This window comes from Telopea speciosissima, chromosome 11 (genome assembly GCF_018873765.1).
Source record: "Telopea speciosissima isolate NSW1024214 ecotype Mountain lineage chromosome 11, Tspe_v1, whole genome shotgun sequence".
NCBI lineage: Eukaryota > Viridiplantae > Streptophyta > Magnoliopsida > Proteales > Proteaceae > Telopea > Telopea speciosissima.
In genome coordinates this window covers 10143858-10215946 of record NC_057926.1, presented here as the reverse complement: position 1 = coordinate 10215946, position 72089 = coordinate 10143858, and the positions used below count along the sequence as shown (strand labels likewise).

The window sequence follows — 72089 nt, the reverse complement described above, 5'->3', positions numbered from 1 at the left end:
TCTGTTGCCATAATACTTCCTCCTGATGGGCTAATCTTCTCAAAATCGCAATGTGATATTTTTCTTATAAAAACCAATTGTCATCTCTCAAAAACGGTTAAATGTAATGAAGAGTGGAGAGGAATTCTTTTTCTGATTCAATCCTTTGAAAGATATTCCCAACATGATGCTTGTTCCAATATTTAAGAGAGCTCTGAAGATTCTTGAGTTTGTTGCATACTTTGAAGGAGGAAGAGCCTCGATATAAAGAAGAGGCCCAAGACATAGAAACAACCTCAAGGAAACCAGGATCTTGTAACCAAAAAGCTTCAAACCTGAAAGGTCTAGCTTTCCAGTTGGAGTTCAGATCTTTAAGAAGGATAATGGCCCTGTGATCAGAAGAGGCAACCGAAACTATTATGACTGAAGCATTAGGATGAAGATTAAACCAATCAGAGTTTGGAGAAATCTATCAAGTTTAGCTTCGATTCTTCTTGCTCCAAATTGCCTGTTATTCCAAGTGAAATGGTGACCAATTTGATTGATTTCAAAGATGCAGGCTTGATTACTAAAGCCCCTAAAAGGTATAAGTTGAGAATGCCGAATCTGCCTTCCCCCCAGCTTGTCATCGTCAAAAAGATAACCATTCCAGTCCCCAGCAATAATCCACAGATGATTGATAAAAGGAACCAAGTTGAGTACGGAGTTAAATTGAACTTTCCTAATATTCTCATTGCAACTCAAATAAACAAAAGAAACAATCCATGTTTGATTCAAATTAGGGAAGAAGGCTTCAACATGGATGCACCAATCACTACTCCATTAGACATTGCACTAAACATTGACAGACCACATAAGCAAAATACCGCCAACCCCATGAACGGTTGATTGAAAGAGACAGAGACCTACAAACATTGAGTTGATTTGGGCTGGAGTTCTTCGTCTCAGATAAGAAGCAAAAGACAAGTCTATGCTTTGTGATAAGCTGTCAGATTTCCCGCTTTGTCGGGGGGCGACCAATCCCTCGACACTTGAGAGCTAAGAGCTTCATTTCCCCTTGGGTGACTGTTCCCGGCCAGTCACCAGCTCCTCAGAATCTAAGGGAGTCAACAAGCTAAAAATGGAGAACTAAAGAATGGATCTTGCTTGAAGTAAAGCTTGTTCAGAAACAACGACAGATGGGACTTGCATGTCAAGGAGATCGAGCTTCGAAGAGTACTCGACCGCCATCCGTTCTGCAAAAGCTATAGAGGCAAGGCTTTTAGTGAAGTCAAGGGAAGAAAGAGAGGAGATGTTTGGTTGACAAGCCATGGGGAATAAGGAAGTTTCACACGACTTTGCCACAGGAGTGACCACAGGAACAAGGATTGCTATGGGGGAAATGGAAGGTTTAACAAGTATTCCTCCATCACCGAACAAGAAAAAACTAGAAACAAAGAGAGAAAGCCAAGACACTAAGGGTTTTATGGATCAACAAGCGTAGGGTTCATGAAGGTAAAGAAGGGGGAAAGGATGTGAATACTGGTGCCATGCAAGAATCGAGGTTTGAAAGAGTCTTAGATGATCCAATAAATTTTAATAGGAGAGGATGAAGGATCGAAGATAATAAATACTAAACCAAAAGATTCAATCGAAGTAGATAATAGGCAACCGAAGATACTCGTATATCCATGGCCGAATTCAGTTCTCAGATGCTGAATAAGAAAAAATTTCACCCAATCACTAGTGTAGAAGAGGAATTATAACAAACCAGTGTGCCCGGATCTCCATCGTTGATAGCTCTGGAACGACGGAGTTAATGGAGAAGAACCAAGAAACAATGGTGCATCTCTCTCAGACCCAGTGCTAAAGAGAAGCTGAAACAAAAACTAGGAGAAGCAAGGGATAGAGATGAAGGTCAAGTGGCGGGAAACGAACAAGATAGCTTAGAATCAGAAGATTCAGGCCAAGGAGAAATGCTATTTCTGAAAGCCTTGGAAACTCCATAGGGAACCTAGGTTCTTCTGCCCTTTACCGTCTTCCCTTAAAACCTTGTGTTATACCCGCACCCTAGATATTGATAATATTATCTTATTCTATGCCACTCAGATGGATCGGTGGTCTGTGTCAGTGAGCTATTCTCCTTGGTCATCAAGCTAACCGATAAGATCATTGACCAGTTTACGGGGTTGACTGTCAAGGATAGATTCCTCAACCGAGAGTGGGGAAAATTCATCGACGATGACTTCACGGACTTTCCTCCTAGCACGAGTCCCAAGAGTGAGGAGTATCAGAAGGCGCATCCAGTATCATGTCACCGAGACACTTCGTGCCCTAGTGAAGTCAGTGTTGAAATGTGGAAGCTCTTCGGACGGAGGACACACCATGACGGTCGAGGGGTAAATTACTAACCTTAAGTTATACTTGTGCATCCTCCCCTCTATGACCTTGAAGTGTGGGCCAAGGCCCCGGAGACTTGTCTTTTTCTGTTTAGCCTTTTTAGCAAGAACGGACCCACTGCTGGTGAGTCCATCCGAGAATCCGTTCATGCTGTTTGATGCTTGTGTGTGTTTTCCTATGTGGGACCCACGTACCCGTGTCCCAGACACAATGGCTATGTCCTCGAACATGGTGGACCCCACCCTTAGACTCTCTTACATTGTTGGACCTTGTTTGTGGGCCCACAAAGCCCAAATCTGATTTTAATTAGAAACTTGTCTTTTGAACCTAAACCAAAGAGACCCTAAGTGGGCCCCTTCCTATAAATAGCACTCCTTAGCCATTTATTGGCTCATTCATTTCTCCCACCAACCAAATTGTAATTACCGTGGTCCTCGATGTCTTTTACGAGGTCTCCACAACCTTTGGTGGGATGTAGGCATATTAATGTTGGGTAATATTGTTAATGTTCAAGAGTGATACCAGGGGATTGGGATCATGCATAACGCACTAAAGTAATGTGAAGTCGCCACCTAGGGTTAGGGCCTAGGACCCATTAAGTGTAGCCCTATCCATTGTGAACGGAATCGGACTACGTGACTCCATATGGTCTGACCAGAGATTCGGGTAAGGGATCAAGTTACGAGTGTGGGAAGGTGTTAGGCACCCACCTTGCCCGGTCAAAACCGATCTTTCCTTGTTAGATGCTACATAATGATGAATATTCTCTCTCTTTTATTACGGGGATGGGAGGCATTGTGAACTACATTAAGATGTTATGAACTGAATTATAACATAATAAATTACATTATATATATGAAATATATACTAAAAAGATGGAATACAAAAGGACTACATTGAAACGATAAGAATGCAGTAATTATACCTGTATGGTTGTATTCCCTTGGCTCAGGGGAGATGGACTAATGGACTGACGCCGATTCCTTCTGGGCGGAGCAACGGCTCTTTCAAGTGATTTGATGGGGAACAAATAGACAGAATAACGTCTGTAATAAAGGGATTTTGATTGTTAGCCATACACTGACAGGATAACAATGCCTAGGAGCGGAAACACCACTCACTTACTTTGTAGGAGAAAGGGATGAAAAAGGGTGAAAGAGATGTAAGAATCATGCATGGAGGGTCCCCAACCTGAAAAACCATGAGAAATGAGGGAGAGGGACCCTCCTATTTATAAGGAGGGGGGACCCTCTCCCTTGGGCCGGATAAGCCCTCCACGGCGCCGTGGGTGACGTCAGCAGCCTGATGTCACATCCCCTCATGGCACCATGGAAAAAATACATAGGTGCCATGGTGGGCCCCCATGGTGCCGTGGAAAAAATCCACAGCGCCGTGGGAGCGCAGTACCACTTTTTCCTTATTTTTGGGCCTGAAATGGGTTATTTTGGGTTCAAAATGGTTTTGGGGTTATGGGTCAGGTATTTTGGGTCCAAAGAAAGTGCATCGTCCATCGTCCATGTCCCATTGTCATCATCGCCAAATAAGGGGTGACAAAAATCAGTGTCTACACAAATCGTGGAGGCCTTGGAGAGCAAGGAGGAAAGAAGGAGAGGAAGTGGAGGCTTGCTATTGGGGGCTACCACTTGGCCACTTTTTCCTTATTGGGAATAAATGACCCATCCTTGAATCGGTTGTGACCTAGGGCTCCACTTGGAACCCAAGGTTGATCTTAAGACCTGATACACCATAATTCGTACTTCAAATCTTGACCATGCACTTGGACTTCCCACGATTCCTAAAGGAAGGCAAGATGCAGACGTGCTTGGAGACTCCCATGCGCACGACGGTTATGAAGTTGGGCCCAACCACGGTAGTTACGTAACCACCAAGGGAAGGTCCCACATGTCTCAAGAATCCCAGAGATCCCAAGATTTACGGGATATCTCAACCAAAATGGGAGTTTCCTAAAACCGTGCACCCAGAAAAGGAAACTATTGAAATAGCAATATTCAGAGTTCAATAAAGAAAGAGTATTCCGCAGTCTCATCTCCATTATTCCCAAATTCCCTTTAGTTTCTTCACTTGCATATTAGTTGTGCCGCCATTAGATTTCTCTCCGACAGAAATCTTTGCACAACATTTGGCGCCGTCTGTGGGAACTGAAGAATGAAGACCTACGAAGATCCCATTATGACCAACAAAAGAAACCAGTTAAGAATCACTCGATCCGTCGCCGCTGCCACAGCGGCTATACCTCCTCCAGGACCCTCTACTGCTGGTCAGGGAGGAACCTTGCACCAACCGACTGCTTCCCGGCAAGAAGGTGAGAATCTTATCCTAGAAGACCAGGAGCTGCCACGCCAGGAGGAGTCTTAGTGGACCCCCCATGTTACGTAACGATGGAACAGTTTGATGCAATGTAGGCCCGCTGGGATGACAAGATGGAGCAGATGCTGGAGATGCAGCGTGGTCTCCTACAAGGATTCCCGTACCCCCTCCTCCACCGCTAAACGGAGAAATATCTCGTTCACCGGAGCATAGCGAGAATCATAACAATGCAAACAACACTCGACAAAGGAATAAAGAGGTACGGGGAAACACCAAGAATTAAGATTAACACATGACAAAGGTTGAGCAAGCCCTGAACGACAAAGTCTTGGAACTCTAAGACCAGATTCAAGAAGTCATAAGGGGAAAGAACCAAGCCCCGATTCACAACTTTCACTTCACTACGGACTTGGCGTTCACGGTTGAGGTTCGGTTCGAGCCCCTCCCAAAAGGGTTCAAGATGCCAACCATACAGTAATATGCAGGCACCACGGATCCGGAGGATCACCTAGAAACTTTCAAGTCCCTCCTAATCTTCCAAGGCGCTTCAGACGCTATAATGTGCAGGGCCTTCCCCTCCACCCTGAAGGGAGTGGTACGACAATGGATCTCTCGGCTCCCTCCACGCTCTATCTCCAATTTCACAGATCTAGGCCGAGCCTTCTTGGCTCACTTTGTGAGCAGTAGAGTTCACAAGAAAACAGTCGCCAATCTTCTGGCCATAAAGCAGCGCCCCGACGAATCCATCAGGGGTTTTCTTACAAGGTTCAATAAAGAAGCCCTGGAGCTACGAAACTTGGATCAAATGGTGAAGTTCCAATCACTGCGTAGCAGAATTCGAGATGTCGAGTTGAAAAAGTCCTTAATTATGGACGAACCAGGAGACATGTATGAATTGTTCTCAAGATGTGAAAAGTATATCAAATTGGCCAAAGTTCTCGTGGCCGAGAAAGAAGATAAAACCGAGAAGAAAGCTCAGGAAAAGAAGGAGGAGACCCCCCAAGAAGTTGGTGCAAAACGTAGTCGAGATGACAAGGATGGTAAGAAAAAGAAAGATGACAGAAAAGCTTGGGTCCCCAAAATGGCAGATCTGGAATCCGAGCCGGATTATACGGCCCTGACTCATACCCGAGCACACATATTGAATGAAATCAAAGACCAGGTGACCCTATGCTGGCCGGCCAAGATGGTCAAGCCGACGCATGAGCGCAACAAAAACAAATACTGTCATTTCCATCAAGACCACGGTCATGATACCGAGGAATGCAGACAGTTGAAGAACGAGATAGAGGCTCTCATCCAGAGAAGACGCCTAAGCCGATTCGTCAAGAAAGAAGGGAACGATCGCAGGCCAGATTATTGTGTTTGGGAGCCAGAGGGGAGACAAAGATCACTCCCCAGAGCTGATAAAGAGGAACCACACCGAGGTAAGCCCTATACAGAGAATGTACCCCTGAGGGAGATAAAAACCATATTTGATGGACCTGGTATGGGAGGAGAAACCTCAAACTCCCGAAAGTAGCATGCTCTGAATGTACTCCAAGCCGAGACAACAATCAAAAAGAGGAGAACTGATTACCACATCACCTTCTCCGATGAAGACCTGGTAGATATTCAATCTCCCTATGATGATGCCTTGGTGATCAAGATGGTTATCGCCAACTACACGGTGGGAAGGATCCTGGTGGACAATGGGAGATCAGCTAACATCCTATATCATGATGCCTTTGAAAAGATGCTCCTGAAACCCGAGATGCTGAGAAGAGTGGAGTCTCCCCTATATGGTTTCAATGGGGCCCCGGTACTGGTGAAAGGATCGATTGAGCTGCTGGTTACCGTGGGGACAGAACCCAAACTCTCTACGGTTATGATGAACTTCCTGGTGGTAAAGGTGAATTCCACGCATAATGGGATATTGGGGCTGCCAGGGCTCAACGCACTGCAGGCGGTGGTTTCAACCCCACACCTAGTTATGAAATTCCCATTTGATCATGGGGTTGGAGAATGTCGAGAAAGTCAAGTGGCAGCCCGACGCTGCTATAAAGGATACCTGAGGACCAAAGGAAAGGAGCCCCAAATGCATCTAATTCACTTGAATGACAACCGAGATATCGGTGAGCAGGAAAGAAGTGAACCAGCCGAGGAGCTGGTCCTGGTGGAGATAGTGGAAGGGGACGCAATGCGCACTGTCCAGATAGGCGCAAGCCTGAATGGCGAAAGAAAAACCGCCCTCATAAACTTTCTGAGAACCAACGCAGACGTATTCGCCTGGTCTATTACTGATATGCCAGGGATAGATAGAAAGATAGCTGAACACAGACTCAGCGTATACCCCACCGCCAAGCCAGTGTTCCAAAAGAAGAGAACCTTTACACCGGAACTACAAGAAAAAGTGATCGAGGAGGTAACCAAGCTATTGGATACCGGCTTCATTGAGGAGGCTGTCTACCTAGAATGGATTTCTAATGTTGTAATGGTACCCAAGCCAAACGGCAAGTGGTGAATGTGTATTGACTTTACAGATTTGAATAAAGCTTATCCTAAAGACTACTACCCTTTGCCTCGTATTGATTTATTGATAGATGCCATGGTAAGTCATGAAATGCTTTCTTTCATGGATGCCTACTCAGGGTATAATCAAATTAGGATGTATGAGCCTGATATATTGAAAACTTCTTTCATTGCGGGGAGAGATACATATTGTTATATTCGCATGCCTTTCAGATTAAAGAATGTCTGGGCTTCCTACCAGTGCTTAATAAATTACCTTTTCAGGCATCAAATAAGCCGCAATGTGGAAGTTTATGTAGATGATATGCTGGTAAAAAGCTTGAAAGCACAAGATCACATAGCTGATTTGAATGAGGCATTTCAGGTTTTAAGAGAAAGCAAGATGAGGTTGAACCCGGCCAAGTGCACCTTTGGAGTCACATCAGGAAAGTTCCTTGGTTTCATGGTCTCAAGAAGAGGAATAGAGGCAAATCCAGCAAAGATCAAGGCTATACTAGAGATGCGTCCACCTGGAGGAGTTAAGGAATTACAAGAACTCACGGGAAGAATAGCCGCGCTCGGGAGATTTATCTCGACTTTGGGAGACCAATGTTTGCCTTTCTTCAAGGCTCTCAAGAACCGAGCAAAGGAACACGAAACCAAAGGGGCCAAGCTTACCTTCGAATGGACCGAAGAATGCCAGAAAGCCTTCACAAAGCTAAAAAGATATATGGCACAGCCCTCTCTCCTGTCAAAGCCAGAACTAGGGGACACATTGCAATTGTATTTGGCCATCTCTGCTATTGCAGTTAGCGCGGTATTGGTCCGAGGAGACGGGCACACCCAAAAACTAATTTATTATATTAGCAAGGTACTCCTGGACGCCAAGACCAGGTATAGTAGTGTGGATAAATACGCCTATGCGTTGATTACGGTGGCACAAAAGTTAAGGCCATATTTCCAAGCTTACACCATAGAAGTAATCACCAACCAGCCTTTGAAGAAGATATTGGCCAAACCCAACCACTCTGGAAGACTGGTAGCATGGTGTGTAGAGTTGGGGGAGTTTGATATCCATTACAAGCCCCGAACTGCCATAAAGGCACAAGCCCTAGCGGATTTTGTGGTGGAATGTACACTCCCTGAAGAGGAAATCCCCACCATCGCGGAACCTGAAGGGGTGGTAGAAGAGTGGACATTGTACGTGGATGGTTTGTCCAGCACATAAGGGTGTGGGGCATGATTGATACTAACTAGCCCTGGAGGGTTCCTGGTGCAGTATGCGCTGAGATTTAAATTTCAGACAACTAATAATAGGGCCGAATATGAAGCTCTGATTGCAGGACTGAAACTGGCACAAAGTCTGATGGTAAAGCGTATCATCGTCCACAGTGATTCACAACTGATAGTTAATCAAGTCAAAGGGGAGTACAAGGCAAAAGAATTACGAATGGAGAAGGGTGCAGGACCTGGTCAAGAAATTCACCCATTTTGAGATACTTCAGGTACCCAGGACATAAAATGCATCTGCAGATGCCCTCTCTAGGCTAGCCACCTCATATTTTCAAGACCTGGGCAAAACAGTGTACCTGGATGTGCTCGGTACTCCAAGTATAGAGCAGTCCGAGGAGGTATTACCAATTGAGGTGGAACCTTGCTGGATGGAACCCTTAGTTAACTACCTTCAAGAGGGCATACTGCCCACCGACAAGGAAGAAGCAAAGAAAGTCAGAATGAGGGCAGCGAGATACATAATGATAGGGGAAACACTATATAAAAAGGCATTTGCAATGCCCTATTTGAAGTGTCTTCGACCATCCGGGGCAGAGTATGTTCTTCGGGAGATACACACAGGCATTTGTGGACAACACTTAGGGGGCGTAGCACTTGCCCATAAGGTCATTAGACAAGGATACTTTTGGCCGTACCTCCACAAAGAAGCAATGAGTTTTGTCCTCAAATGCCTGAAATGTCAGAAGTTTGCACCCATCACGCGCCAACCATCAACGGAGCTCACTTCAATCTCAAGCCCATTGCCCTTTGTCCAGTGGGGAATGGATATACTGGGGCCCTTCCCCAAGGCATCGGGAGGTAGACAATTTGTGGTAGTGGCCGTCGACTATTTCACCAAATGGGTAGAACCGGAAGCTTTGGCAACAATCACCGCGATAAAGGTTTAGAAATTCTTCCTCCATTCAGTCACCTACACGTATGGAATCCTGAGAACCCTCATTACTGACAATGGAAAGCAGTTTGAGCAAAAGTTCAAGGAATTTAGTGACCAATATGAGATTCAACTAAGGAAGACCTCAGTAGCTCACCCCCAATCCAATGGGCTGACAGAAGCAATGAACAAAATTCTATTAGATGGGATCAAGAAAAAACTGGAAACGGCCAAAGGTTTGTGGGTAGAAGAACTGCCTAACATTCTATGGGCATATCGGACAACCACGAGGTTGGCAACTGGCAAAATACCCTTCATGTTGGCATATGGAATAGAAGCAGTACTCCCGGTAGAGATAGGAGAAATCTCGCTGAGGGTACCACTCTATAATCCCAAGGTTAACGAAGAAGAACTAAGAATAAACTTAGACCTGTTGGAGGAAATTAGAGAAACAGCCCGGGTAAAGAACGCATTGCACCAACAGCGGACAGCATGCCACTACAACACAAAGCTGAAAGCTAGAAGGTACCACCAAGGAGAGCTGGTCCTACGTAAGGTAGAAGCCTCAGATCCAAGATCCATGGGAAAGTTATCACCCAACTGGGAAGGATCATACAGAATCTCCAAACAAGTAGCCCCAGGAGCCTATCATTTGGAGACCCTGGAGAGGATACTAATACCACGATCCTGGAATGCAGAGAACTTACGAAAATTTTATCAATAAAGGTTAGTTCCCAATTGTTTGAATCCCAAGTTATCATTTGTTGAAAGCTTAGGCCATAGCCAATAAAGACATCAATGATTAATCAAGCAAGTCAGTAGCAAACATAATGACTCTTTGCAATATTATTTTTGTTACATTATTTTTGTTACTAATAATGTGCCAGCAATCAACATAATGGTGAGTTACACCATAGGGGCGTTTCCCCAAAGGAAAGATGATGGTCACCCGACCATAATGGTGAGTTGCACCATAGGGGTATTTCCCTAAAGCAAAGATGATGATCACCCAACCATAATGGTAAGTTGCACCATAGGGGCGTCTCCCCAAAGTAAAGATGATGGTCACCCGACCATAATGGTGAGTTGCACCATAGGGGCATTTCCCCAATGCAAAGATGATAGTCACCCGACCATAATGGTGAGTTGCACCATAGGGGCGTTTCCCCAAAGCCAAGGCGATGGTCACCCGACCATAATGGTGAGTTTCACCATAGGGACATCTCACCCAATCAAAGGAAGCAACCATCCGATCATGAAGGAAAGCACTAAACGGGAATATAAGGCCAAGCAACACAAAGATGAAGTATGCAAAAACAAAGTATACAAAGAAAATTGCTCAGATGGTAAAATTCTTTTATTAGCATTCCAGTCTGTCAGTACAAGTATACAATGATTCAAGTACAAGCTTACAGAGCCGTCATAACTTTCAAATACAAATACACCGCAAGGTTTACAAATGTCCACATGAAGCTCTGCTTGGTTCTAGAACGAACTCTCCAAAGGGAGAAAACGTGGCAAACTAATGAGGAAACTCCGACGACAGGAGGAAACCAACTTAGTGCTCCCGAACAGAAGAAGGCTGATGAAAACTAAGCACAGAATGTCGCAAAGTGTGAGATAGGAGTAGCATTGACCATGACAGCCTCACAACGATCGATACCGAGCTCGACATCGGTGAGACAGCACCACCTGCTCCAAAGCAATACCAAGAATCAAGAGGCGACAAATTTACCAAATGGGATTCACCGCCAGTGCGCTAAAGCACCAAAATAGTCCTGTTACTACTCCTCTCATACCACAGGAAGAGAGGAGTCCGAAGAGCACTCGACATCTAACTGGCTTTTGGTCCCTCCAGCACACTAACAGATCCACACCACCATCCACCAAATGCGTTAACAGTGAGGTCGACGGCAAGCAGCCTCCTGCAGATTCTCCACCTCTCTGATGCAACCTTCCTTCCCCAAAGAGTTGGCAAAGGGAAGACACACAGAGAGGCACCATCACGGCCCATCAACCCAAAGGACACTGCGTGTCGATTGAGGATCGAAGCTGTGAAGGGAAATGTCGATTGAAGATTGAAGCCGAAAGTAATAACTCTAAGAAGGTAAACCTTCAGAAACACACAACCTTTGCGTATGAGAAAACAACGGCAACCAAACCACCATAAGAGGCACAGAGTTTCTATGGAACGGCTACGGGAATACAACACTGAAGAACCCATATCTTCCTGGGGAGCAAAAGTTTAAAGGATGCTAGCCATATTTATAGGGTAAAACGATGGTTCAAAGGTGAAAGAAAATATTAAGGGAACAACTACCCCACTTATTGGAAAGTTACTCCCAGGGCCACGTGCCCTAACCCCAATGGACAAACGCTTCTCCAAAAACGGGAAAGGGGGCGATTACCCAGGTAGCGATTCCGCTTCTGCGCCAACTTCATTAATGATGAAGTATGCGAAACATCAGTCAAACAAGGAAATAATAAATGTTAGCATGGGGAATCTTCAAAAATCTCTAAAAATATGATTCGCGCCATAATGAGTATTTATGTCAGAGAGAAGGGCAAACGTCACCAAAAGCCAAAGGAAAAGAAAGATTTGACAACTCAAGGAAAGAAAAATCATGTGGCTCCGATTCAATAAATACCGAGCATAAAGCAAAACCCACCATATATACATCAGAGGGGGCAAAAATAGTTGCCCGCGGTACAACAACAGCAGTTACAAGTGTGTGAGGTTAGGACGAGGTGGATTAGGAGGCAAAGGCCCTAGAACATTCTGTGGAGGAGGAAAGAAAGGTATAGACAATGTTAAGGGGTCAAGTACAACCTCCCGTACAGGAACACGAGGGTCAAAACCCAATCTCATCTTCCCCCAATTAAAATAGGGGGCAACCTCCCTCACTCGGTTTCATAGGCGCTGAGCGCCTTCTAAAGCCTTATCTACGCAAAAAAGTTTAAATGCAGCCGATTGAACCACGTGATTGATTATAAGGTTTGCCGTGGCACATCTTTCAGCCCAGAGATAGTCGCTCACATTATCCACAATGTCCCGAGCAAACTCCAACTGAACCCGTAGATCTTCCTCCCAGCGCTCAAGGGACCTATGATCTTCCAATTCTGTTTCCAACTGAGAATTACGCTTCCTCAGTATAACATTGGTTCTATCATATACTTCTATCCGAGATTGCAACTCCTTCTCACACTCTGAAGCTTCCCAAGCCACGACATTGGACAAGGGAGGATGATCTTAGGTAAAAAAAAATAAAAAAGGGAAAGGAGTCATGGTCGGATATGCAACTAGACAGAAATCCAAAATAGCAAATAAGACATGTGGCCATCTTCCATTAATTGAAATACGCGGGATTACAAAAAAAAAAAAAAGAAAAGAAAAGAAGAAATGACAACGTAATAGCATCTAACGAAACAAAGAAATTAAACCATAGGGGCGTCTACAGCATCTTCAGGGGTCAAGAGGGCAGATGGTGTGGTCGACGGGGCTGGGGGAGGATTCTCCTCTCCCTGCTCAACACTTTGCACAACATTTTGCTCAGGGGTAGTCTCAGAAGGAACAGAGGCCACTATCTGGCTAGTTTCGCAGGTAATAGGTCCTCCTGGGTTGACCAAAGAGCTTTGCCCACCGACCTCACTAGAAGGTACTTGAGGAGTCACAAAAGAAGAGGGACGAGGGATGTCCAATTTCCCAACCAAAGAGGCAGGCTTGTAGGCTCCCGACTCTAACCGCTCAAGCATATACTCCACTTCGAATATCCCCTCGAAGTTGAAATCCAGTTGTCTCTCCTTAACTCGAAACCAGATGGAGTAAGCCATCTTCAACTTAGTCAAAGAAGCCATCGACATATGGTGAACCTTGCAAGTTTCAGATTTAAGATATTCATTGAGGGCCTTAGTCCCAGCATCATTAACCTGAACCTTCAGGCTATCAATCTCAACTTGCAGCTCACGGGCCAATTGTTTCTTCTCGCCCAGCTTCTTTTTTACTTTCCCATAAGAGGTCACGGAAGCTTGGATTTTCTCCTCCGCCTTCGTCAGACTCTCTTGAGCTGCCTCCAGCTCTTTCTTTTCGAAATCTTTCTCTACCCTTAGGGTAGTCAACTGACTCTTAAGGAGAGAGAACCGTTCATCGTTGTACTGGATAGCCTTCCTCAACTCCATCATTTCATTCTTGGATTCCTAGTACACCGAGGCAACTTTCCTCTTTCGCTCCACCAACTTCGAAGCAAAACCCAAAGTCTGAAATAAAGAACGCAATGAGAATCATCAAGCAAAGAGAAATAAACAGGGGTAAACCGACAACAGAACCTCACCTCATAGGCCCGGGCAAGGGTGGATTTCTCCAATGTCTCATCGAACATCTTGGTAAGCCAGTCCTAGTCTGCAAGGGCAACACAATTCAGAGCCATATTTTCAGCAGCCGCGATATTCCCAATCACCCTTTGGTCATTGCTAATGGACCAGCGGGGAACGAACACATCAAGATTGGCCTTGCCCTTGCCCTTGCCCTTGTCCTTTTTGGTATTATCGGGGGGAGGAAGACCTTTCTGGATCATGGAGGACCCCTCCTCCTGGGAAACCAACCCCGGGTCAGAAGTCTTCTCCTTACCCGAGGAAGCTTCTACAATCTCTAAACCTCGTGGAGGCACAGGAGGAAGCTTGAACGATCCCTTCCTCAGGGAGTCCTTACCCAACTCAGTGGAGGACGCTTTTCTCTTCTTGCTCTTGTTCAAGGGGGCAAGAACTTTATCCCCTGCAACCTGAAGATCTTCCTCCTCTATGAAGGACGCCAGGGAATCCAAAGAAAACTCCACTGCAACCAACAAAAAGAAAGTACCAAACAAAGAGAATATTATAGTACAATCTGAGACACCCCGGGGAGGGGTAAGGGAGGAATTCCCGAAATGCTCACCCCGCTCTAGCTTGCCTATATCCTGGACATCGATAACCTCTGCCTTGATACGACTCCTATCAGCTAACATCTTCTCCAGACTCGTCTGATCCTCGAAGTCCAAGGGTGGAATTTTGTTCCTAGCTGTGGTATCAGGATAATTCCACTTGGTGAGACACCTAGGCCCCTCACAGGCTGCCCAGAAAAATCTCTGCTTCCAACCATGGTTGGATGAAGGTAGAGAATCCATTACCAAAACGCCGCATTGGCAAAAATAGTACCATCCGGGGTGATTGCTATTTTGATTCAAGGTAAAACACCTGATGAAGAGGGTGACGGAAGGACATCTCCCCAGCCAAAAGCACTTGATTAAAAAAGCTCCCACACACCGCCAGCCATTGGGAACCAGTTGGTTGGGAGCTATCTTATAATGCCTGAGAAGTCGGCCCACAAAAGGAGAAAGGGGATATTGAAGTCCCGCTTCAAAGGCGTCAAGGATGAGCCCCACCTCCCGAGATCGGGGCTGACTCAATCTATCTTCGGGAGATGGAACTCTAAGAACAACCTCTTCTGGAATCGCATAAACATGTCGGATCTCCAAAAGATTATAGTCAGTAAGAATGAAGGGAATCTCATCGACCCCTTTTCCAATAGTAGGGTCCTGTTGCGGTTGTCGAACTCGATAACCCTTCCTGCCTAGACGTTTCATGGACTCAAGGCTGGAGGTACCGGCAGACACCCCAGTGGAGCTCTGAAGAACAAATGCGGAGATTCTAGAACTTGCGCCTCCGACTAGGGGGGATCGAGGGGAGATTCCCTGATTTCCTTCCTGAATAACCCCATGGAATAATCTCCCACCCTCGTCTAACAGGGATTCTACTTCTGAGTCATCTTTAGAAGAAGGATTTTTCTTGGATTTTCCCATTTCCCCGAAGCAGATATAAACAAAAAAGAGAACGGAAGTACCAATAAAAAAGAAGAGAAAGAGAGAAAAGCACTTACTTGGGACGAAGAAGATTACGATTGGAGAAGATAGGAAGGCACAGAACGATGCTAGCGTAAAACTTGAAGAAATATCCTTAACAAAGGAACTTGAAGATGATGAGATGAGAAGACTAAGAAAGGTTAAACATTTATACCCTTGGGAACACTCGTAACTCCTGTCAGATCCAAATGCACGATTATTTTTAATGGGTCAGATGACAGGGAGAAGAAAGGACCTAGACTTCGAAGAAAGAGCGTCATCATCAAAGAACACCGGGAAAGTAAGGAAGTTTAAAAATTAAACTTTATGACGTCCCATCAATTTCCCCTTAAAAGGCGCAAAAGGCAACAGATATTTTGCCCCCACGCGCAAACAGCGGCTAGTGGCGGCGCATGAATAGATAACCAATGAAGGTTAAAAATGTCCAATAGAGAAAGAATCGTTTCCAATTAGGCCTGGTTTCGTGTTAGCCAAACCCAGACCAACCACCCGAGCTCCCAGTAATTCATCAAGGTCTGTTGACGCTACTTATCAAATTACACTCTATACCTCAACCGAGGTAAAAGGAGTAGGGAGCAAATGATATGCCATAATTCGTACTTCAAATCTTGGCCGTACACGTGGACTTCCCACAATAGCTAAAGGAAGGCAAGATGCAGGCGTGCTTGGAGACTCCCATGCGCACGATGGTTATGAAGTTGGGCCCCACCACGGCAGTTACATAACCACCAACGGAAGGTCCCACGTGTCTCAAGAATCTCAGAGATCCCAAGATTTACGGGATATCCCAACCAAAATGGGAGTTTCCTGAAATCGTGCACCCAGAAAAGGAAACTATTGAAATAGCAAGGATCGCCCTAGATCCCATCCATCACTATAAATTAAGGGCTCGACCCTCATGTAAAAAAACTCAATTTGCAATATTCAGAGCTCAATAAAGAAAGAGTATTTCGCAGTCTCATCTCCGTTATTCCCAAATTTCCTCTAGTTTCTTCACTGGCATATCAGTTGTGCCGCCATTAGATTTCTCTCCGAAAAAAATCTTTGCACAATAAGACCCTATAATGACTATTGGTTGGACCATAATCCACCACCCAAAGCTTTAAAGACCTCCTTTGAGCAACCCTAGTTGTTGTTCTAAGGTCCCATTATCATAACCCTATGCAATCAACCCTAGAGGAACCCAATCCTTGAAATCCTAAAATCAATGCCTAGGTTAGGTCATTGTGTCCTTAATGAACCTTGTGATGGGCCTCCCTAAGCCCTAAAAACCATAATACACATAGAAGTTTAGGTTGGGAAATGATAACTTAAGGAATCCATATTCTGGCTCGACAGATTCACGATCGGACCCAAGTATCGGGACTCCGTTCAAGAATCCATTCAGCTTATAAAAGGTTAAAAATGAACATTTTTCCTGAACAGATCCTTGACTAAACCCACGAGCCTGCCTCCATTTGAAAAGTGGAAGCTACTGCTTCTCTTAACTGAGAACGGATTCACTGTGAGAACCTCCATTCGAGAATCCGTTCGAACTCCTTTATGCTATACTATATGGCTACCCTTGGGGACTCTATATGGGACCCACCTACATCTTCTAACTCATGTTCACACATCTCTAGGCTGTCTAATTAGTACAGGGGAACATGCACTAAAACATCCTTTATCAAACACATCAAACATTACGTGAACTATTGGCGAGTGGGTTTTGGGTGACTATTTGGGTTTGCTTATTATTAAACATATACTATTCATGCCACTTGCATCATTATCAAGCATGCTTCATATTTGCATTATATTTCTTGATTGATGGATTATATGATTGTGTTGTGGATTGAATTTCATCTTTGTATCGGGTTACGGTGTTGAGAAGTACCAGCATTGAAACCCTAGGAATATGTGAACTTCTATTGCATGTCACAATGATCTGTATGCACCGTGTTGTGCTGGAACCCGGGTGCTAGATGGTATGGGATGTTGATGCATCCGGAATACCCCTTGACACGATAGGGCTCATGTAGTATAATTGTGGTTAGGTTCAGTCCCCTATGCTACAACCTTTACCAGCAGGGGTTTAGGTGTTGGGTAACCAGGACATCTACCACCTGTGGAGAGTGTGAGAGGCTAGGCCAGGGGCAGTCATTGGTTATCGGGGTCTACCTCTGGGTGGTATGAGGCTACAATCGATGCGGGCCCCATGTTAATAACTAAGGTTTCACTGTGGTGAGAATGGAAGGACCCACAGTGTCTCCCGAGTTATTGTAGTAGCATATACCCTTTGACTTCGAAGCGTGTAATAGGTGGAAAAATGTTAATAATTTTATGCACCATGGACTATTTGTGATTTATGTGTATATGTGCATCCCCATCCCCTCACTGGCTCAATGGAGCTAACCCCCTTTGTGCACACTCTTTTAGATGTTACTGCAGATGATGCTTATCTTGTTGGTCTCAAGGTTCAGTCCTCGGAGTACGATGACATTGGTACCGAGGATCCAGAGGCTGTGACTAAGGAGCATGGCGATGGATGTCCTTGTGACGATTGTACCTACGGGGCATATTGATGTGGGGACTTGTTCCCCTTTTGATTCTTTTGAGGCTTCATGCCCTTGTATAAACATTTTTTGTATATATTATTTTGAGTAATTATGTCATGGTTAGTCGGGTAAACATTATTAGACTTTATCATGTATCACGTAGCCGATTCAACATATTGTAACTACTATTTAAACGCTTGTGCTTATATTTCTGATAATTGTGGAATGTAATATTTCCTTTCTCCGCACTTGGATATTACTATGGTTTAATATTAGTTTATAACTATGGATTGGGATACTGCATCTGTGATCCTGGTTTATTAGGATGATGTGTGTCGTCCTAGTCACACCCTTTTATTATATTATATTCCTCATTGGGATAGGGGCGTGACACCTTGGGTAGAGTACTCCTCCTTGGAATGATAGTTTGGTTTCCCTTTTTGATCTTTCTTCTCCGTTATTGCAAAATCAAGAAAATTTACAGTCATTTTTACCCAAAAAAAAAAAAAGGAATTTCTCACTTTTGGCATTCTCTGGTTTGTACTTCTTATCCAAAACAGTCCAAATTAAATGTGCATATTCAATAGGCCCAAACATATTATATAATTCATTGGATAAGGAATTAAGGACGTTGGTCTTGCATTGATGATCAACTTTAATTTCAACCATGCATCCCTATCAGCTTTCAATTTTTGGTCATCACATTCATCGAATGGTGTAGAGGTCAAGGCAAATGAAACAGCAAGTTGATCCAAAGTAAACAGAATCATTTTTTTCCATCTTTTGAAATTAAAACCATCAAAAGGTTCTATCTTATCAAAATCATATACAATCTTCATATTCTCCATAGAAGGAATTATGGTACTAGAAGTAGCCGTACGAACACAGAAAAGCTCTCTAACAATCTTCGTATATGGCCTTACGTATTGTTGTAAAAGTAGTATAAGACTATTGAGAATGGTGTAGCTTATCTATCATAAGGATGCCTTGCACAATGTAAGGCAGAGATGTAGGCTGAGGTGTACCACTGGGCACTTTCCTTAAGACCATAGATGCCCCCTAATGGTGCAGTTGGGTAAATGCGAATTGAGCTTCAAGATATAACAACCTTATAGCTTCTGGCATTAGTGGTGCACTGCCTCACTACAAACCCCTTTGAGTCTCACAAAGTTGTGCTCAAACATAAATAAAACAGTAGGAGAAAGAAGGTAAACCAACGAAAATCAATATTCAAATGTATATTAGAGAGAGAGTTTTGGAGGAGAAATCACATAAGCATCACATGCAAATGGCTAGGCATATCCTCTATTTACAAAGGAGAAGTGTTTCTTGAAGGTACCCCATGGAAGAATGGGTACGTATGTCTCTTTGTAGAGACATAACTGGTTAAGATAGTATATGGGCTTGGCCACGACTCGGCTTGGTTGTGAAAAAGCACACCAAACTCACCCCGACATATGGGAGGAGGGATACCTCTCTTCAAGGAACTTCCTACACAATATTACCTCTCTCAAAAGTAACACCAAATGCAAAAAAGAACATGTGGGAGGGGTAACATAAAAAGAAAGATTTCAAAAAACAAAGGTATTTTGAAACAATTCGCTGTTTATTTTTTTATAAGTTCCTTCCTAATCTTTTTATTTTTATTTTTATTGTTTTTTGATAAGTTCCTTCCAAATCTTTCAATTGGGTAGGAGGCTATTTTATACATTTCATTGTTCTAAATATGTAGTGAAATGTGGGGATAATCTCAAGTCATAAGAATCACTCTAATCAATCTCTATATTTTTTTATCCCTAATGGAAGGTAAGTTAACAGCCATTTGAGGATTTGATGATGTGGCTACATCACTACTGGTAAGGAGGAGACTGAACTTTGTCCAGTTCAGTCGTCCAACAGTGATGGTTGCGACTCAAGGTGTGACTGGTCCTGGTTCTGGTGACGCAAGGAAGGATCTGGGTGATGCCCAGGACCCTGATGGACGCCCGACGATTGATCTTGGAAGGTTTATGGGATTTCCAAGCCTGCCGCCGCTGCCGTAGGAAGTCGTGACGCCCCACCAAACCTATGCTAAGGTGGCACGTCCAATGCTCCCGAAGATTGAAAGGTTGCCATCGTCGATCCGCAATGGGTTGCTCACAAGGATTAAAATCCCCTAAGCGGCGTATGTCGCACAGTTAAACAAGCTAAAGTTCTCGCTCCTGGGGCATCTAAACTTCAGATTTACTTCGATGGTTAGCGTCTGAAATGCAGTGAAGGCCTGGGGACTGAAGGAGGGAGTCACTATGAAGTCTCTTGGGAAGGGCTTTGTTATTTTCAGTTTTGATAATGCTGAAGACATGACCACCATTTGGAAACGAAGTCCATTCAGAGTTGAAGGCCAGATGCTGCATTTTCAACGTTGGTGAAAGGACTTTCAGGTAGATGAATAGGCAATCATGCATAGGCTTGTCTGGATCAGATTCCCTTGCTTACCGCAAGAATATTGGCACGAAGACATCCTCTTCTCAATGGCAAAGGCAGTTGGCAGACCTGTTGCCATTGACAGAAGAACTAAGAGCTCCTTCTATGGGCATTATGCTAGAGTCTGTGTGGATGTCGATGACACGGGGCCTAGAGTGGAGGAAGTCTATGTGGAATGGGAACAACAAGGATCACCTGAGATGTTTGTCTTCAAGCAGGTAATAATATACGAAGACCCGCCGACTTGATGTGTCACGCCCCCATCCCAGATAAGGGATAAAATACATTATAAGGAGTGACTAGGACGACGCGTGTCATCCTACTAAGCTGCCAGGATCACTGACACAATGTCCCAACACACAGTCATAACCAATATTAAAATAATATAATATCAGAGTGCGGAAAGGGAAATATTACATTCCAAAAGATCAATAGTTTTGCGGAAGCGTATAAAATCAAATAGTTACAAGATGATCAAAGCCTAGATGATAAATACTGTAATTAATCCATTTTCCATTACCATCTCATAACTATCAACAAGGGTATAACAGTAAATATTTATACATGGGCCTACGCCCTAAAATAAACAAAAGGGGAACAAGTCCCTAGAATTCTCACGGCCCGTAGGCACAATCGTCACAAGGATACCCATTGTCATGTTCCTCTAGAACAGCTTCCGGCTCCTTCGTATCTGCATCATAATCTAAAAAAAAAATGTGTACACGAGGGGGTTAGCTCCACTGAGCCAGTGAGGGGATGGGGATGCACAAACACACAATTCACATAGTCCAATGATGCATGCACATGTTAATTCTATTTTTCCACCTATCACACAACTAAGTCAGAGGTTTATGCTACAGTGACAACTCGGGAGACACTGTGGGTCACTTAACTTATCGCCACAATGAAACCTCGATTGTCACCTGGGACCTACGCCAATCGAAGCCTCCAAGACCACTCAGTGGCAGACCCCTGATAACCAATACTACCATGACTGGCCTCTCCCACCTCCACAGAATCCGGTGTACTGATTACCCAACACATAAACCCCTGTTGGTAAGGGTCGTAGCATAAGGGTGCAAGTCCTAGCCACAGATATACTACATGCAATTCCTATAGTCCCGAGAGGTAATCCGGGCGCATCAACTTTTCATCTGGTTTAGTGCCCGGTTACTAGCATGGCACGGCGCATACAGTTCAACATGACATTCAACATAATTACTTCATAAATATTTATAGTATCCGGGGTTCCGGCAACGGCACCCACCGGCACCGTAACCCATCAAAGTAAAGCATCTCCAATCAACATCATAACAATTATATATAAAAGTATGCAATATGCGCAAGCATGCTTAATAATTTATAATGATGACATAATATATAATGCAATAATAATATCAAGCCCAAACAACCAAACCCACTCACATATAAGTTATGTTCCGATGTTATGAGTTGTCGCCGCAATCAAGTAACACGTCACAAGATAAAAACTTTAAACCTAAATAAAGAGTGAGAACAGGGTTAATTAAGTAAAGGGATGGATCCCCAAAAGGTATCCCATAAATCATTTAAGTATAAGGTTTCAGAGGCAGGGTGGTTTTATGGGTGGTCTCATGCCCAATTCCTACAACCACATGTAAATCCTAGCTAACCAGGGGCTTAGGAAGGTCTCTGCCAAGGGTGGTTTTACGGGTGGTTTATCTCAGAACATGAAATCGCACATAAAACTGACTTTAACAGGGGCTTATTCAGGGGGTGGTTGCAAGGGTGATTTCTCGTAAGTCTTGAAACCATATGTAAAACCACATACCTGCAGAACCAAAAATTGAAAGGTTTCTCACCAGGGGTTCCTTTCCCAAGGGGTTTAAAGGTAAAGAGACTTCAAGAAAGCTTCCTCCTAGGTCCAGTAGGGTCCTAAGACCTCATTAGGTCCATGTATCCTAAGGATTTAAGAGGAAAAGCAAAGAGAACCTAATTTAGGGCATAATAGGGTAGAAACCCTAAGTCTTTCAATTGGAATGAGATTGAGAGCTTTAGAGCAAGCCATGGAGTAAAATAACTCCACAATAACCAAAGCTAAGAGTTCCAATCGATCTTTGGGTTTCAAGACAAATCCTAGATCGAATCTCTCCCATTTTCCAAACCCCAAAACCCAAAATAGAAGAAGAGAGGTGGGTTTTAATGGCTTACCTACCCCAAGGAAGTGGTGCTCCACGTTGAGGGCTCCAAGAAGTGATCTTCAAGCCTCCAACCAAGATTCTCCACCCTTCTTCCTCCTTTTCTCCTTCTTTCTTTCTTCTTTCCTTCTTTCTTCTTTCTTCTTTCTCCTTTCTCTCCTCTTTCTCTCCTCCACGATTTAGGTTAGATGGGAGAAGTAAAGAGAAAGAATGCTTCTCCCCCCCTTTTGTCTTATTTATAGAAAGTGACTTTGGTCCCTTAAGTCAAATGGGTCAAGAGCTAAATGGGTCATTAAGCCAAATGGGTACTTTAAGTTAAATGGGTCAGGAGGGCTTAATGGGTTGACCCATTAGTTCTATTTGGGTAAGAGAAAGAAATACCCAACCTTGGGTCAAATAGAGTTAGATGGACCCTTAGGTTAAATTGCCACTTAAGCCCAATGGGCCTCTTAAGCTAATGGGCCTGCCTACTAGTTATAATTAGGAAAGAACCTAATTAAAAGATTAGCTTACATGATATGGGTATAATTACTCTTCACATGTTTCCCCAAGGCAAGTAGGGCCCATAAGTGAATTATTCCCAACTCAACTAAAATAGCCCGGGCGGTCCAAACCTTGACCCGCACTTCGAGGGTATCGAGGGAAAGGATAGATAAATAAAATTAAGGGCTAGCACTTACTATTTCCTTGTCATGGTTTGTCCCCCATGACCCTGAATAGTTTCCTCCACAGGTAAACTCGTACTGTGGTCAATAATTTTGTAGCTGGGTCTGACCACTAGTGAGAACAGCTCACCAGCATACGTGGCAGTGATAACTACACGTCACGGGGAAGAAAAAATAATTAATTATGATCCAGGGTGCAGGTATAACACGATGCCTCGACTGTCGTCATTATGGGCATCGGGTAGATACATGCCCCAACCAGCCAGAAGTTGATCGTGATGAGGAGGGTGTCATCCCTGGAGCTATCTATGTGGAGGATCAGGGAAGGAGAAAGCGCCAGCAAGCTTGACGGGCAAAAGTTTCTCAGGCAGGGGGACTCGCCAGAGAGGTAAAGGAAGTTGAGTTTGAAAAGGAAAGGGACCAACACGCGGATCTGGCGTCAAAGAAAGTGGGAACGGTTATTGGGGGAGAGGATAATCTGGGAACCCAAACTAACTCTCCTATTTCTTCGGAATCTTGTTCAATATCAGTAGTTGCGGTGACCCCGTCATTGCTTGTGCATGGGAGCGAGGGGGGTAGTTTGGTTGGTGCGGTTCGCTCGCCCCGGGCCGGTTTGTTATACCGGGCTGAGCCACTTCAGGAATTGATTCAAGGAGTTTCTATAGCTGATCATGTATCTCCTATAATGGTTGAGTGTCGTGACAATGGAAGGATGGCAGTTGTGATACACTAGGAGACCACGCAAGAAGCTGATCTATGAAATACAGATCCATTGGTTGAAGCTACACGAAGAAGGCCTTCAAGAGAGAAGCATATTGAGCAGAGTAATATACTATTGGGCATGCGACGACGAGGAAAAGGATCACTTGAAACTGGTATTGTTGCTAGTAGCTTTGCTCATCAATGTGACGTTGCGTCTAAGCGGTAAGAAACCTTAAATGAATTTTGATCATGCACTGCCTCTTTTGGAATATCAGAGGGGTAGGAAATAACAGAGCTAAGGCTCACTTGAGAGCTTTAGTTAAAGATCAGAATCCCAATTTTTTGTGCTTGGTTGAACCCAAGATTAGTGTTGATAAATGTCCAAAGCGATTCTTCACTTCTCTGGGAATGGAATCGGATATCTTATCTAATGACCAGGAACAAAGCCCAGATAACATATGGTTCCTTTGGAAGATGGGGCTCCAACGACCACTTGTGATGCTTAAGTCTGATCAACATATATCTCTACAGGTTGGGTATGGTGGAGTGAACAACAATATTTCAGTGGTGCATGGGAGTTGTTTCAGGGCTGCTCGTCGCCAGCTATGGAGCGACCTGGTTTCGGTGTCAGGTTTGGGTAGCCAATGGCTAGTAATTGAAGATTTTAACACTTGCTTATATGTAGGAGAAAAAAGAGGCCCAGGGCACTTCAATGTAGGCTTAGTGGAAGAGTTTGCTGCAATGATTGAATCTGCTGCGCTGACCCGTATCCCCTCTCTTGGTAGCAAATTCACATGGTCCAATAATAGGAGAGTAGGGAACATTCAGGCAGTGCTTGATCGAAGCTTTTGTAATGATGATTGGCAAGATAGATATACAAGGTCGATACAACGTGTTCTAGTCCGGGGGTCCTCCGATCATGCTCCTCTAGTTGTGTATAACAAAGCAATGCCTCGCCCTCCTAACATTCCTTTTCGGATGCAACGCTTCTGGGCTGATCACGAGGATTTTTTGGAATTGGTGAGAAGATCTTAGGCTACGCCAGTGTTGGGTACTCCCATTTTTGTGGTGCAAAGCAAGGTGAAACATCTCAAAGGGCCTATAAGGGACTGGGCTAGGTGATCCTTCCCACATGTGGATATTGAAATTGACCGCACCAAATCTAACCTTGAGGTAGTGAAAGGACTTATAGAGGTCAATGGCTTTTTTGAGGAATTATTTGAAAGAGAAGTGTAGGCAAGAAGCAAGTTCGATAATGTAATTGAGCTGCAGGAGAATAGGGGTGTCAATTCCAGGCCCGACCGAGTTCGCCTGGTTAAAGCCCGACCCGAACCGGACCGATTCTTAAAGGTGTCGGGCTTAAGCCCGACATGTTTAATAATAGGGCGGTCCTGGTGTGGGGTCCTAGCCCCTCAGGCGCCCGACCGGACCGACTATTTTGAAGCCCGACCTAGCCCGCCCAACTACAGCCCGACCTAGCCCGACCCTTTAAGCAAACCACCCTCCATTAATCCATTTAGCCCACCTGATAACCCTCTCTCTTTTCCTATTTAACTCCTTAAAATGATTAGCCCATTAAGCCCAAATTAATGGGCAATTCAATTGATGGGTTTCCTTAACTCAGAAAAATGTTTATATTCTTTTCCATTAAGCTTCTCATTACATAGAATCAGAACCAGACATATACAAAAAGGGCTGGGGGTGTTCTTGCTCCAAAGAGAAAACAAATAGCAGGACGAACCCAGTACCGTCAATGATGATTGAGCTGATAAGCATAAGCACTTCATAAATTTGAGTTAAGTATAATTACAAAAAGAAACAAATCAGTAAATAAAAACTACTAAACATAAGTTCTTCCTTTTTTTTGGTAGAAACTAATAAACATAAGTTCGGGAAAAGATTATGGTTTGAAAAATTGGGTTTGGATTTGGGTCTTGAATGTGTTTTGGTGGAAACCCATTTCTTTTCTCTTTATTTTTTCAAGTAGGAATTTAGTTCTGTAAAGGCCCGATTAAGACCCGGGTAAGGCCCGATGAAGAGTTAAACAAGCCCACAACCCGGTTAAGACTCGATTAAAGCCCGATTTTAGTACCCGATTAAAGACCGACACCGACCGAACCCCGATCGAGCCCGACATGGCCTAGACCGAATACTTAAATGGTCGGACACGGTGCAGCCTGCACAATTGGTGAGGCCCGACCGAGCCCGATCGGTTGACACCCCTACAGGAGAAGCTTTGGAGAGAAAAGTCAAGAGAGAAGTGGCTGAAGTTCGGTGATCGTTATTCTAAATACTTTTGTCTCTCAACCAAATTGAGGCGTTCAAAAAATTTCATTCGAGAAATTGACAAGGAAGATGGTTTAGTTCTGAAGGACCCTGTGGAGATTGGCAACCATATAGTGGCACACTATGAAAATTTTTTCAAAAGTGGGAGCACGGCTAGAGATGCAGGCATTCTTTCAGTGATTCCCTCTCTGGTGTCTGATCTAGATAATGCTTTGCTGACCAAGACCCCTTCACATGAGGAAATCAAAGCAGAAATATTTGATTTGGATCCCTCCAGTGCTCCGGGTCTAGATGGCTACCCAGGAACATTTTATAGGGTGTGCTGGGACATCATAGGGAGGGACGTTTTTCGTGGAATTCAGAGCTTCTTCAGGGAAGGTGTGGTAATGAAAGGAGTGAACTACAATTTTCTTTGTCTGATTCCAAAGGTTGAAAATGCTAGAAAGGTGGGGCAATTTCGCCCTCTTTGCTTGGGAAATTTCTTTTTCAAAATTATCCCTAAAATTATGATGACCAGATTGTCATCAATTCTACACAATCTGATATCCATTGAGCAAGGATCTTTTCAGAAGGGTAGAGTTATCTTTGAAAATATCGGAGTGGCCTCTGAATTGACAAATCTGATGGATGTAAAGAGCAGAAGAGGAGGCCTGGGACTCAAATTGGACATTCAAAAAGCCTTTGACACATTGGAGTGGAATTTTTTGTTTGATGTTCTTAATGCCTTTGGATTCTCTCAAACTTGGATTCACTGGGTGCGCCAAATTCTTCAGACAACCCAAATCTCTATTTTGATTAATGGGGGACCAGTTGGCTTCTTTGGGATGGAAAGAGGATTGAGACAAGGCGACCCTTTATCTCTGCTTCTCTTCATTATTTCAGAAGAGATTCTATGCAGAGGGCTAAACGTTCTGCGCAATCGAGGATGGCTTAAGGCCCTAGCAGGTCCACGTCAGGTGATGACTCCCTCTCATCTTCTTTACGCTAATGACTTATTTATTTTTATGAAAGCAGATCTATCCAATGTTAGACGAGTCAAGCTTTTTCTTGAGAGCTATGGGGAGTATTCAGGCCAAGTGATAAATCTAGCTAAAAGCAAGGTTTTTTATGGTCGCATTACGGCAACTAGAAGGCAGAGACTCTCTTCGGCCCTGCAAATTCCTGTGTGTAAATTCCCTACAAAATACCTTGGAGTGATGCTGATGAAGGGTAGGGTCACGAGAGACATAATTCAGCCTTTGGTGGATCAGTTTAAACAAAGGCTAGCTTCTTGGAAGGGACGGCTTTTATCGATGGTGGGTCACATTGAACTGGTGCGGACTGTTATGAGCAGCATTCCAGTGCACAATTTCTCGGTCTACCTATGGCCGGTGGGTGTTGTAGAGGTAATGGAGAGATGGGTGCGCAATTTCATCTGGACAGGCGATGCAGACAGCTCAAGGGCGATTACAGTACGGTGGGAAAAGCTGTGTATGCCCAAGAAAGAAGGTGGACTAGGTATCAGGCATTTGCGAGACTTAAATTTGGCGTTGATTGCAAAGCTAGCGTGGTCTATTAAAATGGAGCACACGGCACTGGCAGTTTTTTTGAGAGGCCGCCTTGTCAAAGCAGATGGTCTGCTGAGAACATCGGGTTGCACATCGACGCTGCTACCTGGTCTTAAGAAGGTGTGGGAATTTGTTTAGATGGCTGAGATGGTGGAGGTTGGAAGTGGAAGCTCTATTAGCTTCTGGTACGACAAGTGGCTGGACAATCAAAGAGTGGAGGAGATAGTTCACCCGCCCCATGTTCCTAGAAATCTAAAAGTTGTAGTGGCTGATTTTTGGGAAGGTGAATCTTGGGCTTTCCCGGTTGTGCATGACCCTGAGATTCAATATTTGTTTAACAAAGTGCAAAGTAGTGGGATCACATGTCACAATGGGCCTGATTGTAGATTTTGGACTCACTCTCCTACAGGAGTTTTCACGGTCAAGAGTGCTTGGAATGCACTACAAATTAAGGGAGCTACCCCTAATTGGGCCACAATGGTCTGGAACAAAGACTTGCTCCCTCGTGTTGCTGTTTTTGGGTGGCGCCTTGTGCATGGTGTGCTTCCCACTGATGATAAAGTGCGTCGCAAATCAATACCACTGACCTCTAGGTGCGACTTATGCTATGCGGAGTGTGAAACGATGCAGCATCTGTTTCTTGATTTCAATTTCTCACGTAGTGTATGGATGGAATTGCTTTATGATTTTGATCAAGCTTGGTGCGGTTTCCCAACTATTGAACTGCTATTCTCATGGTGGCGCAGGAAAGCCAAGGCTGTACCCCTCCCTAAGGTTTGGGGAGTCCTACTGATCATATGTTGCCATAACATTTGGTGGGAGCGAAATAGACGGCGCCACGAAAATGCGAGAAGATCTCCAACAGATTTGGTTAAGTTATGCTTCAAAGAAGTTGGAGAGTGCCTTAGGGACAAAGGAGTGCATGTAAAAACAGTCCAGGAACTCACCTTGACTAGAAAATTGAAGATTACCACTCTAAGACCGCCAGAGAGAAGAATAATAGAAGTGGTTTGGAGACATCCATCTTGTGGCTGGAGGAAATTGAACATTGATGGTTCATCTTTGGGAAATCCAGGTTCTATTGGAGCAGGAGGAATTTTTCGTGACCACTTAGGGGCTGCTTTGAGATGTTTTGCTGAGTTCAAGGGAGTAGGATCAAATTTCATGGCAGAGATGGGAGCCTTTCTTACTGGAATCAAGTACGCCAGTGAACTGAACATTGATAAACTCTGGGTTGAATGTGATTCTAAAGTTGTGATTTCGTCCATTCTTTCTCGCAAGCTACCTTGGAGATTTTTGCGAGACTGGAGGAAGGCTGCTTCTTATCTTGACTCTATTGAATGGCACATCACTCATTGCTTTAGAGAGGCTAACTCGGCTGCGGATGCTCTCGCGAACTATGCGGCGAAAAGGAAGGTTACTAGTTGCTGGGCTGCCCCCTTTGTTTTTATTTCACAAATTGTATACTGAGAAGCGCTTGAACAGCCTTCCTATAGATTTATGTAGCCTCACTGTACACCTCTTTTTCTTCTATTAATCTACACTTTGCTGACCTTTAGCAAAAAAAAATAGTGAAATGTGGGGGGTTATAAAAGTGATCCACACACTGACATTGTGAGAATCTTTTCCCTTTTATTATATTAATTGTCTTCCTCTTGTGACAATTGCAATCAATAAATTTTTAAGACTATATATGGCTTAAACTTTAGGCTATTTTATTCTTTTTAGTTATGTTGCATTTTGCTTGGATTTTTGTGGGGCCAATCGAAATGGGGGAGTTGACATCATTGGGTGGCTTGGCATAAAATTACTCGTCCACAGGTTGAAGGAGGTCTTGACATTTGTCGACTTGAGGATTCTTTGTTTGTTATTCGGGTTGGGGTAAAGCGGAAATGTCCCCCCTTATATTTGATTCTGATTTTAATAATATTCTAAGGACCAGTCTGGGCCCTAGAGAATATTCAGATTAAAAAAAATTGTGTTGCATTTTACCAATAAGATGGATGCAGTCTTTTATTGCATGAAACTCACCACAATGTACTATAACATCATAGATCAGGTTACTTTGTTACCAAGAACATACCGTCAATTTTACCCAAAAAAGAAAAACAAAAGAACATACCGTCAATTTTATTTTATGATATAGGAAATATATATTGTTTTTTGATATAGGAAATATATATTAGGCCTTTCTGCCATCAATGGCACTAGTTGGTTGTCTTTTTTTTAATTTGTCCTATGAAGAAAAAAAGATAACCATTGCTTTATCACAAGTCATTGTACCAATCAAATACAAAATGTCATTAAATGACATGCTGATGTGGCATTTTGTCTATTGGATAAATAAGTCAAAGTTCAAATCAACCACCCACCAAGGAAGGAGGGACCTTTTGTTTAGGTTGAATCAAGGAACCTTTGCGTCTACTTGTACCCCAATTGACATGTCCATAAATTTTTCATGATCAATTTATTGGAAATTGAGAGGATGATAGGTCTATTTAAGATATTTGGAATATTTTGTGCCAAAAAAATTTGTTAAGTGGGCAAAACAAAGAATTTTCTTAACTTTTATGCATTTTTGTTAATTGAAGGAAGAATATAACAATTATAAATTGAGTCTTATCAAAAAACAAATTATAAATTAAGATATATTTTTTACAAAAGATTATATGTAAATGGAAGGGAGATTAAAAAAAAAGGGGTTGAAATGACCAAAAAACCCCATCCCCTATATGACTAATAGTTCGACATAAATTACTTATGACGAAAAAAAAAATCGAAATTCCTCCAAATCAGAAACTTAACTTGGCACAAGTCATGAATGATGAGTATTTATATTTCTGAAAATCTCTTCATTCCCAACAGGCAAAGCCTCAAAATGGGCTTCTCTGGAAATGTTATTCTCTTTAATATAATATGTACAAAGAAGGTCATAACAGTTATTATGTACCACAGCCATATACACAACTCTGATTGGATCACTCAACCCAACTTAGTTTTAGCAGATATTATAATATTGACGGTTGGGATTAATCCTCCCATGTAACCCTAGTAGAAGATTAATTTGATCAGATGTAAGGGTTGATGTGAGAAGAGTAATCACGAATCCCAGCCCCTTCCCATCCCATCCATTCTTCCCACATGTCCCAATCTGGATCGCACATCCCTCTCATTGGCTCATCTTCATCGTTGTAATCGTACGATTCATATTGATCAATCGTGTTCGTCTCTTCTCCCCTCAAGTAACTCATCACAACCTGTGGCAGAAACACAAACCAAACTCATTGTTAATCGATCAATCTTTAATAAAATTAAAGTTATGAATGTGTTATGTGTATAATGGGGTTCGATTTTGGCGTTAAGACATTAAACGATTAAAGAACTTGATTTAACGCATTCCATCAGTTTTAAAGCTTTTAATGAAGATCGAAAACTTACATCATAGGCTTCGTTAATTCGATTGAATTGAACGCCACAGTTGTTTCCTTTGCAGACATCTGGATGATACTGAAAGAGATTTTAAAAAAAAAAAAAAAAATCAATCAGAGAAAAACTCAAACCCTAGCAGGAAAAATTCATAGAAAACATTAACAATTAAAGAAAAAGGAGCTTAAAAATAATTGAAGAAACGAACCTGCAAGGCGAGCTGGCGAAAGGCTTTCTTCACCTCACCTTCAGAAGCACCAGGTTGGATTCTAAGCGTTTTGTATTGATCTGTTAAACTAGCAGAAGAAGCAACACAAGAAACATTCATCTTCTTCACCTTTCTGTTCTTCAGGAAACCTCTCTGAGTCCATGAGGAAGATGAGGTCCCACCTCTCACCAAACCAACTGCCATAGCCATCTTCAACAAAAACCTTTCTTCGACAAACAAGCAAGCAAGAAAAATCACCAAAATCAACAAAACAGGTCACCTAACCAGAACAAAAATCTCTCTATAAAAGAGTTCTTTCTCAAGAAGCGCCACCGAATATCCAATCTCTATACAAAGAAACCCAATAAAAATAGGAGAAGGAATCCCAAATGCCCCAATAATGGATGGAGATGAAGAAGAGAAGTCAAGCGTGTGGTAGACAACCTGGACTTATTAATCACACTGATTGGGATTCGAAAATTTCTATCTATTTAATCCAATTTGATTATTTGATGGAGATGATTTGATGGATTCTGTTTCTAGCGGTGAATAGATATATATAAAAAAAGGGAATGGAAAAGGGTAAGGTAAGGGTAAGGGAAAGGGAAAAACAAACGCAAAGGGAAAGGGCAGAAGAGAGAAGGACGTGGGGTCCTTATCCAGATCCAACGGCTGGCTGACGTGTATTGGTGCAATTTGAGTGGACAATGTCAGCTCTCTTCACATTTATCTATATCTTTATCCACTCCTATTTTTTCGATGTTGGGAATTTTTAGGGAGATGAGAATAAATCGGAGCCGCACATGCAATCTAACACCTGGCGTATCGCATCGTTTAACACGTGGCTAAATGTGGTTTGATGATCTAGGAATTCGAAATCCTAGAAGACGCGCGTGAAGCTTGTTCGTACTATCGTATCGCATCGGTTGACACGTGGATATCTTATCTGTTATTCTAGAAACCGAGAAGGCGAGATCTGTGGGCGGCCAAACATGTAAACTAGCGTGTTGCCTATGATCTGGTCTCATTGTTTGACGCGTGGATAAATCTGGTTTGTTGGTCTAGAAATTAAAATCCCGAGATTCCGAGATGCCGCATATCCAAGCTAATATACCTAAGCCAATGATAGTAGGGTTCGGGCGGGCCTAGGCAGGTATTTTAAAATCTGGATCGGATCGGAAAGATTCCTGTCAATTCAAATCGGACCAATCCCAATTGCAGGCCGAGAAATTGGCCTGGACCTATCTAGAATCTAGATCACGATTCTAGGTTTTTAAACCTTGGGTCTAGACCGGTGCAGACTGGTGTGCATAATATAGGATCGTGTGTTAGTCATTTTTAAAATCAATATGATATTGATGTGTATCGATACAAATCAATCCGTATAAATTTATCTTTGATTTTCCTAAGAAGATGGATTATTTTACTTTGTTATTCCTGATCTGAATATAGTGTCGACATTATATCCGATCGATTGTTAGCAATACTGATACGATTCACGGAATTCAATATCGATACATCAAACCATCCTGGTGCATGGACTGTGGAGTATGGCAAGTGAAATGCTATCAAGGACACGCTTATATGGTGGGAACGTGCCCCTCCACTGTTGGATTAGAATAAAGTGTATAGCCCGTGATCCAATCCAACCATGGTTTGAGGGTTCACATGGTGAGAGCTCTCCCATGAGAGGACGACTTGTTTGCCATTATCAAGAGACGAGCGAATACTATCAGTCCACCACACGTTATTGTATAGAGAGCTTTAAGTGGGACCCAAGCAACAACGAAAACGACGTGCGCACCCAATTGGTTAGAGCCTTAGAGGTGGGAGAGCTTTCACAAATCTTGAATTAGACAATAATTCATTGAATAACGAAGTAAAATATGCCATCCTTGGCCATGGATGACCTTCCTTGACGTGGGGATCATTAATCATATGATGGAGTCTTTAAAAATTTTCAAAGTTGGATCCGACTAGAAATGAGGATTTCAAAATTAAAAAATCATTTTCTCCATCTAATGTGGCCACGCTCAGATGTTTCAGTTTAATCCTCACTGTTCAAATGGCATTAATTCCATATGTCGTCATCTGCTACTACGCTAAACGAGTTGCAACTCACCCCCAAGCTTCAAAGGAACCAGGTCCTTCAAAGTGGATGCATTTGGTCTGTTGTTGTAGAAACATGGGATAACCCACCTCCTTCATTAGTCCATTCTCCTTTCTCCTTTGTTCTAGAAACATGGGGCACCCCATCTACTTACTCCATCCTCTTTTCTCCTTTTCTTGGCTATGTTTGATTGGGTGTAAAGTAATGTAATTGTAAATCATATTATTTTAAGAAAGAGAGCTTCTTGAAAAGCAACGTGACCCTTGTGCCAATGTAGAGCCAATAGAAAAATGTGAAGGAACATTAATATGAATGAAAATTTTCCTTTCATAAAAAGCAAGACGGTCATTTCGTGTCTCTTTGTATCCAAACACAAGGGTCAGGTAATTTTTCAAGTTCAAAAATGTTTAATCACATTTATACCTCTTATTAGATGAAGGGCCAAAACGTCAATCATATACAAACACGTGGCACTATCAAAACAAAAAACTGGACCCATAAAATAATAAGAACGATAACCCAAAGGTGAAGTAAAATATGTCTCTTAATAAAACGTTAAATTTCCTTAAACATGGGGTTGATCATGGAAACTGGAATTCTAGAAGTAACTGGCCCCCTTCGCCCTCCTTTTTCTTCGTTAAGTTTTGTTTTGGGAGGACGGTTGTCAACTCTCTTCATAATCTTATTTTATCTACTCCGCGTCTGTGATTAGCTCCTATTTCTCGGATATTGGGAATTCTGGAGAGGTGATAAAAACTCGGAGCCGCACATGCAATTTAACACCTGGCGTATGCCTTGTTTGACACGTGGATGCATGTGGTTCGATGTTCTGAAAACTTGAAACCCGAGAAAACGCGCGTGAAAGCTTGGACCGTCATGCCGCATCGTTTGACACGTTGATACTCGATCCGTTTTCGTTTATTTTTCGGAATTGGAGAGCTTAATAGGGAGATAGCCGGATAGGGGATGTGGGGATAGGCCTTAAGGTGGTTTGAGCTCATGGGTCATGATCTCTTATTTGAGGGAGTTGGTCTTTTACCAATCGAGCTGATCCCTTAAGGCATTTTGATCCGTTTCGTGATCTGTGGGCAGGGTCACACATGCAAAACTAGTATGTAGGCTAAGATTTGTACTCATTGTTTGATGAGTGGATAAATCTAGCTTGTTGGCCGCTGTGTTTATTGCTGATGTATTCATTTTTAATGACACGTTTGTGTATGCGTTTTATTATATAAGTTATGTCTATAGCGAGTTTTCTTGAGATATGATTATTACCCATTCCTTTCGCTGATCGGTCTCGCCTATGACATGTATGTCAGGATCATATGTGTCTACCTGATTTCTGAATCTTGTTAGTTTTAAAACCTTGTGTATCACATATCAACTATTTGTGTTATGTTTCTTGTTTTCTTTCTTTTGACGTTGAACGCACATGAATGAATAGCCCTACTTTCTATTAAAAAAAAAAAAAAGAATAAAAATTTAAAAATCTGATCTGATTAGAGCGATCCAAATATTGTGATCGAGGCTGATCTGGTTCCAATCCATTCGAATCATCAACTTGAATTGATAGAGTTAGGATTTACAGGCCGAGAAATTAAGGTTGTCAATTTATGATCGAAACCAAACCAGGAATTAAAAACTGAAACAAACTGAATCAGAGTAAATTGGTTCTCAATATTTTCAGTTTTAGTTTAAAAAATATGTTCCTTTTCTCGATTCGGTTTTAATGGGTGCACTTTGTATCTTGAATCAAATTGAAACCAAATAAAATAATTAAAACTGAATTGATTAACACCCTTACAAGGAATTGGCCAGGCCGATTTGTATCACAATTCTAGGTTTTTAAATGTGTCAACTGTGGAGTATGCCATGTGAAATGCTCTCATAGGCACGCTACTATGGTGGGAACATGCCCCTCCACTGTTGGATTAAAGTGTATGGCCCTGCTCCAATCCGACAATGGTTTGGGGGGTTTTCACAGTGGGACCGCTTGCATTTATACCAATCTGACTGTATTTAATGTAGATCGTGTTCATGCACAACCGTGCATGAAAACTTTTACCTAATTTTATTAACAACAATCAGCACTAGAGAAATTTTGAAGATGAAAATTAACGAAGAAAGATGGACCAAATAGAGCGAGACCCAAGAAATAGAAGATGTAGAAGCACACTACTACCTCCACAGTCCACCCGTTCTTGACTAAGAGGTAGGCCTGTAAACGGATCGGATTCGGCTCGGATACGGATCAGATGTAATCGGATTCGGATATTTTCTGGTCGAATACGGATACCTCTAAACGGATTCGGATGCGGATCGAATTCGGATTTTCAGCCATCCGTTTACACCTCTGCCTTGTGTAACCCAAACCTTCCTCCCCCTAGTGGATACAATTCACTCTGAATCCATAGTTTTAGATCATGATTCTCTTTTCCTCAGATTCTAGAACCTGTTGAATCTTCAAAGACCCCAAAGATCGGTATTTACTTAATTTTTTATAATTAAGTATTCGGATTCGGATTTTTATCGGAGTATTCGGATTTTTTTCCCGGATATCTCTAAACGAATACGGATGCCCCTAAACGAATGCGGATGCGGATCAAATTCGGATTTTCGGTTATCCATTTACAGCCCAACTAAGAGGTTTTAGTAGTACCCATGGAACAACCGATATGACATGTTTGCCCTAATGGTTAAAGTTGAGCTTTCATATGTGAGATTAGGGTTGTAAACGGATCGGATTCGGCTCGGATAGTGCTATATCCGCATCCGCATCCGCATCCGCATCCGATTAGCTATCTGACGGATTCGAATAGTGCTAAACAGATACGGACACGGATACGGATACAGATCGGATATTTTATCCGTTTACATGTAAATATAACTTTTCGGATAGCTATAGCCTATCCGTATCTGCATCCGTTTAGCTTTCGGATAGATTCGGATAGTACTAAACGGATACGCACACGAATACGAAAACGGATTTTAACTATTCATTTACACCCCTATGTGAGATGCGTTAGAATTGTAGGTGGATGCATGGACCCGTCCATAAAATTCTTGAATTAAACCAATAGTTTAAAAGTGAAGTTAGAATATGCCTTCCTTGACAAGGTTGGTGGGTTTAAAAGTCAGGATCAAGTCGGATAGCTTTTATTTTTCCAAGTGCATGCATTGGTCTCTTGTTCTAGAAACATGGGACCACCCCACCTCCTCCTCCTCCTCCTCTCTCTGATGTGTTTGATTGGATGTGAATTGGGGCACCCCACCTCCTACACCTCCTTCTTTTTTCATTGTGTTTGATTGGGTGTGAAGTGTAAAAAAATATTTTTTTTTGGTAAACGATGCAAAAAAATATGAAAAAGGGTTTTCTGAACTTGAGTAGGCAATGCTTTCTTATATGGATATTATTTATGGTTAAAGCTGTTTGTAACCAAGGTGTTTACAGTATAAGTTGTAACTTCACTTTTATGTTCAATATAAAAAATCAATACTCTTACTACATTAGGGATTAAATTATCATTTCACATGTACTGTAGGGTAGAAGAAAAAATTAAAATTCCAATCGTATGGATGTTGAGATTCGGCTCCTGTCCTGCAGTGGCGGGAGCTGGAGCATCCAGCCCATGGAAATCACCTAAAAACAGGGGGTGGGGTGGTCATTTCAAATGTGGAGCCCAGGTAGGACCCACCTGTGAAATGACCACCCCACCCCTGTTTTTACTGTCTTTTAGCTGGGTTGGACGCTCCAGGTCCCGCCACTACAGGACAGGATCTTTTTCCATGGATGTTGGCCTAATTTTATTGCCATATGATGTAGACTATAGAGAGTGGCCTGTAACTGTAAGTCTGTAATGGAGGAAGATGCTAGAAATGGCCGGAATAGTCCGGCAATCGGAGAAACCTACCATTAAATGGTCGGGACTGGCCGGTTCTATTACAAAAGGTTTTCTCTTGTTACTGGCTACAAACTGCCGAAATTGGCTGGAACTGGGAAAGGCGTTGCCATGACTCCCTATGCTTCTCTCTCTCAGAGTCTTTGACAGAAAACCCCAAACTACATTTTTCATAAGAGAAGAGGAGAAGAAAGGGACGCACAACCCAGGCCATGTTCACGTCGCAATGACTCCCGATACAGAGTATCTCAGGGGTTCCATGGTTGTGGTTCACTCTTTTCAACCTGAGCCATTTTTATGATTCGATACAGGGTATCAATGTGTAGTGTTCTAGTCACTGTAGCAGAAAGAAAGAGGAGAAGAAGGAAAAGAAGGGAAGAGAGAAGAGGGACAGAAAATGAATATTCTTTTCTCTTTTTTGGAATTGGAGAGCTTTAATAGAGGAGGGGGATAGGGGATGGGGATCATGGCCAGCGTAGCATAGTGCCTTGTGTGAGGATCCATTCCCGTGGCGCTCTGGGGCGATGCGCGCGGAATGTTTGTTTGCTCCTCTATTGGAGAGAGAAGGAATGCGTCTTCTCGAGGTTATGATTATCAGGGGATGGGGGACATATAATAATTATGAAATGGAGTCGCCACCTAGGATTAGGGCCTAAGACCCGTTGGTATAGCCTTGTGAAGGGCTACATGACTTCATTTGGTCTGGTCAGAGATTCAGGGTAAGTGATCAGGTTACGAGAGTGGGAAGGTGTTAGGCACCCACCTCGTGCGGATAAACCGGTCTTTCTACTAGATGCTTGTTTTTTAATATTCTTCCTTTATGAATGTCCTATACCAGCATGCAAAGCTAAAATGATGCACAAATTGCTTAAATAAAACTAAACTAATTTAAACTAACTACTGTACACTACACAGAAATGCTTGAAGGACTACATTGTGCTGAAATAAAATATTATCGATAAAAATGTATATCTGTATGCTTTAAACCAATGCAATTATGAAAAATACAATACGAAAGACTTCCCCCAGCTCAAGTGGAGACAAACTACTGACTTTGTCCTCTGTCGGACAGAGTAACGACTTACGAGTATTGGATCTTGGAATCTTGAGCAAAGTAACGGCTTACAAGTATTGGATCTTGGAATCTCGGGTAGCGTAACGGCGTCACGAGGTTTTGGGAGTTGCATGTTCGATCCTTGGACGGAGTAACTACACCATAAGGACCTTTCAAGGAATGGATGCAAAGTGGGCTAGAAAATCGGGCTTGGGTTATTGGACTTCTGACAGAGGGACTAGGCTCGAAAGCTAGGAACTAAGGTTGGGGAGGACCCCGGGACTAGGGAAACAAGGCTTAGCTCGAAAGCTAGGGGTTGGGGGCGAACCCCGGGATAAGGGAAGCAGGGTTTCGGGAAGGGAAATGGGCAGAGGTTTGAAGCTTAGGAGCTCCCCCTCTCTTTGAAACTTGGAATGTGCAAATAAGGGGGTGTGGGGGGCTATTTATAGGCAAAAATGGGGTTCCGCGGGGCTGCATGGCGGGGCCGCAAAAAGTGGAAAAAAGAAGAAAAAAGGGAATCTTTCGTTTACAAGGCTGCATGGCGGAGCCGCGCAGGCTGTACAGCATCGCAAGGCAGGGCTGTGCAGGTTGTGAGGCACCGCAAGGTAGGGCCGCTTGGGGCTGCGTGGTGGGGCTTCTTGGCGGGGCTACGTGGGGCTGCCTGGTGGGGCTTCTTGGCGGGGGTGCGTGGCATGCATGGCGCTGCCTTGCGGGGCTGCACAGTGCATGGTGCAACAGGACGGGGCTGCGTGGCGCGTGTGGCATTACGGGGCTGCCTAACTGGACCTCGCCGGCTCACAATGCTGTCATGCATACGGTGTATGCCTTTCAGGGTGAACAGAGGTGTTTTTGGGTTTTTCTGTGTTTCTGGAGTGTTAGAGGATGGCTTTCAGGGGATATTGTCAGTCTTTCGTGTTCGTTTGCAGTTATTGTCGGGGGTGGTGACAAAATTCAATGTCTATAGTTTGCCCCTTTCTGGCGGAGGCCTGTGCCAACGGGCGAAGGGCAAAGACAAAAGACCGCTTGTTTTTATCGCCAGGAGCATGCATCACTGCTACTTTACTTATAGGTGGTGGAGTTGAACAATTAAACTACGTTTTGGTAAATTATTCGGTGAGCAAGTATTGTCGTCACTTTGCTCATGGGTGACGGATTTTTGAACAATAAAACCGCGTTTTGGTAAACCATTCGGTAAAGCTAATACTATCGTCACTTTGCTAAGGTGATGACGCCCAACAATAAAACCTATCGCGGTAAACCGTTCGGGAGCAACTACTATCGTCACTTCGCTAAGGTGACGACGCCCAATGATAAAACCTTCTTTTGTATTTTCTTTAATTTTATTAAATCAGTTCATAGGTATACATCTCCACTTTTCCTTTTACTTTTGATACAAAGTAGACCATTAAAGTAATTTACTTTAGTGTATATAATAAATTATTTTTATTATTTCTTTCTTATGTTTGATGCATCATAATCTAGCCTTGCATGTTGGTATAAGACATGTTATTACAAGGGAATCTTCTAAATCTAGCATCTAGTAGAAAGACTGCTTTAACCAGACGAGATGGGATGCTAATACCTTCCCACGCTCGTAACCTGACTACCTACCCAGAATCTATGACCAGGCTATATCGAATCACATAGCCCTTTCCGCTCACCCCGGATGGGGCTACACCCATTAGGTCCTAGGCCTGAATCCTAAGTGGTGACTCCATTTATTTTAATTTATGAAGCATAACCCCAACCCCTTATTTTGATATATCGAAATGCTTTGCCATCCACAAACCCTTGTCACCAAGGAACCACAGGCACCAACAAATCCCGCTCGTAAGGCAGAGGAAACCCGCATTTGGAGGTCGTTGTACCTACAGAGGGGTGGCAAGCCTAGGTGCAGGCAGCGGGTTGTGCAACCCATGGATCTGCCCAGTGCGCGGCTTTGCAGCCTGGGTTGTGCAAGTCGCGCCTAGCCTAGGTGGCAGCAGTTAGAGGGGCATGGGCATCGGGGTTTGGGGGGCATCGGTGGTCCAGTCTTGTTGCTTTGGGATTCAACTACAGCCAATCATGGTTGCTTAATTTCAAGTAGGCAGCCACGATTGATTGTGATTCTTTGCTCAAGAACACATGTGAAACCAAATTTCTCCTCTCTTTAATAATCCCAAATCAATCCTTTTTCAATTTCATGAAAAGCAAGTACCCAAAAAGAAAAAAATCTCTTCTCAAGAGATTCGCATACATAAACAATAATTTCTTATAATCTATTGTTTGATATCCATGGGCGGGAAAGGTGGTTCTAATACCACACCATAGGTAGTGATGAGATCATCTCCATGGTTTTTCCATGGGAAACCAATACATGAATTTATGGTTTGATATAAAAATTTATCAAACCCATCTCTTTCTTTTCCCACGAGAATTAGGGAAAAAACAAATAGAGAAAGAACAACTCTTTAGCCATCCCATGAGAAAAAAAAACATCTCATACCCGAATGCATAGCGGAAAAAGATTGATTCGGGTTTATTTCATATCCCATGAATACCAAATAATTAAAACTTTAATGAATGATAATAAAGAACATCAAGATTCGCTAACCCGGAGAGCCTCAAGTGTTGCTCCTCCTCCAGATAATGGTTTTTCATTCAACAAGCACTTCAAGAAAGCTGTTCTTGAATCTTCTTGATGCAACCAAAGATTTCCCATGTCAAAGCAACAATCTTCTCCAAGAAAATATCCAATCTTTCCAAGTACTAGGGTTTCACAAAAACCCAAAACCTCAAAACTCAATATGTAAGCAAGAGAATCAAAGAGAAGAGAGAGGAGAGAGAATTCAGTCCAAGGGGGAGGGGGAAAATTTGGCCAAGTGTGTTAGCTGAGTTCCTCCAAGAGTTTATACATGTATACCTTGTGAGAGCCTGACTCTCTCTCTCTCTCTCTCCTCAAGTTTGACGTAAAAATACAACATGCTTTCCTAGTGTGCTTCTAATTGTTGAAGAAGCAGAATCAAAAAGGGAAAGTGAATAATTATTTAATTTAATTATTAACGGACAATTAAATAATTACATCACATTCATCAAAATTAAATAAATCAATTATTTATTAGCAAATCCCAAAAATACACTTGCATAATAACAACTTATTATGCACCAACCCTACTAATCTACATCATCGTTATGGAATCTAAGGCATGTATATTAATATTGCCAAACCCCATTCCATAGTACATGTCCATATCAGAGCGTTTGTGTACGTGATCAGAATTTGCATAATGCAATCAAACATCGAAAAACATATATATATATATATTCTATCATTTTATGTGAAAATTAAGTTTTGTAAACTATTCCCAAAATGGTACAAGTTCCTGATTCTCATCTGACCATCCACAGACAACCTCTCTTTGATATTTCCCAATCAGGCAGTGGAGCCCATGTTGAGTGACTCTTTCACTCACATAATGTTCATGCATTCCCAGAACATTACCTTTGGTTCTCTTGAGCCTTAGTCGTTGATGAACCAAAATATGCGTTTACATGTGTCAGGTACTAGGTGTCGGTGACACATGTCTATCCCAAACCTATATTCGACAGTAATACATATGGGAATCGACATAAGTAGATTCTTCTCCAATACACATAAATATATGTACTTGCATTTGTACCCTGACATCAACATGTCTTGGCATACCCAATGCGATGACCATATGATAAGGGTGCCCAACCCAAACCCTAGTCGTGACTACCATTTTAAGTGTATATATACTTATGGATATACATTATACAAAAAATTTATATCGCATGTGATCATATTAAACCAAAATACATAAACTATTCAATAAACATTAAAGTAAATTTGATGGACATACATATCCAACGCATTTGTGGTCAATCATAAACTGCCTAAGCATTTGAAGATGGCATTGGCAAATGAATTATTCTTGAGTTACAAGCAAAAGAATACATGGACGTAGACCTCTCAACTTCGACCTCTCAACTTCATCTTATGCTAATCTCAAGATACTATGATTTGGTGCCTCCTCGAGTCAATCTTTCGCCATTTAAGATTCCCTAGTCCCCTATATTTTATTATTAGATCCATTTTTTATGGATAGTACTCAAGAGTTGAAGGTTTTCAAAGCATACTCATCTTTTAGAAAAATCGGGTGACTCGGCTTATCAAACCCGGACAATATGAGTCACATTTTTTCTTATTTTTTAATGCAATAATATGTATAAATTAGTAAAAAAAACTCAGAAATTATAGAAAAAAATCTGGAAAAAAAAAGGAATAACATATCAATGCATTTTGAGTTTTTATCATTGAACAAGACAAGGGAGACGAGGAGTTGAGGTTTTCTTACTGTTATAGAATACTGATTGGTAGCAAAATTCTTTTGCTACCACGTGTCATCACCTGAGCAAAGGGTGACAATTTGGTTTTTTTTTTTTGTTGGTAAAAGACAATTTGGTTCATCAGCTTCAAAATTCAAGCCTTTGTTTTTTTTTTTTTTTTTTTTGACAAGAAAAACCCTTGGGTGTTAAGGGTATCTCAATAAACTACTTTACCATGAATGATAAATCTTTCCATTTGGGGTGCAAGTTTAGCCTTGTCGGCCCAAACCCGCCCTGAGCCCAAACAGAGTTTGGGCTAAGATATTTGGCCCTGAGGGTGGGTCAGGGCTGAAAATTTCCGGCCCTGAGTCAGGGTCGGGTTGGGTCAGCCTTGGGCTAAGCGTGTCCCAGCCCTGCCCGACCCTGTTTTAAGTTTTACTATAAAATATATATTATAAACTTTAAACGTCACCAACATTTTGGTATACAATATATTATATATGAAGATAATAAGTGATATAATACATTTTATTATAGTATTTTATTTTATGTTAAATTGATAATTTTCTCCCTGACCTGTTCTATAGCCCATGCATTTCCTTCCCCCTTCCCATGATCAGTGTCCAATCAAGGTCAGCCCGGCTTGACCCTGTGAGCGGGTCAGGGTTGGATTATTAAGGCCCTGAGTCAGGGTCGGGTTGGGCCTGGGATGCCTGGCTGTGAGATGAAGATAAGATCGGCAAGCTTTGCCTTTCCTTCTATAACAAGGACTCATGTGACTCAAGGAGATCTAACCTATATGGAAGGGGATCAATTAGAGTTATTGAAGGACTGTAAAACTAGGAACCAATGTAAATCTGGTAACCACACTCACTGTTGTAATTCTCCTCTATTTAAGAATAATATCATCACCCCAAGAAGATAAGAAAACTGGGGTTTGAGACTGTGGATGTAGGCCACCATGGCTGAACCACATTAAATGCTTTTGTGTTTTTCGTTTTTTGCTTTAGTCTGAACATGGTATCAGAGCGACCTATTCTGGGAAGCTGCTGATCAATCGTTCCACCCTCCTCTCTGCTTGTGCATCCAAACCGTGCCAAGCTTGTCGCTGTTCTGCCGGCGTCACCTCCCAACTGCGACGTCGTCTTCAACAGTTTGATAGATCCAGTGGACTGCAGAATTTCCTGCTACTTTGCCGTGATCGTCATCACTCACGGTGTCTCTGAAATTTGTGTTTCACAGATAAGTGTTCTCTTCTCTATTACATCATGGGAGATTCTAACACCACATCAGATGTTTCTAATAAAATTAGTGGGGCTGAGATGAATAATTGTCTCACCTCCATTATGCTTAATGGATTGAACTACCTCCCATGGTCTCGTGCCGTGTCTGTTGCTTTGGGGGGAAGATCGAAACTTGGACATATTACTGGGTAGAGTGAGGCCCCTGATGTGGCTGATGCTAAATATGCCGATTGGATTGCAACTGATAATATGGTTATGTCTTGGTTGTTCAACTCAATGGAACCTCATATATATGAGATATTTGCCTATTCTGAGACCTCTAAATCCCTTTGGGATTCTATAAAAGAGTTGTATGGTAATGTTGACAATGCTGCCCGTGTTTTTGAATTACAACAGGAGCTTGCTCATATAAAGCAAGCCCCAGATCAGACCTTCACTGCCCATCTTGGCAGCCTAAAAAAGAAGTGGGATGAGGTTCGTCACTATAGACCTCCTGCACAATTTGTTGATATCTATGCTCAACGGGAAGAGCAAGATAAAGTTTTTCAATTACTGGCTAGTATTGGACCTGATTATGAAGACCTAAAGAGGCAACTGTTGATGAGCGCACCCCTCCCAAACTTCTCTACTGTTTGTGCCACTATACAGAGAGAAGAAACTAGGCGTAGAGCTATGCATTCTGAATCCAAAACAGGGGGAGTAAATACTGAAAATTCTGCCCACACTGTGACCACTAATAAAATTGACAGTGGTGTAAGATCTCAATCTATTAGAGGTAGAGGGAGAGGTCGTGGACCTGGATCTCGTGCCCTTTACCATTGTGACCATTGTAACAAAGATGGTCACACCAAAGACAGGTGCTGGGTTTTGTTTCCTCATCTTCGCCTTAATAAAGAAAAGGGAACAAAGGCAACCAAGGTGGCTGCTCAAGTAAGTGGAATTGATTTTCAGGACTCTTTAGGAAAGATTGCTAAGCAACTCCAACAGCTCATTCAACATAACAGTGCTGCTCAGGCCACACCAGAATCCAGCAATGTTTCTCAGAACACTGGTAATACTCTTGCTTTTACTTCATTAGCTCAAAATTATTTTATTATTGATTTAGGGGCCACCGATCACATGTGCTGTTCTAAGGATCACCTGTTTGATATTAAGGTTGATAAGAGTCACCCTCCTATTATAGTTGCTAATGGTGCTCAGGTTTCGGTTGAGGGAGTTGGGAAACTCACCTTATTTTCTACTACCACTGATGTTCTATTTGTGCCTACTCTTACATCAAATTTATTATCTATCAATAAGCTCACTAAAGAATTAAAGTGTAATGTTATGTTTCTGCCCAACAAGGTCATATTTCAGGACAGAACTTTAGGGAGGACGATTGGTGAAGGGCGGTTGCATCAAGGGTAGTATCTGTTGGATGTGTCACATGAAGTGTTCGTTGCTCACCGGAATAATACTGAGAAGTCTTATTTATGGCACTGGCGTATGGGGCACCCGTCTGATAAAGTGCTTCATTTTTTTATTCTTCTTTATATTTGGATTCTAGTTCATGTGAAACTTCTCAATTTTCAAAGTTGCATAGATAACCTTTTTCTAGTAGTACACATCTTTCTACTGACATTTTTTATTTGCTGCACTCGGATGTGTGGGGCCATGCCCCTGTTGATTCTAGAGAAGGGTATAAGTATTTTGTTACATTCATTGATGACAAGTCTCGGGCCACATGGCTCTATTTGCTACACTCTAAGAATGAGGTTTTGCAAGTTTTTCAAGAATTTGTCACTTGGTTGAGAATCAATTTGCTACAAAAATAAAGGTTTTGCTTACCGACAATGGCACTGAATATACCAATACACCCTTTGAAACCTACCTCAAGAATCTTGGCATTGTTCACCAGACTTCGTGCGTTGGCACTCCCCAACAAAATGGAGTAGCTGAACCTAAAAATAGGCATCTCTTGGAGGTAACACGCTCCTTACTGTTTCATGGGAATTTTCCCAAACATTATTGGTCCGATGCCATCCTTACCAGTTGTTACCTGATAAATCGCCTTCCTAGTAAGGTGATGCATTCCAAGTCTTCAATGGAAGTACTCTGTGGTCGTCCCTTTAATGTTTCACACCTACGTGTGTTTGGGTGTATATGTTTTGTGCATTCTCAATCAGGGGGGAAACTTGACCCTAGAGCTTGTAAGTGTGTTTTTGTGGCTTACTCTTCTATCAAGAAGGGTTATAAATGTTATGACCCTGCAACCAGGAAACTATTCATTTCTCGTGACGTTAAATTTGATGAAGCTCACATGTATTTTCCTGGCAGGAATCAGATTCAGGGGGAGAATGTGCCTATTGATTATCTTGATTTTAATATTGGTACCATTCCTTTACCAATTGTTGATAATGCGACAAATGCGACACCAAACACTTCGGTTGAAGTAACTATTGATAACCCAAATCCAACAGTGGAAACCGTGGAAAATGTTGAAAATGGTGATGATGGTACCATTAATGGTGAAAATGGTGACATTGATGGTACTACAGCTCCTATACCGGTTCGAAGGTCTACTCATGCTATTCAACCTTCTACCAGACTGAGGGATTACGAAACTTATCATACGGTTGCGTTTCCCATTCAAGCTCATGTAAGTAATGAGAATATATCTCCCAATTTTCGTGCTTTTATCACAGCTGTTGATACCCACAGGGAACTGGTAACCTTTATGGAAGCAAAGAAATTCTCAAACTGGGTTAAAGCTATGTATGAAGAGTTGAAAGCTCTTGATAAGAACCACACTTGGGATGTTGTTAATCTACCCAAGGGGGTTCGTCCAGTAGGGTGCCGTTGGATATATAAAATCAAATTCAATAGCGATGGCTCCATTGAAAGATACAAGGTAAGGCTAGTCGCGAAGGGTTACACCCAAACTTACAGCATCGATTACAAAGAGACATTTGCCCCTGTGGCTAAAATGAGTACAGTCAGAGTACTCATGTCTGTGTCAGTTAACCTTGGTTGGCCACTATACCAAATGGATGTGAAGAATGCTTTTTTGCAAGGAGACTTAGAAGAAGAACTCTACATGACTATTCCATCGGGTCATCCATTTGAAAACACGGAAGGTGTTGCTTGTAAGCTCAACAAAGCCATATATGGCTTGAAACAATCACCAAGAGCATGCTATGGTAAATTGAGTACAACCCTGCTAAACTTTGGTTTTATAAAATGTGAATCTGATTCTTCTGTATTTGTTAAAAGAAGGCCTGAAGGGACTGTGGTTGTCCTTGTCTATGTAGATGATATTGTTATTACAGGTGATAGTCATCATGAAATCACCATTCTCAAACAACACTTGAAGGAACAGTTTGACATCAAGGACCTAGGAAAATTACGCTATTTTCTTGGAATTGAAGTTGCAAGTTCGCAGAAGGGGCTGTTCATCTCACAAAGGAAATATACTTTGGACTTGCTAAAAGAAACCGGGAAATTAGGTGCAAAACCAGTTGATTCTCCCATGGACTACAATAGTAAGTTTCAAGATGACTCATCACCTTTACCTGATGCTGGTCGATTTCAGAGACTTGTGGGGTGTTTGATATACTTAACCATCACCAGGCCTGACATCACATATGCTGTCAGTTATGTCAGTCAATTTATGCATGCCCCTACGAAAGGAAACATGAATCTGGTTAATCGCATATTGTGCTATCTGAAATCCTGTCCTGGAAGAGGTATATGGATGAAAAAGAATGGAAATACGGAGATTGTTGGGTATGCCGATGCAAACTGGGCAGGGAATCCTATTGACAGAAGATCGACTACTGGCTTCTGTACGTTTGTGGGAGGAAACATTGTCACTTGGAAGAGCAAGAAACAAAGTGTTGTTGCTCGATCAAGTGCTGAGGCCAAATACAGAGCAATGGCTGCTTCCACCAGTGAACTTGTTTGGCTTTGACTGCTGTTAAGAGAATTGGGGGTTAATTCTTTCAAAAGTCCTATGAAACTGTTTTGTGATAATCAAGCTACCACCCATATTGCTTCCAACCCTGGCTTCCATGAGAGGACAAAGCATATAGAGGTGGACTGTCACTATGTGCGTGAAAAGGTCCAAGACAAGTCTATTGAAACTCCATACATCCGGAGTACTGATCAACTAGCCGATATTTTTTACCAAGGCACTGCCCGAGGGAGTGTTCAGAAATATTTTATCCGAGTTGACCTCTGAGGACATTTTTGCTCCAACTTGGAGGGGGAGTGTTGAACCGATTAAATTTCCAGAAAGAACGACTCAGATAAGGATGCATGGCTATGAGATGAAGATAAGATCGGCAAGCTTTGCCTTTCCTTCTATAACAAGGACTCATGTGACTCAAGGAGATCTAACCTATATGGAAGGGGATCAATTATAGTTATTGAATGACTGTAAAACTGGGAACCAATGTAAATCTGGTAACCACACTCACCGTTGTAATTCTCCTCTATTTAAGAATAATATCATCACCCCAAAAAGATAAGAAAACAGGGGTTTGAGACTGTGGACGTAGGCCACCATGGCTGAACCACATTAAATGCTTTTGTGTTTTTCGTTTTTTGCTTAAGTCTGAACACAGACACTAAAGCCTTTGCTTGCTGCCTACAAGTATTGACATATCTTCGCCTTCAGGGCGAGCCGATACGGAATAAAAGAGAGAACGTCCACACACACACACACAGAAGACTTTCTACATTCTACCAGAAAACAAGAGAAGCAAAAGATTTGATTTGATTTGATGGTGAACAAAAACTAAAAGAGCGAAAAAATTGGAGAGTTCAGGTCTTGTGTTGTACTGTGTTATAGTACAAGGGGGAGTGCAGAGAAGATTCGCCCAAGGATAAAGAAAGAGAAAGGTGGGAAGGAAATCCGAGTAGAAAAAAAGAGAAAAGTAGGACCACCAAGTATATTTGACAGCAATAAATAGAGATACTGATCATGCAAACCACACGGGCAACATAAATAGAACTAAACGGTCAAACCTGCTGTGAGAATAAAGATGCTAAAGAATATAAAGACAAGAAATCATAAAAAACGAACAGAGAGTATCTTTTTGTACAATCAGAGACATAAATAAATTAACACGGAACTTCGATACGAACTAACACAAGCAAAGCGGAGACAGAAACGGGTTTTTACGGTGAAACCGTGAAAGTGTGTGGGAACTTCTCAACTCGGAATCAAAGTATAAACTTAGTTAAATAATGAAACGGAGAGGGCTATTTGAGCAAACAACATATGGAATGGAAGAGAAGAGAGAGAGAGAGAGAGAGAGAGAGAGAGAGAGAGAGAGAGAGAGAGAGAGAGAGAGAGAGAGAGAAAGAGAGAGACAGCTCCTCTCCTGGGAGCCCAGTGCCCAGGAAGTGCCCAGGAGGACATGCAAGGGCTGGACTGTGTCGCACACATCCCGATGTATGCCCAATCGACCATCGGGATGTGTGCGACACAAACCAATGGCTGGATGCCCCTTGGGCACTCCCTAGGCACTGGGCTCCTTGGAGAGGAGCTCAATCCGAGACAGGGTACCATCCTAGCGGCTTAAAGAATCTTTTCAAAGAGGGTACTGTCCTAGCTAGGGGTGCAAGTTTGGCCTTGTCAGCCGGAACCCATCCTGGCCTGCCCTGAGCTTGAACAGGGCCTAGGCTGAGATATTCTTACCCTAAGGGTGGGTCAGGGCTGAAAGTTTTTGATCCTGAGTTAGTGTTGGATTGGGCCAGGGTTGAGGCCTCGGGTTGAACCCAACCCTATTTTAAGTAATACTATAAACTATATATTGATATAATACATATATACTATAAACTTTAAATGTCACACACATTTTGTTATATAGTATATTATATATGAAGATTATAAGTGATATAATATATTTAATTATACTGTTATAATATGTAAAATTGATCATTTTCTCCCTAGCTCAACCGAGTCCATGCATCTCCCTTGCCCCTCCCCATGATCAGAGCTAATTAGGGTCAGCCTGGCCCAACCTCGAGGCCAGGGTTGAATTTTGCAGGCCCTGAGCCAGGGTCGGGTTGGGCTTGGGTCCAACTAAGGTGACTCATGGTTAGACTAAGGTTTTAAAAAATCCGACCTTGCTTCAGCTCTAGTCCTAGCAGCTTAAAGAATCTTTTCTCATGAGGTATCTACAATAACCCTATGAGAGGAATGTTATGTTGTATCTATCAATGAATTTTGGACCCCTCTTGCCACTCTTAAACTATCCATCCAAAAAACACAACTAGCATGTGTTGCCCCTCTTTTAAGTAGCATCACATATGGCATATGTGGTCTTGTCTTCTGGGTGCTAATAGACCTGGTGACTTTGATATCATATAATTATCCAAACCAAAAGCTTAAGTCATTAGGTGTATATATATATATATATATAGGGTGAGAGAACAATAACTGATAGTGCGCTTAGCGTGGCTCCCACACTTAGACATAGCAACCGCCTTGCCGTTTGGAATTGACTGCCTTGCCCCCATGAAAAGGTGAAAATCCCATCGGGGCAAGGCGGTCATTTCCCGATGGTAGGGCTGTCTCTGTGTCTAGGTGTGGGAGAGGGTTCCCCACATTGGTAGTATGCATGGAGGGACACTCTCACGCCATACCAATGGTAGTGCAGGAATGGTATCATCTTCATAAGGCCCACATGGTCAGAATAGAAATGAGAAAATAATAAAAATACAATATTTTGAGAGAGTGTAGGATACTTTTGCTTTTTTTTGTTTTTTATCAAGGGAAAAATGTTATTTATAGTAGGAGATACAAGAATAGGTGGTGGAGTTTGCCACCAAACTGGAAAATTCCCCAACGAAGAGTCCTTGTGGCTAACAAATGATCCTCTCCATTGGAGGACCTAGTAACAGAGCGAAAGAAAACAATCTGATGAGATGCTCAAATAAAAGTAATGTCTACTACAATGGATCTCGCAAACCAGTCAATAGATGAGGGAGAGTTGTTCAAGGCTTCAATAACAGCAAGAAGGATCCCATCTCGAATTGCCTCAGCTTCAGCCGCAGCAGCCGAAAAGCAAGGACCACATTTGCGGAAAACAGCCCCTCTACTTCTTTGGTGAGAGCCAGCACGCCATGCACCATTAGAGAACATCGTACAATGGTCCAAACCCAGGCTTGGCACTTGGCAGAGCGCAGGAAGAGACACCTGAACCAGAAGTTAAAGGACTGGAAAAACAAAGGTGGCCTTCTGAGACTATAGCAGCAAAAGCGGCCAAAGTGTTAGACATTGGGGCCCACATGGTCAAAAACGAACCTATTACGCGTCTTCCAGATCTGCCCTAGAAGGGAGTACCAGATTATATCAAAATCCACTTTAACAGGAACATCTTTAAATTTGACAAAAGAGAAAATTAAGCATCTTTAAAATCCTTGCCATTAAACTCAGAAGTGTTAAGGCAAAGAGGGGATACCAGCCATACTATAGATGCAAATGGGCAGAGGAACAAAGCATGGGCAATGAATTCTATTTCGTTCAAACAATCATCACAAACAATCATCACATGTTAGGGTGTTACCTAAACAGAGATGGAAACGCAACAGAAGAGGATCTCGTACGAGTTTGATTGCTAGTTTTACGAACTCGAACGATCTTCCTTACAATCTTCGAAGAGAATCTCGTATGTGGGAAGATTTTACCTTTTTCTATAATTTAGATTCCCCTACCGCCTAATTTTTCTTTATATTCCATACTATTGCCGTCCCTTTTTTTTTTTTTTTTTTTTGGAAATTTTAGACTCTTGAAAGGGTCTATAGCCAAAGATATAAGAGCTTGTGACATGTTCATTAATCAGTGGTACCCCGTTAAGTAAATAACTTCAGAAGGAAGCTGCCCTAGTGCTCTCACCCTCCTCCTTGTATAAACAACCTCCACAATAACCACTCACTCACAACTCAAACAAATACCCAAGTTTTTTTTTTTTTTTTGTTGGAAATAAACTTATTTATTAGAACGTGTTCTGCACGTGAAATCTGAATTACATAGATCCCAAATCCAAGGGATGGAAGGTCGCCACACAGTCTCACATAGTAGAAACAAGGCCTTTCTAGCAAGAGAGTCAGCCACACTGTTAGTCTCTCTTGAAACATGCTGAAACACACAGGACTTAAAGTATGGTGCAAGCACTCGGATATCTTGAAAACACATACCCAAGTTACTCAACAGCAAATAGCCATTAATATATTATTGTTAGATTGGTAACAGACGATTCCAGCCAAGCTGGCTAGTGTTGGGTCTGAAGTCAACATAAATGCAATCAATGCACCCAAATTTCATATTTTAGTGTTGGCTAGTGTATATGGCAAGAGAATACTACTTGGTCGCATGGCCCAAGCACCAACACGAGGACCAATGGGAGCATGTGCATAAACATAAGGGGGTTGGGATTTCCATCTTTCTATGGGGTAGGACGATCATTTCGTACCCCTCACGACTAGACATAGGGGCACACAACCAGATAGTGTTCTTTCTCCCATATCATTAAGTGAAGATTAAAGGAAGCTATAGAAATCTTGCCTGAAAAGAAGAAATGTTATCTCGAGGATATATCATTTGGCAGTGTGAGCTCAGATCTTCAGCAATCAAGGAGACATCTTGTCTTGTCAATAGAGATGGGAATGAAGCGTTTTGAATGGATTGATTTGAATCATCCCGGTTTAGTTCATATTCAACTATAGGCGACTGCCGGACATTAAATTGCAGCTGATTGAATCCCGAGCAGGTCGTAGCGTAGCATCGAAGGACTTAGATTCTCACCCTTATGTTCTTGGCCTTGCTAGGGCCAAAAGTGACTTGTTGGTGAGCAATTTATGTCAACAAGAAGAACAAAAGTCTTGTACTCCCTCGAAAGTATACATGCACGAAGGAGTAGGCGGCATCTGATATGGATAAAAACAAATCATCTATGATTGGTTGACGCGTGGCGTAAGGTCCATTAAAAGTGGAAGATTAAGGTGGATATTATTGTCATCCAATTTAAGCATAAGCCTTTGAGTCATATAATCGTCATTGTGACAAGAGACCTTTCACGGAACAAAACTTACTTTACTTAATCAACAAGATACCTAATTCTTCCGCCATAGATCCTATAACTGTAGGGGTACTGTACAAGTTAACGGGATGCTTAATCGAATTTATTACTATCACCTAACTACTTACTCAGTTCCCAGCTCTCACTATTGTTGCTTGGATTATTAACTTTAATATTAGAGAGTCAACCTTGGAGCCAACTCCAACCCTCTCTTTTGTTCTATTCTTATTTCTTAGCTTGTGATGTGCAGATCTCCCCACTTACATGGTAATCAGATTCTAGCAACAACAATTCTTAATTAGTAAAAGGGATAATAGAAGGGATAATAGAACCACAAGCATACTAATAGCAATAATTAGTAACTGTGCAGCTAAACCCCAAGGGCAAAATAAATAGAACTTAAAACGGTTAAAGGAGCTGGTAGGAAAAAGATGACAAGAACATTAGAGTGTCGACCATTGCTAGCAAGTTAGCGGAATTGCACTGTTTATTGAAGCGCGCGCGTATAGCTTCCCATGTTCTCATCACCATAAAAGATCCTCTGTAGTGCGCATCTGACGGTTGGGAGCGTTGATGCACGGTAGAGAGGATTCGGATCCTGTCCTCTCCCCCTTCCCTATTTGTCAAAAGTATCGTCCTATCCCTCCTCCCTCCTCCTCAAGGTTTTAAAACACGACATCTTTACCAAAAAAAAAAACACATGGCATTGGTCATTGGTGAGTTGGAATTGGCCCGAACAGTGTTCAAGAACCCTAGAATCGGTACTTGAATCCAAAAACAGGGAATTTCAGGGTTTTTGGATGTGAATCAACCGTGTTGGATCAGTAAAAATGGGGATCGGCCATGGCTGATTCCGATGCGAATCAACCAATTCACCGATCTGATTCCTCATTCTTAAAACCCTACTCCTTCAGTCCTCCAATTTGTTACATTTTGACCCAGGAATGATGAATGACTAGTGAAACGTGTAACGAATGATATGATTTGTTTGCTTTCTCATTGTGAGGACTACTCTCTCACTCACCCTCCTCTCTATGGTCTTTTGTTCTATACTCTTTATAAACTTCCCCAGTAACCCCTCTCTCACTCACAACACTAAACACCAGCCATGCTAAACATGCCGGACTTTACCGACTTCCCTTCAATATCCAAAGTTCTATCTGTCTATGCTTCTGCAATCACCTTCACAATCTTTATTCGCTCAATGGCAAACCAATTCATACCCCACCAGTTACAGAACTACATATTCTCCCGCTTCCAAAACATCTTTGCCCATCTGATCCCCTCCACTCGGCTGCTCACCATCGTTGTCGATGAATGCACTGGTCCCCAGCGCAACCAAATCTTCGATGCCTCGGAGATCTACCTACGCTATAAGCTCACCCTGCCCAACTCTTCCTCCATGGACAGAATCCAAGTAGCCAAAACTCCAAGAGACAATAAAATCCTTTTAGGGTTTGAAAAGGATCAAGAGATCAACGATTTCTACCGTAGGATTCAACTCAAATGGAGGCTCGTTTATCACCAAGACAAGGACTCGTCTCCGGAGAAGAACAGCCGAACGTTTGAGCTGATTTTTGATAAGAAACACAAAGGCATTGTGTTGGATTCTTACTTGCCTCACGTTTTGGAGAAATCGAAGTCCTTGAACAAAAAGAACAAGATTCAAGATTCTGCAACTCTATAGTCATTGCCGTGGTGGTTGTCCATGGGGATACATCAAACTTGAACATCCCGCAACGTTCGATAAATTGGCAATGGAACCAGAACTAAAGAGGGCTTTGATTGAGGATTTGGATAGGTTTGTAAAGAGAAGGGAATTTTATAAAAGTGTTGGCAAGGCTTGGAAAAGAGGGTATCTATTATATGGTCCTCCAGGTACTGGGAAATCGAGCTTGATAGCTGCCATGGCCAATTACCTCAAGTTTGATATCTATGAATTAGAGCTCGCAGGTCTTCATAGTAACTATGCGCTGAGGCAGTTGCTGTCTTCGACCACAAATCGTTCGATACTTGTTATCGAGGATATTGATTGCAGTATTGAGATGGAGAATCGTGGACACAGAAGAAGAAGTAATCCATTCGATAACGGTAATCCATCCGATAACCAGGTCAGTTTCCTTATCTCATAGTATTGCTTTACTAGTAGTTTTTGTTTGTTTTTTGCCCTTCCAGTTAGAAATGATTGTGAGCGTCGACTAAAAAGCATATCTCTCAATGTTTGCATTGTAATTGAAATAGTTGACACTCTCTGGACTTCTCAACTTCATCGATGGACTGTGGTCGAGTTGTGGAGATGAGAGGATCATTGTGTTCACAACCAATTACAAGGACCGACTTGACCCTGCTCTGCTACGACCTGGCCGTATGGATATGCACATTCACATGTCCTATTGTACACCATCGGGTTTCAAGCTCCTCGCTTCCAATTACCTTGGCATCTCTGACCATCCTCTCTTTGAGGAGATCGAACGGCTGATAGAGAAAGTGCAGGTGACCCCTGCAGAAGTGGCTGAGGAGCTGATGAAAAGCGAGAAAGTAGAGGTGACCCCTGCAGAAGTGGAAGAGGAGCTGATGCAGAACGAGATAGTAGAGGTCACCCTCAATCGTCTGATCAATTTCATCAATAGGAAGAATACGGAACGTGATGGAGCCAAAGTACATGGAAAAGTCGATGATGATGAAGAAAGAGTTGATGGCAAAGAAGGTGAAGGAAGACAAAAGAAGGCAACATAGGAATTCTAGACAATATTAGCCTTATAAGAGAGAGAGAGAGAGAGAGAGAGAGAGAGGAACGCTTAGTTTGTTAGCTGTTTTTCTTTCTTTGGTCAGGTTTATGGGCTATTTGAGTTCTTTTTTTTTTATGAATGTGAATATTTCAGCCAATGTAATACGTGGAATGAAATGAAAAGATGTGAAATTAAGGTGATGTTTTCTCCACAGCTGTCCAGCACCCGGAGGAAAAATATCTCCTGTGATTTTCTGACCGGTACAGTTTTCTAGTGCCTCTATTAAGAGGGGGTGGACTCCACCAGACAGAGTGTTCGATCAGGGGTGGAATGGTTATTTCGCCCCCTTGTTGGGGAACCGCAAGAACTATACCAGACAGGGAACCACAGGTGATAAAGACCCCCCTTGTTTTTTTCTTCGGTTATTTGTATATTTAGGAATGGATATTGATTATTTGTATGCTTAGATAAGGATAGGATTGGAGTCTACTGATCACATCTTGTTTGAGTGTGAGTTCGCCATAGCAGTGTGGTTCAGTTCCCTGATTTCCTTTTCAATCCCAAGGGGCACGGATCTTACTCTTCACAGGTGGATTGAATCATGGGAAGCTATAAGCCTGGAGAAAAGAAATCCTTGACTGAAATTAAAAGCTTGGCATCATTTATAGCCTAGCTAGCATCTTTGGATTGCTTGGAATGACTTTATTTTTAAAAGAAGAACTTGGTCCCCAACAGATGTCATTGGAGCAGCAGTGCATGCCTATCGGGAGTTTGTGGAGGTTAAACTTCAAGTTGGAAGGGCGCCTCAGGCTCATTCCTTTCCCCCAAGATTCGCAGATTGGCACCCTCCTCCTTAGGACCTTATCAAAATCAACTGTGATGCTGTAGACGCTGAATTTTGTCACCCTCCCAGCGATGACGATGATTGGATGCAGATGACTAGCAATGTCCCCAAAACCGACACTGTATCGAAAAACATCTTCACTCGTCCCGTAAATGACCATCCACAGACTAACTCCCCTTGATGTTTCTCAATCGAGCAGTATAGACCATGTTGAGTGATTCTTTTAATCACATAATATTTACGTATTCCCAGAGCACCGACTTTAGTTCTCTGAGACCGCAGTCACTGGTGAACCAAAGAATACACTCACATCATGCAGTGACAAGACCCTCTCAAGTGCAGGGTTTTACTGACACATGTCTATCCTAAACCTACATCTGGCAGTAATACATGAGGGAATCAAAAAAATAAGATTCTTCGCCAATACACACCCATGTACGCACTCGCATTCGTACCCTGACATCAACATGTCTAGGCATACCCAATGCGACAACCGTATGATAAGGATTGCCCAACCCAAACCCGAGTCGTGACTACCCATTTAAAGTAAAACTTATGGACACACAATGCTCAAAAGGATTATATCTCAATGTGATCATATTGAACAAAAGTGTATGAAATGCTTAATACATAATAAACCGGGTTGAACCAGATTAAGCCGGGTTTGATGGACACATATATCCAACAAGAGAATCTTTATTTATAGTTGAGAACATCAATTACATTGTATCTTCTAGGAATGAAATCCTAAACAAGTACAACAAACAGACAATATGTGATTGGAAATATACAAGGAAAGATTATACGCGTAAGTATGGAAAGGTAAAATGAAAAGAAAGGAAAGTGCAAATTGGTGCTTCACTATTGATATGGACAAAGAACATTGGAATCAAATTTTGAAGATCAAAGAAGAAGATTCGCACCTTAGCGAGGAAATCCGAGAGGCAATTAGCCCAAAAGAGAAGCTTGTTGTTCTTCATCTCACCTCGTAGATGGACAACAGTTTCATACTTACAAGGCCGATGTTTCCTTTTTTCTCTTCTCAGTAGAAAAACTGCAATCAAAGCTGCATATAATTTCTCTCTGGTTTTTTTTAATATTGGAAACAGTTTTGCAGGCGAAAGGGGGTGGGGAGAGATAATGAGCAGGGAAGGAGATGTGGATTCCACTGTTGCTGATTTTTAAAAAAATTAAAAAAGGCTAATAGAGCACTACTCGATCATGTGTAAGGGTCTAAATCGGTCCGAAACCGGGTATTCGATTCGGTTTCTGTTTCGGTTCCAAGTAGTGGCATCGGGATCCAGATCTGGACCAAGTCCTAGATCTGTTCTAGAATTGGATACTCTAACTAAAATTGGTCGGTTCGGATCGGGTTACAATTTGGTTTCTGTATTCGGTTCCTTTATGGATACATTCAAGTCTAATGAATCATTATTTTCTACAAGTAGTGATACTACAACAACAACAGCAACAGTACATCGTACAAGGACTAAGCACAAATGCATGATGACTACTATAGCTCATGTAGACTAGAGACCACCCTACACTTAAGTGAAGAAATGAATATTCATGATGGAATATCATCTCGAAACTACAGCCTTGGTCGAACAACCCTGGTTTTGCCAAACCATCAGCCACATTGTATGTAGCTCTAGGTTTCCATTGAAATTTAAACTGTAGTTTCAGAGTGGCAGATAAGAAGTTCAAAGAATCATATTCGTAGGGTTAACTTAAGGCTTAAGGCTTAAGCCTTGAGGTAACAGAAAACTAAAAGGTAAAAGCTATTCGTAGGGTTTTAACGAGGTGGGTAATTTGGTTCGGATACGGTTAGATTCGTCAATTTGGTGGATAGATCCGGATCCGGACCTAACCGTATTATAAACACATATTCTAGATCCAAGACTTAGACAGATTATATTTGGTATAGAACAGTTTAGGTTATTTAGTCCGGATCCAGATTCGGTTTTCGGTTCTGGTTCCATTGATACCCTTAGTCATTCGCCTTGCGTGGTTCCCATGCCTAGACACACAAAGCGCCTTGGGCGACTGGGATTTCCCCTTAACATGGGGGCTTGGGGGTAATTTCCAAGCGCTTAGTGTGTGATGCAGGAACCATGCAAGGCACACGACTAGGTAGTGTTATTTTCCCTATAAAAAATGAACTTTAAGAAAGTTGTTGGTTTTGACTTGGCCATGGGTCAGCATATATACCACCATACGTGGTAAGAGTGTCAATTTGGTACCGAAACCGTTTACCGAATTGGTACTGTACTGTACCATACCAAATACAATTTGGTATGATTCTGGTATGAGAAAATAGTATTGTACTTGGTACGGTATGGCATCGATATGGAGGTTGATACCAACAGTACATACCAATATCGTAACAAATTATTGAATACTGATACCATACTGTATTACCGACATATATACTTATTTATATACTAAGTTATATATAATAAACAATATATAACTATATATGTATTAACTATATATATTAGAAGAATATAGCATACTAAATATAATATTTTTCATATTATATATACTAATTTATTTGTATAATATAAGAAACATATAACAAATTTCTACCAAAAAAAGAAATATATAAGAAATACCGTATACTATATTGAATACATACCATATATCGAATCGGAACCGTTGGGTTCAGTATCGGTATGGAAAAATGATACCATACTTGATACGGTACGATATCGGTATAGGGTGTTTGGCTTCGTTATCATGCCAACTGAATTGGACTCTATCAACGGGAAGGGGTAGATTATTTTGACACCTTCAGCCCGGTTGTTAAACCTACCACTATCCGCACAGTGCTTTCCATTGCTGTCAGCCGTGGGTGGGTCCTTCGTCAACTCAACGTCCAAAATGCCTTTCTCCATGGCACCCTCCAGGAAAATGTCTATATGACCCAACCTCAAGGCTTTGTTGATCCCGCATTCCCTCATCACATTTGTCACCTTCAACGTGCTCTGTATGGCCTCAAACAGGCTCCCCGCGCATGGGCTCACCGACTTGGCCATTTCTTACATTCCTTGGGCTTTACATTGTCCCCCTCTAACACAGCTCTCTTTGTCCGTACTACACCCAGGGCTCTTTACATCCTTGTCTATGTTGATGATATCATCGTCACCGGTTCATGCCCTACTACCGTCCACCAACTCATTACCGCCCTTGGAAAGGAATTTGTGGTTAAAGAACTGGGTAATCTTCATTTTTTTCCTTGGCATTGAGGCAATACGAATGACTGATGGGTTATCACTCTCTCAGACGAAATACACCCTTGATCTCCTTCGCAAAGCCAATATGGAGGCTGCCAACCCCATGCTCCACCACCTCCCTCTCTCGATCCCAAGGTTCCACTTTTCATGACCCTACCCTATACCGCAGCATTGTAGGTGCCCTTCAATATCTCACCTTAACCCGACCCGACATTGCCTTTTCAGTCAACAAAGTGTGTCACTTCATGCACTCTCCCACCACCGATCACTAGACCGCTGTCAAAAGAATTCTTGGGTATCTCAAGGCCACCCTCTACCTTGGCATCCTCCTACGGCCCTCTAAATCTCTCCAGCTTACGGCATACATTGATAACGACTGGGCTGGCTGCCCAGATGATCGTCGCTCTACCAGTGGCTACTGCATCTATCTTGGTCCTAACCTCATCTCTTGGAGCTCCAAAAAGCAACACACGATCGCTCGATCCTCCACTGAGTCTGAATACAAGGGCCTACCTAACACTGCTGCCGAACTTATTTGGCTTCGCCAGCTTTTGACGGACCTTGGTATTTTATCTTCCCTGCCACTACTTTTCTGCGACAACATTGGAGCCACTTACCTTGCTACCAATCCACTATTCCATGCCAGGACCAAGCACATAGAGATCGATTTTCACTTTGTGCGTGAACTTGTTGCCTCTGGTCGATTGCACATTCGCTTTGTTCCCAGTCGTGATCAGCTTGCCGATATCATGACCAAAGGTCTCCCTGCTCCGCGCTTCACTGTACTTCGAGACAAACTCACCGTCCGTGACCGGCCGCTTCGCTTGCGGGGGCGTATCAAGCCAACTGAATTGGACTCTATCACTTCATCTCACATGGTGCCAGCTCACACGATGGTTATCTCTCCAAGTCTCAAAGAAGTTGAATCTGACTCAAACACTTCAACTAATCTCAGCATTTTGGATTACTCTCAAGTGCCCTATAGATAGCTAGGAACTCTATTTGTAATTAGGGCTGTAAAACGGATCGGATTCGGTTCGGATAGTGCTATATCCGCATCCGCATCCGATTAGCTTTCGGACGGATTCGGATAGTGCTAAACGAATATGAACACATATACGGATCGGATATTTTATTCGTTTACATGTAAATATAGCTTTTCGGATAGCTATAGCCTATCCGTATCCTCATCCGTTTAGCTTTGGATGGACATTCGGTCATTTAGGTGCTAAAGAAATACTGAGACGGATACAAAAATGGATTTTTCGTCTCTAGTCTATTCATTTACACAGTCGGTCCTGCATCAGTAATGATCCTACATTATCTGAAACACTTGTAGAGATGCACTATAGTTGACCCTATCTTGGACTTCTCAATTTCATCGATGGACTGTGTGGTCCAATTGTCGCGATGAGATAAGAGGATCACAGTATTCACAACCAATTACAAGGACCGACTTGACCCTGCTTTTTCTACGACCCGGCCGTATGTATGGATGGATCTATCCCACACAAGCAAGCGATAGAGACCACCGATACCACCAATCTCTATTTTAAACTCTATCTCTTTCTTATCTCCATCTACTCTAAACCTGGACTCTACCAGTCCTTGTGCTAAGGCTTATCCTAACCGAGTCCACCTCTTCTCTCTAGGTCTTCTATTTATATATAAACACCCTTTAGTGACCAGTGATATGATTTCTACGCTTTCACATTTTGAGGAGGACTCTCACTCTCCCTCCTCCATCTCTATACTCTATATAAACCTCTTCAATTTCCCCTCTCTCACTCGATCGCCAGCCATGCCAAACATGCTCGACTTTACCAACTTCCCTTCAATGTTGAAACTGGTATCTATCTATGCCTCTTTGATCACCTTCATAATGGTTATTCGTAGAATGGCATACTAATACATACCTGACCAATACCAAAACTACATTTTCTACCGCTTCCAAACCATCTTTTCCCATCTCATCCCCTCCCATGGGCTATTCACCATCGTTGTCGATGAACGCATTGGTTCCCTGCGCAAACCAAATCTTTAATGCCTCAGAGATCTACCTACGCTCTAAGCTCGCCCTGCTGAACCATTCTTCCTCTATTCAAAAAGTAAAAGTAGCCAAAACTCCTAGAGACAAAAACCTATCCTTAGGCTTTGAGAACGATCATGAGATCATCGATTTCTTCCGTGGGATTCAACTCAAATGGAAGTTCCTTTATAACCAAGGCAAGAACTTGAATCCGGACAGGAGTGGCCGATCGTTTGAATTGATTTTCGATAAGAAATACAAAGGCATTGTGTTGGATTCTTACTTGCCTCACGTTGTGGAAGAATCAAAGTCATTGACAGAAGAGAACAAAGTTATGAAACTCCATAATCTTGGCCGTTTCTATGGAAGAGAAACCACTACTGGTCCATGGGGATCCATCAACCTTGAACACCCCGCGACGTTCGATAAATTGGCAATGGAACCAGATCTAAAAAGGGCTTTGATCGAGGATTTGGATAAGTTTGTAAAGAGAAGGAATTTTTATACAAGTGTTGGGAAAGCTTGGAAAAGAGGGTATCTATTATATGGTCCTCCAGGTACTGGGAAATCGAGCTTGATTGCTGCCATGGCCAATTACCTCAAGTTTGATATCTATGATTTAGAGCTCACAGGTATTAATAGTAACTCAGACCTTAGGGAGTTGCTGCTTAAGACCTCAAATCGATCGATACTTGTGATCGAAGATATTGATTGCACTATTGAATTGGAGAATCGTGTACATAGAAGAGTTAGATCATCGATGGACCAGGTCTGTTTCCTTATCTCTCTTAGTACTGGTAGGTTTTATTTTTTATTTTATTTTTTGTTTCGTTTTTCAAACTTTTGTGAAATAACTATCCTGCCCCTTGTGTGGATGTTCATTGGCACCACCCTAGAGCAGCGACCAAGCGAGCGTGTAGAGTTGACTCTCTCTGGACTTCTTAACAACATCGATGGGCTGTGGTCGAGTTGTGGAGATGACAGGATCGTAGTGTTCACAACCAATTACAAGGACCGACTTGACCCGGCTTTGCTGCGACCTGGCCGTATGGACATGCACGTTCACTTGTCCTATTGTACACCATCGATTTTTAGGCAACTCGTTTCCATTTACCGTAAGATCTCTGACCATCCGCTCTTTGAAGAGATCGAACGGTTGATAGAGAAAGTGAAAGTGACCCCTGCAGAAGTTGCTGAGGAGATGATGAGAAGCGATGATGTGGATATCAACCTTCATGGTCTGATTGATTTCATCCATAGGAAGAAGAAAATTATGGAACAGATCAAGTCAATACACATGAAAAAGTCAATGATGATTCAGAAAGAGTTGATGACACTGAAGATGAAGCATAAAACTGAAAAAATATCTGAGGGTGTGAGTTCAAGATCCGAGTTGAAAACTGATCCACTATGAATCGGAACCATTCCATCCGTTAGTTTATTAGGATAGTGCTAGAAATCTGAACAAAAAAGGAGAAGACTGAAAGATGGCCTGAGTCGAACGAAATCGTTCTATCCTACAAAAGGTTGCAACAAACCTGCCTCCCAAGATAAATCAGGCGGACTGTTACTGGTTGCAGGGACAGTAACACTCTGAAGCTATCATACTGCGATGATGCGCACGTGCGAAGTGCAAAGTACGCCATCAAAGCGCCACATTGCGCCTCACGCACACACGTACACGTGTACGCGCTCGGACGGTTACCGTCCTCGCTCGCAAGTGCACCGTACAATCTCTTCTAGCATTACATGTAATAATAATAACTACTTACTACTAACACATATAAACCCAATGAGCTTTCCTTTCATAGCCGATGTGGGACTAAAAGTCCACATCAATATTTTGAAAAATTCCAACAGATAGCTTTAGTAGGTTAAGATTTCGGAATTGATTGCCTATCAGGACGAGTTTTGGTCCAAGAATCTCAATGAGTTGTTGATTCACTGTTAGTCATATGATTTTAGAACTTTTTTTTTTTGGGTAGAAATTTTAGAACTTTTTTTTATGTTGAGAATGAAGATTTTTTTTTTTAAGTATTTGGTTCATATTTTTATTAGTTTTATGTATAGATATTTGATAATTGGTATACTTAGGAATGAATATATGATTTTTCATATACTTACGAATGGATAATTTATTATTTGTATTTTTAGATGGGGATTTGGAAATTTAGTACATTATAATAGTACTTGGAACCGATTATGAATCAGAACCATCCCACCCAGTCATAGTTGTTTCGGTTTTCATGTTTGGAACCGATTAGCTAATGGGGATGGTTCTTGTCTTAGCCCCAAAAGATTGGAATCTATTAGGACCCGTCCTGACCACTCTCTTTTATTCTTTTTCTTTTTTTCTGTTGAAGGTCACACTAATTAGTTTTGTGCTTGGACGTGTACCTGCACCCAGACACAGCCCAGCACTAAAGGAACGACGCTGCCCCTGGTCCTTGCCCCTTTTACAGGGGGCAATACCGGTCTTTTCATGTCGGGTTGTGTCTGGGCACAGGAACACACCCAGGCACAATGTACACCGGTGTTTCCCCCAAATTTCTTCGATCTCACGACCCTTGTTGGTTGAAGAAACTATTCTGATCTCTGATCTATAACAGTGAGTCATTCTCCAAGAAATTGACATTAGATAATGGCTGTAGAATCTGATTCAATCAATAAATGTGTTACTTGATTCTCTTTCACATTCTTCACACCATAGAAGAAGGCTTCCTAATTTTGCATAGAAATCAAATGCACCCCCAAGTAATAAGAGAAGCAAACTCTTGGATCTCTTGGGCAGTTCTTAAAAATGTTACATATGCCTGCATAAGATGGATACCTAAAGGGAGGGGAAGTGAAATTTTAAAGCTTAAAATAGAAATTTTTTGTAATCATTACTCCATGTGGCTATATCATTAACTCCAAATTATTCCATATTTGGTTATTAAATTCCAATTTACTTTGCATCTGTTTTCCATAGGCTCCGCTTGGTTGAAGGGGAATTAAAGGGAAAGGAAGGGAAAATTTTCAAACCTAAAAAAAAACTTTTGTAATCATTATCCCATATGATTGTATAAATTACTTAAATTTCTTACCATATTTAGTAATGATACATTTTACATGTAATATTTATTTGACATTTTAAACCAAAGGGAATTGGATGCAAAGTGAAGTGGAATTCAATAACCAAATATGTAATGATTTGGAATTAGTGATATTGTCACATAGGGTAATGATTACACAAAATTCTTTTTTTAAGTATGAGAATTTCACTTCCCTTCCGTTTAACCTCCCTTGCAACCAAATGGAGCCTTTGGTTTAAAAAGTAAAATCAAAATTACATGTAAAATGTGTCATTACTAATATGGTAAGAAATTTAAATAGTTTATACAATCACATTAGGGATTACAAAAATTTCTATTTGAGGTTTGAAAATTTTCCCTTCTTGGGAAATTAACAGTTGTGCTGACTTGGGTCAAAACCAAAGTCCAAGTTGAAGAAGAATGTGAAGAAGAAGGTAAAAAATGGAAAGAAAAATGAGTCAGGTGTTTGTTGAAGAAGCTCGATGGTGCGCAAGCCTCCTCATCCAAGATGAGACCCTGGAGCTCCTGAGCAGATGATCTCAGGTCTTGTTTCGTCAATTGTTGATGATAGGGATGTTTTCAGTCTAAGTCGGAGCACTTTATTCAACGAATGTGATGTAAGTTCTGAGGGTGCGTTTTGGGCAGTGACCCTCCTGTGGGGGACCTAAGGCTTGACCTAGTCATCAATACTCGGGGAGATCCAAGAGCGGGTGACTGTGCTTTTAGCAGGCGATGGGTGGCTCCTCCCATTCCTCCCTATAATCCGAATGGGAAGAAGGTCAACTTTAAAATCTCCGAATTGTTTGGGTCTATTATGTTCTCTTTGGGCGTTTTCCCCTTAGCTTGATTTGGTTGTAGGTTTTTCCGTTTTTCAGTTGTCGAGATTTCTCCTTGTTTTTTCTCCTTTTTAGTAATGTGTTTCTCTTTTCTTCCTTGAATATAATTTTTTATTCATCAAACAAAAAAAAAATAGTTGTGCTGACTCTCTGGCAAGGAAGGCCCTATCGATGACGTACACGATGGTGTGATCTATTTCTGATCCATGGTTATTGGATTTATGTATCCTTCAGCCATGAGCTTTCATATTATCTAAATAAAGTGCTTTTACCAAAGCAAAAAAAAAAATTTCACTTCTCTTCCCTTTGATTTCCCTTGCAACCAAACGTAACTTAAGGAACAACCATCAATATTTAACTTTGTCCAACCAAACCAGCCTATTGGGAGCTCCAAAGCATTTACATTATTCTTAATGGAGGACTAAGTGAAAGTAATGCCGAATTGATTATCGAATGATTTTATTTTTGACTTCATCAAGTTACAAGCTTCTTGCAAATCTCTTTATCATGAGAATCAAAGAATTCGAGGTCTTACCCTTTTCTTCAAATCTTCTTTGGTTCACATATGTTCAAAGGGATGAAGATAAAATCAGCCAGCTATAGACTTTTCAAAGGAGTAGAGATCGCCTTACTTTTCCACTAGGACAGAAGAACTTGCACATCTGATATATTCGACCAAGGGGTCTTGAATAAAGTCAGGAAAAAAACCATTTAAGATGTTCTTGGCTTTCTTAGGCATACAAGAAAAGATGACATCTTGAAGCGCGACAGACACTAGTTCGGCATATTTTATCACCCATAGGAAGATGCTTATGCATCATCTGCTATCCAAATATAAAGTGATGTGGTTGAAGAAATGAAGCCAAAATCATTGCATTGTTATCTGCTCATGTTGGAATTTTAATTGTTTTTAACACTAAAGATTCAAAATACGTTTTTATTGGATGTGTTAGAGGTTTGAGTCTTTTCCTAATAGATACCTAAATAGCCAATGGGTGTCTATTGAAAGACTTTTTTGAGTGGTTAACAAATAAGCCTTATGGGAAAAGACATGATTTGGGGCATATCTTTTAGAAACACCCCTTAGTGGTGTCTCTTCCTCTCCTATATAAAGAGAAGAGGTCATGCTCATTCTCTAACAATTGTTTTTGAAAACATCTTTACAAGCTATTTTAGTTTGTGTTTTTCTTCCCCACCATAGTCTGTCAATGTCAATGAGTTAGTGAATATAGCCTTTGAACTCCCTTCGTAATCACATTTAAAACTACAACCTATGTGATTAGAGAGTTGTTTTATCTTGGAGGTATAGATGCATGGTCAATCCGGATTACAGAATTGGGGCATTTAAAAACCTTAAGAAGAGCATCGTTTGATGTGACTCAACTCTACCATTTACTGTTCGGATTACACAAGAGGATGTGTATTGGTGTACTTCTTTCTACTCGGTGCAATACTATCTGCCATACCGATCAGATAAGTCTTGTATTTATTGTTTATTATTATATTTCTAGTTTTATACTTGCAGCCCATCTTATTTTATTCCTATAGCCCCATTTCCCTGCCAGGTCCATTTCCCCAAGTTCCTCTAATAGGGGGCAGAAATGACCACCCTACCCCCTGCCCGAACACACTACCCAGGTGGCATCCACCCCCTATTAGATGGACTTGGGGAAATGGACTAGGCAGGAAATGGAGCAAATCATTTTCCCAAACCATTGACTTCCACATGTGTTTTGAGAAACAAACCGAATCTCATTCCATGCAAACTTTACACAGAACAAACTCATTTGAGTAAATTTCCATATTCTCTTATCTACCATTGTTTGAGAGGGAAGTTGAATCTCAGTTGCAGTATGATTGCTCTGCGACTGCGAGGTCCCCTGACCAGCTATATGTTGAGAAAGGATTTCATTCATTGATTTGATCTCACACTGGAGAATCATATATATATTTACAGCCTTAACATTCTAAGTATGACAAGTGATATCACATGTGATATAGAGTGATTACAAGAGAGATACATAGGAGAACTTGCATTAAATAGAAAATATGCATACAAGGAAAAGAACACTTGCCTACTGGACCAAATATTGAGTTTCCAATAAGAAAGAACTCCATATTCGGTCATCAATACACCCCATCAAGGTGGAGGTCAAACAGGTTGAACCTTCAGCTTGTCCCGCATAAATTGAAAATTGTTGGTTGACAATGCTTTGGTAGGACATCGGCCAGCTAATCAAAACTAGAGATGAACTGCATAGAAAGTTAACGATTGGCGACCTTCTCGCAAACAAAGTGAAAATCAATTTCAATGTATTTGGTGCGCACATGGAACACCGGGTTGGCGTCAGGTAGGTAGCACCCAAATTATCACACCACAGGATCGGAGGACCGCATAATGGGAAATTTAATTCCTTGAAAAGAGCTTCTAGCCAAATCAGCTCTGCGGAAGCGGCCACTAGTGCCTTATATTCAGATTTAGTCGAGGAATGGACCACCGTCTTCTATTTCCTAGATGTCTAGGAGATCAAATTGGGGTCAAGGAAGATGGCATAGCCACCAGTTGATCGCTTGTCAGAATTATTTCCAGCCCAGTCGACTTCTGAAAAAACCTAAATAGAGAGGTAGCTTTCTTAAGGAGTAAACCATGAGTGGATGTCACCTTGAGATACCGCAAAATACGTTTAACCTGTGACCAATGACCTTCAGCTGGACTTTGCATATATTGGCACACCCAATTGACTGTGAAGGACACATCCGGTCAACTAAGAGTGACATACTGCAGTGCTCTAACAATGGACCTGTATTTGGTTGGCTCGGTCATAAGGGCACCCCCTGAATCCGAAGTAGATTGAGTATTGGCCATTGGAGTGAGAATCGACATACAATCCTTCATCCCGACGTGGTTGAGCAGATCCTGTATGAACCGAGATTGAGATAGTAAAAGGCCCTTAGAGTGGTGAATGGCCTCAATTCCCAGAAAGAAATGTAATGGCCCCAAGTCTTTGATGGAAAATTCAGCTGCAAGTTTACCTAAAATGTCATTGACACTAGAGGGCTATTACTGGTGACAAAAATGTCATCAACATAGATTAAAAAATAGATTAGTACACCCCCTTGCTAAAAAATGATGAGAGACAGGTCAGTACGTGAAGCAATAAAACCCAATGTGAGTAAGAATGTAGAGAGGCAATGAAACCAGGCACGTGGTGCCTATTTGAGCCCATATAAAGAGTAGTGCAGCTTACAGACACGGTGGGTCGGGAGGAGTCTATGAAACCAGGAGGTTGAGCCATAAAGACTTCCTTAGATAATAACCCATGTAAGAAAGCATTAATAACGTCGAGCATCCTTATAGACCACCCGTATGAAACAACAATAGCAAGAATAGCATGAATAGTTGTCGGTTTGATAACAAGACTAAACGTCTCAGAGTAATCCAAACCTTTCTGTTGATGATAGCATTCTAGTGAGCCATTAGCCTTGCGTTTTGTTCTATAAATCAATTTAAAACCAACCAAATTCATGTGGGGTTCCCGTGGAACATGAGACCATGTGTTGTTATGTGTGTCTCAAATTCTTGGACCCATTTCAAAGAATGACCCACTCCGACATTTTTTGGTGGCGACCCGAATGGAACTTTTTTTTAGACCTATGATGGTAGCGGAGGGCCTATCGGAGCCCATCATTGATCTCATTGGGGGTGTTCGCCCCTGCGGTACGTTTCAACCCTACCTGATGGATCAACCAGGATCCGATGGAGGAGTATTTATGTTCTTTACCCGCTTTGTTGTAAAGTGTAAGATTTGGGGGTTTTCGTTTTAGGGTTTTAGGGAGAGAGCAATAGCTCCATTTTGAGTGTTCTTGAGAATTCGCCATTGTAACTTTCTCCGATTTACATAGTGAAACAGCTTCGCCTTCGCCCGTGGATGTAACACACCATACTAGTGTGTGAACCATGTTTAAAATCTTTGTGTCATCTTGCTCTGTTTTTGTTTCTTTTCGTGTTTGGTTGGTGTTTGTTCTAACATGTGCCAATCTTAAATAAGGAATTTAGTTCATCAATCATCATTGCCTGCAACTCCGACAATTTATTGGCTTGACTAAAGCAGGTCTGTTTCTTCCTAGAGAGGAGTGGTGATGGTTAGCGCATGGAAGGGGCACGGGGTCGATTTTTTAATGTCATTTGGTGTAGTCGCTGAGGGGGAGGTGGTGGTGAGGGAGATGGGGTCAAGGGTAAGGTAGGGTTGTAAATGGAATTGAGAGGGTGCGTCTTCCTAGGTGGGTTGGTGGCGGTAGAGGTAATAGAGGGGATAGCCGTAGATGTGATGGGATTTGGGAGCCGATGGGAATGTCGGGACCGTGATCGTCATTTGGTTAGTGTAACTCATGCATGTTTAGACTAGGCTTGGAAATGGGATACGGTGTGGCCGAGGGAGTTTGGTATTGTATCACCCGTACTCACTGCTCTATTTATGCATTAGAGATACCTGTTGTACTAGGATTGGAAACGGGTCTGTGATGTGGCCAAGGGGTTTTCAGTACCACATTCTTCGTACGCTGGTGATGTATGTGTATATGCTAGAGGAGATGGGATAATGGTGTGCTGATGGGTTTCCAGTACCATGGTCTTGACCTCTGGTATACATGTACGCTTACCCTCATTGTGCATGTAGGTGTATGCTGGTTAGGATATGACGTACCCTTGTACTACGACCCCTTACCAACAGGGAGATAGGTGTTGAGCAACCCACAAGGGTAGGTCCGATGAGATTTTCTAGAATGCCCTTTCTACAGTACGATGTGATTGTAACCGGAGGCAGAACAAGTTTGGGTGACCGATGGGTTTTCGGGATTGAACACCAGGATACGCTTGTAAAGAGGGGGCTTGCTAGGAGACTCAGGGCGCATTCGGGGACAAGTAGGCTCCCAAACACAACTCAAGTTTGACAACATTGGGTGACTGAGTGGTCTCGGAACCAGGGATGCTACCTACGCTGTTGCAGTAGTACCAAACCCCCAAACTTAGCTTCAATGCTTGGGTGGAATTAATAAAATGAACTCATTCATTCATTATGTGTATCATGCATTAATGTGGATATTTTGTATGCTTGTGTGATTTGACCGCTCTTTGGACTTAATGAAGCTCATCCTCGAGGGTCCTCTCTTTTTAGACCATGATGCAGGTGCATCAGAGCTTATGTGCTGGGAGCTTCTTCAAACTCTTGCTGATGGCAACATTGCCTGATGGACTCCCGTGGTAGAGGGACATAGTCCGAGCTGTGTTTATGTAGGATGTGCCTGCAAGGCACCGTGAACTCTTGGGATTGACACCCATACTTTTGATACATTGTTTTCATGTATTTAACTCTTTCTCTTTAATATAATAATTTAAATGTAGTTAGTACTTATGTCTTGGTTCAACAATCCTTTGTATTTGGATAATTTGACAAACTTAATGTATATGATATCACATTTAGCTTTCGCACTATGACTTCAATTTATATTTCTATCCTCCGCAACTCTGATTTGCATGATTGATTATTTGACTGTGACAACTAGACACTGCATCCGTGACCCTGGTGGTTGAGTAGGATGTTAGAGTACACGCCTAGTCATACTACCCAAGGTCTAGAAAGCGGGGGTGTGACAACATTGTATCAGAACGAGATGCTCTATCCTAGTCTACTCACCGTCATCAGACTCTGATCTACTCTGTAGTAGGAAGCGAATAATAAGAACCTTATGAACACACCATTAATAGAAAGACAAAATAGGGAACTCATTTAGATAGGTCAAAAAGTTGGTGCATTGATTATAGAAATTCTTGTATAGCCATTGAACTTAGTAAAAATAGAAAGGATTACACTGATAAAAAAATAACTATTTAAAAGCGAGGTACCTAGTTTATCCAATCCACCATATGTGTAAAGTTTCTACTCTCAGACTCCTTTTTAGCTAAAAATGTATATTCTTTTCTTTACTCTATATGTATGCAAACTTTCCCTTTTCTGTTTTTTTTAAAAAGTATCATCTCTTTACAAGAAATATCATCCTCTCCACCCAGTACCCACTCCCCACATTTGTGAAGGAATTTGTCATTTCCTTCTTTACAAAGTAGAAGGTAGGAAAATAGAAACTTTCTAAAAATCTAGCATCCTTGTTTCAAACTAGAAAAACTCCCTATTTTAGATAACCCAAAAAAAAAAAAAAAAGTACCAAACTGAAAATAGAAGCTAAACTATGGCAGAATTAGGATAGAATCTTCCTCCTCTTGATGGGCCCACAAATCTTCTAAAAATCAATTCCAAACAAGGCAAATTTTTGTCTTTGATACTGTTCATGTGAACAGTGTTTTAGTCTTCAACTTGGGTCTTTTGGAAGGATTCCCATCA

The 72089-nt window shown here is 42.0% G+C and overlaps 3 protein-coding genes, 1 long non-coding RNA gene and 1 pseudogene across 4 annotated transcripts; 4 read left to right on the top strand and 1 right to left on the bottom strand.

Annotated features, from left to right (window-relative positions):
- Nucleotides 1-5245: 5245 nt before the first annotated feature.
- On the top strand, nt 5246-6208 carry LOC122644770. The gene has a single exon (XM_043838154.1). It carries the CDS (start codon nt 5246-5248, stop codon nt 6206-6208), a length of 963 nt encoding a protein of 320 aa, XP_043694089.1.
- A 24215-nt stretch (nt 6209-30423) lies between these two features.
- LOC122646896 lies at nt 30424-31134 on the top strand. The gene is made up of 3 exons (XR_006330712.1): nt 30424-30436; nt 30661-30933; nt 31022-31134. It is a non-coding gene; the product is annotated as an uncharacterized LOC122646896 (long non-coding RNA).
- Nucleotides 30677-31484, bottom strand: LOC122646895 (chaperone protein dnaJ 8, chloroplastic-like). The gene is made up of 3 exons (XM_043840532.1): nt 31243-31484; nt 31047-31115; nt 30677-30865 (listed from the first exon to the last, which is right to left on the bottom strand). The coding sequence occupies exons 1-3, from the start codon at nt 31450-31452 to the stop codon at nt 30677-30679; spliced, it is 468 nt and encodes a 155-aa protein (XP_043696467.1). The 5' UTR covers nt 31453-31484.
- Nucleotides 31485-54063: 22579 nt separating this feature from the next.
- On the top strand, nt 54064-60744 carry LOC122644768 (annotated as a pseudogene).
- Nucleotides 60745-61761: 1017 nt separating this feature from the next.
- Nucleotides 61762-63198, top strand: LOC122644767 (AAA-ATPase At3g50940-like). The gene is made up of 2 exons (XM_043838153.1): nt 61762-62520; nt 62683-63198. The coding sequence occupies exons 1-2, from the start codon at nt 61762-61764 to the stop codon at nt 63196-63198; spliced, it is 1275 nt and encodes a 424-aa protein (XP_043694088.1).
- The last annotated feature ends 8891 nt before the right edge of the window (nt 63199-72089 follow it).

Bases quoted from the DNA above. Each gene is read 5' to 3' on its own strand.
- LOC122646895 (XM_043840532.1), bottom strand. From the start codon at position 31,452: ATGGCTATGGCAGTTGGTTTGGTGAGAGGTGGGACCTCATCTTCCTCA. The intron at 31,116-31,242 runs GTTCGTTTCTTC...AATCTCTTTCAG, and splicing joins TTCGCCAGCTCGCCTTGCAG to TATCATCCAGATGTCTGCAA. The intron at 30,866-31,046 runs GTAAGTTTTCGA...TTTCTGCCACAG, and splicing joins GAATTAACGAAGCCTATGAT to GTTGTGATGAGTTACTTGAG.
- LOC122644767 (XM_043838153.1), top strand. From the start codon at position 61,762: ATGAACGCATTGGTTCCCTGCGCAAACCAAATCTTTAATGCCTCAGAG. The intron at 62,521-62,682 runs GTACATAGAAGA...ACCACCCTAGAG, and splicing joins CTATTGAATTGGAGAATCGT to CAGCGACCAAGCGAGCGTGT.
- LOC122644770 (XM_043838154.1), top strand. From the start codon at position 5,246: ATGTGCAGGGCCTTCCCCTCCACCCTGAAGGGAGTGGTACGACAATGG.